This window comes from Stomoxys calcitrans, chromosome 4 (assembly GCF_963082655.1).
Source record: "Stomoxys calcitrans chromosome 4, idStoCalc2.1, whole genome shotgun sequence".
Taxonomy (NCBI): domain Eukaryota; kingdom Metazoa; phylum Arthropoda; class Insecta; order Diptera; family Muscidae; genus Stomoxys; species Stomoxys calcitrans.
The window spans coordinates 1,328,605-1,389,552 of record NC_081555.1 but is presented as its reverse complement, the minus strand read 5'-3'; the positions used below and the strand labels follow the sequence as shown (position 1 = coordinate 1,389,552).

Below are 60,948 nucleotides of genomic sequence, written 5' to 3'. Positions count from 1 at the left end.
TGTATTATTTTGTTGAAGCATTTGTTGTTCTTCTTTCTTTTTGCAGAATAGTCATATTGGTTGCGGTTGCCCTTGTTTCCTTTTTTGTTGTGCATTTTCATTCATTTATTGTATAATTTTATAAATTTAGTTTGCAAAAGTTTAAACGAAATGAATAATTTGGGAAGTGCAAATATCAAGGATGGCCGAATTGCAATCAACTAACAGACTTACGCAAGGCTACATTTAGTTAAGTGCGGCATATATGTGTGTACCAAGATATATTCATTTACAGGTAGTGGCAGTTGCCCAACAACAAAATATTGAGTGCACCATCTGTCAAAATAAGTGATTAGTGCTACTCTGATTTTGAGTATGTTACTAGTTCGCGCCATTTTGTTTCGTTGTTTGTGTAAGTTATGGTTCTTAACCATAATACACACGCCCAAACAAAACTGTTTGACAGATAGTGCACTTCGCGAGAAAAAAAAATAATATTCAGCTGTTTTCTCATTTCTTTGAGAACCTGTCTGATTTAGCGGATGTGAACATTCGCAAGTTATTGGGCGTTTTTAAGCGATTTGGATGGTTCAACTTGTAGGAACTCGAGTTCCTTTTTCTGTTCCTGTGGTATTCACATTGGACGAAAACGTCTAAGTGAGTCTGATGGCAGATTGCCACTTAAACCTAACCTAAAGGTACACTACCTGTTAATTATGTCATGGTATGTACATACATACACACATACATATATATGTGATCAAAAAGATTCTTGTTAGGTTTCGGTTGACTTGCTCTTCTTCATTTGCAGGAAAACGCATTTTTGGACAGAGACAGATGTTGTTGCACATGGGCAAACATCAATTTATGTAGATTTGTAAGACAACGTATGATTTATTTATTTACTTTTTTTATTTCGTTTAGTTTTTGAGGATAAAACAACACAACGAATATTTTTTCACGTTTCCTAAGCCAATATAATTAAGCCAAACCCCTAAACGGACCTCCCAATTGAGTTAAAAACAAAACTTAAACAGCTAACTTTTATAAACAACAATATTTTTGAACCTATAACAAGCATTTACTAAAAGAAAATATAAATCTACCTCAAATTTTCATTAAAAAGTAAACTTATATATTAAAAAGAAAAAACACAAGAACGTGCATACACACAAATATTTGTGTAAAATTAAATTATACTGCATTTATAGAATCGTAAAAAAGATAACAACAAATCTCACGAACAAGAAAAAACAAAACAAAACAAAACTGCAAAACCAATGTCCAGATTTCCACAAAGATAAAGGATAAAATACCGAAAGCAACTATTCTCTAGATGCAAAAGTTCCCGCATTAAGTTCCATATTTAATAAAATCGCAAGTTTCTAAAAATATGTCCTAAATATAAAAAAAAACAAAAACAAAACCAATATACACTTCATACATACTTACAACAACAAAAAATGGTTACTGACTAAATATTAACGAGTTTAGTTTGCACATCCATACGTTTATTTATGTGTTTTTTTGCCCGAAAATGATTACCAATTACAGTAAACACTAAAAAAACATAGGAGGCGACTATAAAAACAGAAAAAAAATAACGCAAGTTACCGAAGGGGAATCCCATAAAATATATATTTACTTAATGATTTGATGTTTATGTGTATGTGCAAAAGCAAAAAACAAAACCAAAAGTTATTTAGGAAATAGTCATGACTCATGAACAAAAAATTTAACTGAAAAAACTCTCATCAATATGAAATATACAACAAACTCCGAATATTTGGCTAACTAAACCTTTATATATAGCAAAAACAAAAACAAAAACAAAAAAAACAAAACATGCAAATAAATATTCAATAAAATTCAATGGTCTCACTTTATTGCAAAACAAAATTATAAACAACTCGTCATTGTAACCTACAACTACATACTATTACAAACATACATGTTTTCCTAAATTTATTCTAAACAAACGAAGTAACAAAACCAAAATTTATAAAATTAACAGTAATTTGTGTATTGTGAAATCCTTTAAACAGCCACGACCCCTAAACAATATTAATGGCTACCGATCTACCCGCTCCTCCGCAAACCAAAAACAAAAAAAATCAACAGCCGCCCCTATTTAGATTCATTTTGTGTAAATCTATATATGTCAACAATTCCAAAATTACTGCAGAATTATTTTAAGTATTTCGAAACATAATACATAATAATCAACCATAAATACCTTCAATGTACATCCATGTGAAATGTAATACAAAAAATAAAATAAAGCAGGAAAAAATAAATAAATGATTTGTTTTATTTCCAGTTGCCCCATTCGTTAGCTAAAATAAAGCATAAACATTAAAAATTGTATGTCACCCTGTTTATTTATCTGTGACATGTCAAATTCAAGTTCTTTTCCTCCTTTTTAATCAAGGCGGATTTAAGAAGGTGGTCTCACACGAACAGCTGGCCAGATTTGACGGTATTTAGATGACAGATTTTTGTTTTCATTCTCTTTGTTGTTATCTCCTTTCTCGCATATTCTCATGCATGTACTCGTATACACACACGCACACACATTTCTTTGCGTGTGCTGACAAAAGTACGATCAGATCGCACCATATGATTTGTGGTTGTGGTACAAATGAGACCACCTTTAATTGTTTCGCCCATAAATATCGGAAAGGATTTACATGAGCGTGAGGTTCAGCACTACTGGATAAAACTTTAGATCACGCTGCGTTTCAGGCGGGTAGCATCCACGCACACACGATAACAGAAGCGGGGAACAGCTACCTTGGAGATCGACCGCCACCCACATTGCACATGAGGAAGTTAGCCTCCCCCGGAAAACCAGAGTATTTCTGGCGCAATTGCGTTCCGGCAATGCAGCCGCCTCAACTCCTGAGATTGATGCCAACGTGTTATATGTTTGACCCCAGACCGTAACCAGGAAACACAATGTACACGCCACCAGTTTAACTTTTTTTGAACAAACTTCGCAACTTGTCTCTACGATGGAATTATATTTAGTCCTGCCCTCGTTTCTTAGCAAAATAATCTGGAAACTTGTTCCACAAAAAACTGATTCATGCCACCTCTTTGACGTGGTATATAAACTTTTTCAAACATTATCTATTCCTTGTCTCTAGGCCAGCTATAGTGTCCTGCCCTCCTGTTTCGAACCATAAATCTTGAATCAAATTCCATCCAAGTGTGATACGTTAAATTCATCACTTTTTCAACGAAATCGGCAAAAGTTCAGTTTACGGAAATTACCGCGTGGAGGCGATAGTAAGATTTTAATCCCCTTTAGCCCTTTAGGACTTTTATTGTTGTGAGTACATTATAATCTCGCGGAACTGACCATTTTTTGTATGAGTTACCTCTTCTCATTGGTTTGGGTTACTCAAATTTGAAAAATTTACCCAGAATTTAAAACTACGCTTTTTTTTTGATTTTTTGAAATAAGCGTTGCTTACCATGTTTTTCTTCTTTTTTAGTATTAATGTAAAAAGGCTTTTCTGTTTTTTTATATGGCTTCCCCTTCCCCAACGGAAGGGTGTACTTTTTTTGTATTCTACGTAAAAATTCCTTTAATTTGAGTACCATATTGCCTATATTAGCCTTCATTTCACTTGTTTACGGCAAAATAGGGCTCCAATTTTCAAAACTCCCCCTGTCACACACGGTATGGGCACTTTTTTTTAACTTATTTTCCATATTCGTATTTTACGCAAAATTTCCTTTAATTTGACTACCATATTGCCTATGTTCTGCGTCTTTTCGTTTGATAGGGGGCAAGGCCCGTTTGGGGGCCTCCAGGCTCAAAAATACAACCAACGCTCAGTATTTTGTTTTCATTTAAACAACACACATATACATGAGAGCACACACATAAATGTTTGACGTTAGGAAATTTGTCAAATTAAAAAAATTGACCATACCTTTAAATTCTTGTACAATGCTTAGGGGTTGGTATTCTATTTTGCTTTCGGAATAGTCGCGGAAATCTTGAATTGTACCGCGAGCGAAAATTGACAGTTATGTTTTCTTTTTATTTCCATATTTTCATTTATTTTCCTCGCTATAAACAGAGTACTACTTTTCACCTATTTTCCTCCAGCGTTTCGCCGACGTTTTTTTATATGGAGTTTGACAACATTCCGCTTGAAAAGCTGAACAGAATACTCAGCTTAGGAGAAATTTAATTTATTGTTTTATGTCATGTATAGCTTTCCATCTTTGCATACAATTACAGCATGTCTTATACAACTGGTATACTAATGACTTTTTAAAAGCTGTGCATTAAGTTTCTAATAAATTTTTACTATTCGTTACACTGAGTACTAGTTCCAACGTGTCTCACGAAAGGACTAGATTTCGCTTCGCAGGCGCTTACCCAGAACTAACCTGTCTGTAATGATTACTTCCAGCCTTGATTCCTATTCTACAGCAAAGATGGTACTTCTTGACAATAATAGTACCTATTTGGCATATGTTTTATGCCATTTTCAAACCATCATCCCTGTTAAAATCATCAGCTGTCAAATGCGCAACTCTACTACTCTACTATACATATGTCACTAACTGGACCAAAAACATAAAAACAACCCCCCATATCAAAACGGCAGAACGACGTCGACGTCGTCGCGCTTGTAACTAACCAACAACAAGAACAAAATGCAATAAATAAAAAAAGTTTAAGTTTAGACTACATTCTATAAGAAAAGCGTTATCAGAGCGAAAAAAGTTCTTTTGTTTTTGTCGATAAGCAGATCAAACATAATATCACGGTAGAAAATATCTAACGCAGCGCAAAAAAAAAAATCATGTAAAAATCAATCAAATATGAAATAAGACACAAGTTTCAAACACACACACAAACACTGCCGGGTTGCTGTTTTAAATTGCCCATCGCCAATTCTTAAAAGAAAGAAGTGAACAAATTGTGCTAAGAAAAAAATGCATGCAATCTACGGGTCGTAATTAGTTTTCTGACTACGAACAAAGGATTTGACATGCATCAAATTTAATTTTTTGTTCTTTTTTACGTTTTCACTTGTCGATCTGTTCCATTTATTTATATATATTTTTTAAAGTCAGTGTCCTTTCTTTTATTTACACTGACGCTCCTTTTCAATATTGCTTTGCTTTTAATTTTATTAGTTGTTAATTTATTTTTATTACTTCCTTCATATGTGTCGAGCATACAACATACAAACCGTGAAACAGTGGCTCCTTAATATAGTAAACGGAACGAATAAAAACGCCAATCAATATGCTTTGTTCTAAACAAAACTAGGCACCTTATTGGCTCTAATAAAATTGTAAATGCAGAACAGAGTACCCTGCTGTATAGACTGGAATTTGTTTAACCAGCCGCGTAAAATCATTTGTTTAACCATAGTCTGGGGCTATGCCAATCGAGTCATTTCGTTTGGAACGCCTCGAAATATTGATCTTCGACGTCATAAAGTACATATGTATATTCTTAACCGTCTTAACGTTCTTAGTCGATCTAGCAATATCCGGTCGTCCGTCCACCTGTGAAATTCGCGATAGCGGGCGAATGAATAGAGATATCCAAGTGAAATGTACAAATAATTCTTATTGATTGCAAATGAGTCAAATCGGTTCAGATTTGGATATAGGCCCCATTAAAAGTGGGCCTTCGATTGGACACGATTGACGTCCAATTTTGTCCGGTTTGGCGTAAATTCCCTTTACTAAAACTAAACCAGATAGGTCCATAAAAAGATAAAGTTACTATGAGCTAGGCAAATCATTGTGCCTAATTCAGCGTAATAGGGGATGTCGAAACGCCTAACACAACCCGGCATACCAAATTACAGCGAAATCGAGCAAAAAATACGCTTGTTATGAGCCCAAAACCTTAAAATGAGAGATGGGTACAGATGGCAGTTACGTCCAAATAAAGACCATCTTAACCATAATCGGTACGAATCTCGAGGGTCAGCAAAATCGATTAATACATTCACCTTTTATTGATCTAAAACCTTAAACCGGGAGATCAATATATATGGATACTATATTCAAATCTGGACCATTCTGGGCCAATATTGAACAGGGATGCTGAGGAGCTTAACACAGCTCGAGCCTACTATGGGCCCAAGACCTTAAATCGAGCGATCGGTCTATATGTCAGCTATGTCCAAATCGGGATCGACCCGGGTCAATTGAAACAAGGATGTCGAGAGGCGTAATAAAACGCACTGTCGGAATTACAGCGAAATCTGGCAATAAATGCATATTTTATGAACCCAAGACCATAAATCGAGAGGACGGTCTATATGGAAGCTATTTCTAAATCTGGACCGATCTGGGCCGTATAGGATAAGTATGTCGAGAGGCCTAACAAACTCAATGTACCAAATTTAAGCGAAATTGGATACTAAATTTAGCTTTAATGGACCTGAGACCTTAAATCTGAAAATCGGTCTATATGGGGACTTATCCTGTCTGTGTACAAATAAGAAGCTGTGCCAAGTATCAGCTCAATATTTCTTTTTGTAAAGACTAGCGTGATTTCAACAGACAGAGGGACATTGCTAGATTCGTCATGTCACTGATACGAAAACACAACACCTGTCTAAATTGGCGTAGAAAGATATCTGTTAGCGCTAGACTGTTAGAGCTCGGTATATTTCAACGGAGCTTTGTCATTCATTAAAGAAAACAAATACTTTTTAGGATAACAGCATTTGAAAACATCAGGAATTATTAGAGCAACGTGATTTAAAAGCGCTAATTTTGCATTAACAATCATTAAGACTTATAAAACCAACTTAAACATATGCATCTGAACTAAAAAAGCAAGAAATTTTTGAACCTTTACCACATACTTTGTTTTAAATTTAATTTTTTAATTTTATTGTAGTGCAAACTAAACTTTAACACATAAATTCAGTACATGTACCATATCAGTATAAATGAATGATATAAAATTTGTAAAGTGACCAGAATATCTACAATAAAATACGAATCAACTACAACTACTCTATTAAAAAATCATCGAAGAAGTCCTATTCCAAAAATCCATCCTACTGCTGCTTTGCGTCGCGCCTGTCCTCATGCAGAACTAGGCTGAGTAGCATAAAAATAGATTTTTTCTACAAAATGACCTCGTACATCGAGCTATTTGGTTTAATAGTGCTGCTGATGTTGCCGTTTTTGTACGAGTCCAGTCATATTTTTCGTTATTACTTCAAATTTCTCATATATTATGGCATCGTTTCATTCAATTCAATTGTCCTGATACCGGCATTTCTATTTCGACCCTGCGATGTTCGCAATTTACTGTAAGTATTATTTATTTGCTAACTAATTAATAATTAAAAATATCATCTGGATGAATTTTGCAAATGTTTTGTGGTTATGTATAAAAATCGATATCATTTGACCATTTTTAAGTGTTTTCCTTCAATGCATCTGCCTTAGTGCTAGGCTGAGTAGTTGTTTTTCCTTTTCGCCAGCTGCTGAATATTTGTAAAGCATGGTCGGTTTTAAAATCTACTATAGCTTCTGTTGACTGATAGTTTGAGTGTTTCACTCAAGATATGCGTCTTTTCCTCCATCTGCTGGTGATAGACAAGGGACATGAATAAAGCCAGTCGATGCATCTCTGTTATAATCATTTAAGCCGTCATTTCATGTTTTTGATTTAAGGTGTAACTTTCAGTTTACATTTAAGTTATAGAATTTGGAGTATTTCCAGTTGAGAACTTGTCGTTGCAAATTGGTATATCTAAGAATATGCCACAAGCAGAATTCTGCTCTCAATGGCATTCAGTTTGCATCGTTTGCACTTTTCTAAATACGCATTATTTCCTTTCTCGTGAAGGAAACTATGGCGTAATCATGGGATTCCGCAGTCGTAGCTTCCAAAATGTATATTTTTTCTTTTTGCCGTAGATTTGATTTATTTAATTTTTTTTCGGCAGAGCTGCATGCTTTAAAGAAAAATAAAATAATTACCGAAATTTGCTGTTAAATTTTCAAATGAAATAAAAACCTCCTTTCTTTGGTGCACTTTTACTATTTACAATAAAATTGAAAATTGATTTCATTATGAGAAGACACCAAAATTTATGAAATTAATTAAAGCACAACAAATTAAAATTAAACCCCGTTTACACTGCTCTTCAAATCTGTATTTAAGGCTCTCGTCAGAAGATTTTATAAAGGAAAAACAGATGATCAACCCAAATTTAAAGAGCAGTGTAAACGGGGTTTTAAACCATACTTACCTGAGATATAGCTTAAAAATTGTGACATTATCTTGAACTTAAATAAAGCTATTATACAGAAGGATATCCATATGTCAGGATTCACTGAATAAGGTTAAGCCAAGCGATCAGCCGATATACTTTTTTTTTAATATTTGGCAGTACTTGGCATTGAGGATGTCAACTTGTTCTCTTTTTACATTCATTCTTTGTTTACGTTTTCTCCTATATGATGACATTTTCAATCGTCAGATTTGACATCCTTAATGATGTTTATGGGGCCTATCCACTTTGTGTTTTGCATGTGACCTAACCTTCTATTAGTGAATCCTGTCCATATGTGAGCAGCTGCAAAATTTGATCTATTATTTACTTAAGCTTCTACTAAAAATCTCGTTTATTCAAAAATAAAACCAAAAAAATACGTCAATAATTTTTAGTAAAATTTTAATTTTGAAATCATCAATTTATTTAACATATTGCAAATTTGCCCACTAACATTTCGTTAAGGACCAGGGGGCAAATTTCTTATATGTATGCATATCAATGATAAATGGGCCATTTCTGTAGATAATAGCCATGAGGTACATAGTACCTCATTACTATTAGGGGCGCTGAAAATGTGTCTATTATTCTAAAGAGGATTTTTACCTTGGCGTTCAGCGTCATAGACGAATGTGCCAACCTCTATGCCACGGAGGTTGCCATTATTTTATTTTACTTATATCTTCAAATATAGAATCGAACTAAAAAAATAATTGGCGTGAAGTGTCCTCCGTTTCTTATTGATATGTTCGTGGATAAATTTTCAATCTTCGTAGAAATGTAATCACAACTGTGACCATTCAAGATAGACATTCTAAGAATCGGGGCCAGAGAAAGGCAGAATGAGTATTTAATGTAACTAGGAAGCACTATGGGCAAAATGGACGATCTAGCGCCTTAAAACCCAATTATTAACTTGTTTAAAAACGGCAAAAGAAATCTCAATTGATCACAAACATGTCTCTGATCTTAGTGGTATGTTTGTGATAGATCCTATATTGATTGACTCGGGCCAGAAGAACCGCTGTAAGCTGTCAACCCCAACATTTGCTTCAGCGGGTACCTGCTAAGCAATACCATGTTTTTTGCATTTTCAAACAGGTTATACATTTGCGTTTGTGTCAACTTTGTGAATAAAAATGTCTGTTTTTCATTGAGAGAGGTATGTATGTAAATATTTTTGTTACCTGTGTTTATATGTTATAGGAAAAAATGTATGTTAAAGTAGCTTATACCAAAACTGCATTTCCATGGACTGGAACTTGTGGGATTCAAGGGGATTCAATCTAGTTTGATAATTTACTATATGGTCGTGTATTTACTTTGCGGTTTGAATCATCTGCGTTGCGGTTTGAATCATCTCCGTCTGAATCATGTCGATGATCCTCAGCTAGAAGTTTATATAATATGGTGCAAGCCAAATTGAGAGATAAGTTTATGTGGGAGTAATATGAGGTTATAGACTGATTCACACCATACTTGGCATAGATGTTTGAGGTCGTACGCGAAGTCGCTGCCTAAAATGCCACTATCCGTAACCTGTGGACTCGCCAGTAGCCCTCAGCTGAGTCTCTCGTGATGACGATGAACCCCACACCTTGTATTTTCTTTATTGGCCTTTGCTCTTAATATAAGATCATTGGTTATTATCCCAAATAGTTAGATTTAATACGACGGAAACGTTTGTGCCACTCTAACAAGTTAGTTGACGCACAGTTTTTCAAATTTAATGCTTAGCTAGTCAATAATACGATTTACGTCATTTCAACACGTTCAGGGCGCATCGACATATGTGTTTAGCACATGGATCAGACCCAAATTTCCTATATTGAATGTTCAATAACTTATATCTCGTTGTATGTAACTTGTGCGGAATTAATTACAGTTAATATATAGTAGTAGTAGTGTTTGAGCATACGCCAAATGTGAATACAGAGAATATTTATTTACTTTGTTATTTAATTGGTTGGTTGGTTTAAAGGTTAGCAACTTCAGCTGTCTGTAATTAATTCATCACGTTTCTTTGAGATAACCCATATTGTGTACTTTAAACCAACTAACGTAAACCTATTGACATTGAACGAAACTTGTTATCTAAATATTGCCTAGTTCTATTCTCTGGGGGAAAACTTTAAGAAAAACGAACGTTGACCATAGATAGCCAGCCCAATTCAAAGTTCCGAATTAATTTTGAATGTTTAAGACCCGAAAGTCATGTATAGCTAATTTTTTTTTATAAAAAAAATTGATTTTAACAATGAACTTTGAAAAAATCAAAAGCTTTTCCTTTTAAATTATAGAGTTATCCACCATTTTTGACATGCGAGCAGTTTTCTTCTGCCCTTCTTCTCCAATTTCTGACACCCAGATTCGTAATGTCGCTCTCCATTTGGTCACTACATCGATGTTTTGGCTGTTGTTGTAGTCACATTGCATTTGGAAGTAGGGCTCTTCGTCAAACAACTGAAGATGAGTAAATTCGTTAATGGCCATCGGTTATTTAAAGGCGCCAACAAAATTTGCTTTGCCATATCGAACATTACAGGCACTCAGTATTTAAGCAAGAACCGGTGCTGCCCGTTCTCTCACTGAAACTCTCCATACATGCAATATCTCCGTATACGAAGCATCCCACTATCCGCAAGCTGTGGACGCGTCTGGTAGCTCGCAGCTCAGATCAGAGCTCAAAGTTCCAGCCTGTGCGGTGTTCATAGTCCTTATCCCCTGCCGGGACGAAGTTTTGGTCTTCCCCTTTTGCGTTTACCTTTTTTTGATGTGTTTAACTATGCTATCGTCGCATACAGCTCGTGGTTTATAAGACGCCAATTAATCAATATAAAATTTGTTAACAATAAACTAAATAATTGCAGAATTGAATACTACTCAAATAAGAATTGAATACTTCTATTCCGGTACAACACACTGTTACAACAACAACACTACCTACTGAATGTGGTTCTTGGAGAACGACCGGCGCCCATTGCACCTGAAAAAATTGACCTCTCCCGGCAAACCAGAGTAGTTCTGGATTAATTACAATCCGGCCGATGCAGTCGCCTCAATTTCTACAGAGCAAGGATTGATGCCAACGTGCAGGATGTATGTCCCGATTGTGACCAGGGACAGTACGATACATGTCACCTGTTAACCTGCCCAGCCAGACCCAGATCCCTCTGGACGCACCCCATTTTAGTCGCAGAGTTTCTGGATCTGGATACTCAACAGAATTAAGTAGACGAAAGATAGAAACAAAAAAACTGCTACAACAACATCCACTACTCTGCTCGGGTTTACAGGACTTTGTAAGAGTTGATATCATCCACTTTGTCTTATCTCCATTTACTTCCAAACCCACTTTCGTTCAGTCTCTTTCAAACATATTAAACTAAAAGCCTATGACATATTTGACTTATATTTCCGAAATATAATACATGTGATGGGAGGCCACCGTAGCGCAGAGGTTAGCATGTCCGCCTATGACGCTGAACGCCTGGGTTCGAATCCTGGCGAGACCATCAGAAAAAATTTTCCTAATGCTGGCAACATTTGTGAGGTACTATGCCATGTAAAACTTCTCTCCAAAGAGGTCTCGCACTGCCTCTCGCCGTTCGGTGTCGGCTATAAAAAGGAGGCCCCTTATCATTGAGCTTAAAATTTAATCGGACTGCACTCATTGATATGTGAGAAGTTTGCCCCTGTTCCTTAGTGGATTGTTCATGGGCAAAATTTGCAATTTGCAATACATGTGATGCCATAATGACACATGAAGCCGTGCCTGATGATTTTTATTATTTGATTTTTACTCAACTGACGACCAATTAACTTTTCTTAATGAAAATCGACTGTATCTTAAAAAATTTTATATCTAAAATAACGATATGATGCCGAAACTTAACAAGTAGTAGAGCTTTTTCGTGACATTTACTACATTTTAAACGTTTTTCAGCAGAATACGAGTATGACATTTTCGACGTTTACCGCTTTTTTACTTCGCTATACGGGCCATATGTGGCCATAACATTTAATTCACATTTTTGTGTAACAGATGTGAAGACAATATTTCGCCTAACGCTTTCCCTTTTGATATCACCAAACAAATAAGTTCGCAACAATTCAGGATTTATAAAATGTGTATATTGTATATTAGGATGGGCTGTTTCGTTCAATTTAAGCTTTTATTCTAATTTTTCCATCACACTGGTTAAGTTTTAGTATCCGGTTGTGAACCACACTAAAATGTTGTGCTGACGTTTCAAAGTCTCTGTTGAAATTCGAATTTACGTTTAGTGCGCTGGCGACAACAACAAACTTGACTTGATAAAGCGCCGTTTGTTTGTTAACGTTATCTAGCGTCCATTATAGCCGAGTCCGAACTGCGTATTCACTTTTCGGAGAAGTTTTTGCATGGCATAATACCTCACAATGTTTTGTTATCACAATATTTTGTTATCATCAGGACTCGAACCCCAAGCGTTTAGCGTCATTGGCGGACATCCTCGTTTCGGTGGCCGTCATCATTTCCGAACATTTGAACAACGATAACTAAATTAACATTTTTAATCATGAAACTAATAAATATGAACCCGCAATCGCCAGCATCTAAACTAAAAACACTGTAGGTTTTTGTTAATTTTCTCTTTTTTAGGTTTTATTTTATGTTTATGCTTTTATTAGGCCCGTTTTGTGGCTGCTTTCATGATTTTATTTATGGACCTGCTCTTATACACACAAATGTGTGCATGTGTTTGTGAATGTTCGTTTTTTGTTATTATTTATGAACAAATGAGGAAAGTACAAACAGCTTTAATTACCTAGAGTCGTCACTCGATTCGGAAAATGCAAAAATATAATATGTATGTTCGTGCATAATTAACTACTATTTGATAAACCAATAGAGCGTTCTCTAATTGTTTTGGCGGTATTTTGAAAGTGTGTATTGTTCTCAATTGTTTGATGGCATAACAAATTAGTGTTGCCAATATACTTACATATGTATATCTCATGGCGGAATAGTCGATACAAAAGCTGTCAAGTTTACGGTAAATTTTTATGGCATCTTTTGTTTATTTTTTTTTTTCTTTATAATAGTCTGGGGTTTCAATGGTGCCAGCCATAATTTGCGAACATTGGACACACAACTGCACATCAAGTCTTTCTACTTCGTATTCCAATATATATTAGATTCACCAATGGCTTTTGCACACTAGTAAGAATGTTCCACTTAGGCTTTCGTACGGTTAAAGCTAAATGACATTATCCTTTGAGATAATGTGATTTTTCACACACAAATTAATACTTGTTCATGGGCTCGAAAAGCCATTATTACACCTAATGTTTCAAAAATAAAGGTGTGTTTCCAATGGATGGGAATCAAGAAGTTAATAAATAATTCCAAACATATGCACCGTTGAGGTCGAAGGACAATCAAAATCAACGCGTTAACATTGAGCCATTATTTCGCGCTTAAGGTAGGCCATAAATCCAAAAATTCAAATATTGGGTCTGTTTAGCACTTTGTGATCAAAGGGTAAGCTATAATTGCATGTTATCTAAATGTCTGAAGTGAATTAAGGAAGTAAAATAGGTGTAGTGTACTACTGGTACCGAATTTCAGGGAAATCAGTTAAAAAATAAGCCATTTATGAGACCATGAAGCTTAAACGAGAGGTATATCTTTTTAGAACGTTTATCAAAAGTACGGTGCGATATGGAACGTATTTGATACGAATATGAAGGATATCATACCATTTCTCTATACAACGCATTCATGCAAAATTTTGCGAAATCGGCTAAAAAATTCGCCTTCCAAATTGCGAAATCGATCTATGTGGCAGCTTAATCAAACTAATCTGTACCAATTTTTATTTTATAATTTTAAGATACCGCAGCGTGATTATATCATTTAGGTGAAATTCTTTTGGTTTCTTCGCTAGGATGCGAACCCGGAGATTGAGATTCATAGGTGGACAAGTAACTTCTGTGCCACGGAGGCTTCAACGTAGTACATACTATGATTTCGTCCATAGGCGGGGTAATTTCGAAGATAGGCTACATCGACAAAATATTAATATATATTCCTTATAATCCGATGTGCCATTTGATTTCTGCCTTTCGACTTTAGCTTTAAACGCCAATCTCCTCAAATACTGTGGCTTTTTGTGGTTATTCTGCCTTTTGATTTCGATCCTCGGCACCGAGCATCCCTCTTAGTTTTTGCACAGTGGGCCATTCTGTTAAATCTAATTTATCTTTAAATTACAATTATCTTAAATACTGTTGCCTTTTTGGATATTCTGTCTTTTGAGTTAAATCCTGGGCATCGAGAGTTTTCTTCACTAAAAGTTTTGCATTTTTCGCTTTGGACTTTTTTGTCTTGTAGACTTGTCCCTTATGCATTTTTTAGGTTGTAAATTAATTTTTTACGAAATTCGTAATGTTTGTAGTCCTTTTAGTGCTCTTGTTGTCATTTCTGCAAAATTTTTTCCGATTCATTGGTATGAGAGAAGTTCCTTAATGGAATGTTAATGGGAAATTTAGTTATTTTTATATTAAAACCAGTAAGGAAAGTCAAAAGTCGGGCGGAGCCGGCTATATAATACCCTAAACCTTTTCTTACAATTATAAATTCGGGCAATAGATAAATATATATGTATATGAGAGCTTTATCTAAATCTGAATCGACATTCAACAGATCGTTTAAAAATTGTAGTTACTACGGCCATAAAAGTGCAAATCTGTGTATGGGTGCTACATCCAAATTTGAACCGATTTTGATGAAATCTCGCATTTATGTTAAGATAAGTAATAAAACAATCCGTGCCAAATTTTGTGTAGATCGGTTACAAATTGTGTTTATTACAGCCTTATAAGTGTGAATCGGGCGATACATAGATAAATCTGAACCGATTTTGATGAAATCTTGCAAGTATGTTAAGATTAGTAACAAAACAATTCATGCCAAATTTTGCTTGCAAATTGTAGTAACTACGGTCATTTAAGTCCATATCGGGCGATACATATATATGGAAGCTATATCCAAATCTGAACCGATTTTAGTGAAATCTCGCATATATGCCAAGATTAGTAGCAAAACAATCTGTGCTAGATTTTGTGCAGTTCGGTTGAAAATGGGAGTTACTACTGCCATTTAAGCGCAAATCGAGCGATACATATATATGGGAGCTATATCTCAATCTGAACCGCTCTTGATGAAAATGTACAGCCATTTAAGTGCAAATCGGGTATACATTTATAGGAGAGCTATATCTATATCTGAATAGATTTTTACCAAAATCAATAGCGTTCGCCCTTGGGCAAAATTTCGTGATGATTGAACAACAAATACTCACAGACGGACATGGCTAAATCGAATCAGAAGGTGATTCTAAGTCGATCGGAATACTTATCAATGGGTCTAGCTCTTCTCCTTCTAAGCGTTGCAAACAAATGCACAAAGTCATATTACCTTGTACCACAGTGGTGGTGTATGTAGGCTTTAGGTAATCTCTCTGCATAACCAAGAACAGACATATCGATAATGCTTTCTTGTGTATCGAGCAAAAACATTTAAAAAAAAGTTTCTAATTTCTCATTGCGAGTCGAGGTTAGCTTAACACAAAACATCTTGGTTTTATCGAAGTTTAAAGTTTTATAGCCAATCAATAATTAAAGGTTGATTACATTTAATTACCTATTGCCGGAGTTGATTTCTATATTTCAATGATTGGACCCATTAAATTGTTAGTACCTGATCATATGTGTGTATATAACCACTTGGACTTGTTACTCTTTTTAATTACATGCTACTGATTGTTGTATTGTTATAGGAAATGCAAGCATTGTAATTTAAATCACAAACACGAATAATTTCATTCGAAAGAAGATTCAATTCCTTATTACTTCCCCAGGAATTGAATGGCAGCATGCGCATTATATTTTGGATATTTCCACTTTTTTGTCACTAACTCCCTGAAACTATGCCCAAGTAATTAGTTGTCATGACTGCCAAGTAACAATTATTTTGGAATGCCAATTACCGCTGGTGCTACCCGAAGGTAGCTGCTGGCCGAAGTTATGATTAATGACAACAACCTGATAATTCGACAATAATTCTATTGGTCTAGTCAAATGACATCATTGAGGACTCTTAAAGGTCTACGTATCGGAAAAACTCTTTTGGTGAAGTGATGAAAACAAGATTGATTGATTAATAGACCCCTTACATGTCAGTTAACCAAGTGAATCAGAAATCCCATTAAAGCTCGTAGTTTTATAGCTATTATTGGTAATTTTTATGTGGGAGGGGCTATTTATTGTCTTGCAGATATGGCAGTTATGGCCTTAGGCTAATAAATGTAACATATTTTGTTTGAAATAGTCAAGTCTAAAATGGCAGACCAGTTATACCCATTTTTTAACAATAATCATTTAAAATTTGGGATATCCCTTATCAATATTTCAACTATTTCAATACATTTCAGAGATCAATTGAAAATTCAATTTCCAATTTTTCTATACACTTTTGAATGGAAATACAGAAATACAATCATATCTCTTTGTCAAGTGTGTATGGTATAATTAAAACACTTAAGATATAGAAATAGAAATTATTAAACGCCGCTATACAGGTATTGATAAGAAAATAAGTATCATTTCTCTGGGAACTTTAAAAACAAATTCACACACTAGCCGCACGATATGGTACTCGAAGTGGATTTTTTTTTTTATTGAAATCCATAAAACTGCAATGAAGCTAAGAAATCTATAACTCATGGTGTGATTTCTTTGTAATCTATCAAACGTCTGAGATAAGAAATAAGTTCAATAGTATTTGTCCATAAAATCAATGAAAGAAATGAGCAAAAATGGAAATCAAAGTGTCCACTATGTCAAACGATGATATGAGCTTATGTATGTACATATGTCGAAAAAAAGGTTGTAAAATGTGTATAGGATGGAAAGTTTCACAGCAGCTAGATAAGCCACATATATTTCCTAAAAATAATCAACATTAACTTTTGCAAAACGTTTGTAACCTTATTAAAGCCATAACATACATTCTCATATGGATCCTCTGATACATATATATGAGACGTTTAATGTGAAAAATGGACAGTTGTTGCTGCAGCCACATTTGCATGTGGATGTAGCTATCCTCGTCAAGCTCGTCCGATGTCCGCGCGAACTTATGGTTATTGGTTATTAAAAGGCGTCAATAATTTCAGTATTTGTAGTTGCAAAACATCTGTTACCTTATTTCAGTTGTTGTTGTAGTCACATTTACATGAAGATATAGCTATCCTCGTCAAGCTCCTATAAGTGTGCAAGTTCATCCTGGTCCGTAGGACCGATCGCCGCGGTCACTTATGGTTATTGGTTATTTAAAGGCGCCAATAATTTCAGCATTAACAAAAAATAACCGTTAATTTCAAATTTCTGTTATGTTGGTACACATGTCTGTTAAATATATGTTGGCAATATCAGCCATTTTAAACTGTCATCTTGTTTTTGACAGATACAAAGTTTAGTAGTGTGCTCTTCGATTTTTTACTATACGAAAGAAACTGTTACTATACAAAAGAAACAGTAATAAGGTTTGTTTAACCAAAAAGCGCGTTTTTTAGCAGTGTTTCGTGGATTGGAAAAAACAGAAAAAAAATTAAAAAAAAATCTGCGGGGAATTACTTTGAGAAGACAAGATAGTTATTAATGAATAAATAGGTCTGTTCGCGTACTTTTCCAGTAAAAATTTGCCAGGAGAGTAAGAGCTATTTTACTCTTTTGAAAAAATTTGCTAGCAAAAGTACGCGACGACTTCCAGTGAAAATTTGCAAAACAACAGCTGATTTTTGTTTTGGTTGTTTTTTTTTATCAAAACAATTGTTTTTAAATAAAAAATGCTAACGATACTTGTAAACGTTAATTTGTAAAATACAAGCAGAGCCATTCGTAGCATCCGTGATCTCCGTGCCGCTGGACACCCATCACAATTTACAGGGCACGAAGCTACGAATGTCATCCGCGGCGCCAAGTCTTGCTAGGCGCTGATCCCAAACGAAAGCTCTACACTGATGCTGAAGAATCTTGATCTGTCTGGAGTCGAATACCTTACAACTGTCCTCAGCCTGTCTGAAAACTCCCGTTGGGCAATTTTCATTCGCCGAGCATCAGCATGCATTTCGAAGGCTGCATAGGACTACAACTGCTTTACATGCCAACAACGTACACACAAGTGAAAACAACGTTCTCAGATCCCATGTCGGCAGCACTTGGTGTACTGACAAAGGAGCCCTGGACTAACCACCTAATGCTTCTGGATATTGTGACTAGACAAATTGCTGCGCCCACTGATGTGAGTCTGAAAGAGCTTTCTATATGGGCATGTGGCGGCAACGGACACTGTGTTATCACTGAAGATATCTGTATCCGTTCACAATTGGCACACTAATTTTTTCCAATCCCACTGTGCGAAACTTTTAACTGCCCAGCCAGACACACCAAATACCATGGCAGCATCTTCCCTCCTTAACAAATTCAAAGGAAATGTGTTGATTCCATCGTAGCTCTCTGATGAGGATGATTCCATCAAAACACCTTATAAACCGATCATTGTTGTTTTCTTCATGTCTGGAAGGATACAATGTTTAAATTTTTCACGATTTTCCCAATAAATCTACAAATTTAGCACTTACCCTATAATGTAGAACAACCGACTTGAGGAAAAATTACAACTTTATTTGGCGTGTTTTGTGTGCCTGAATACTAGCTGCTGCCTTGAATCTTCATTAAAAGTAAATTAAAGTGAAAAAAATTTAATAATCACCAATAAACAATATTTTTATTTTTACTTAACTCTGCCTTTTTGATCCATTTTGGTGTTAGCTTTTGTATTTTCATGTGACGGCTGCTTTTCATAAAACAGCTGACCTTTACAAAACATCTGTTCAAAGTTGCAAATTTCTGTTGGCAAAAAAAGTCCCAGTGGAAATTTGCAGGATCTCTATTTTTGAACTGCCAAAATTTGCTCTCTCTCGCGCTCTCTTCTGCTGGCAAATGAAGTACGCGAACGACTTCCAGTAAAAATTTGTGCAAATTGCACAGCTAATATTTACTTTTTGAAAAAATTTAAAATAACGGTTATTTTTTGTTCAGACCTGGTATATCCAAATATTTATCTTTCATCGAAATCATGTAATTAATGCGTCTTTGATGGGGTCATGCCCATAAATCGGAAGAATCGGAAGCGAATATTGTCCGATCTGGAGCATATTCAGCAGGACTGCCCTAGGCCCCTGGACACAACTCACTGTTGCAAGTTTCAGCGAAATCGGATAAAAATGCGTGTTTTAAATGCTCAAGACGAACATATAGGTAATGTTGGATCTACAGTGTCGTGCAAAAAAAAAGGCAACGCTTTTTCACATTGACTAAAATATTCTTGAAATTCGACTCACACGCATTTATGTAAGAGATCTCTGAATCCTTCATTGTTTTCATTAAAAAGCTAAAATAAGTGTTTTGTATCCAGAGATGGGAGTTGGTAAGTGACGAACTTATAAAAACTTGCCTTGTACGAGCTCTTAATTGAGTTTACAAAAATGTTTCTAGTATTTTTTATGTACAAATCTGAAAGTCTTCAAATATATGTGCTCAAAGCAATGCGCAAAAGGGGCATATATCAACCGCAAAGTCGGTATCTCCAAGGAAGTAGTTTATACCCCAGCGAATGCCATAGGTTGCCTCAGCGTTTGTCCTCTGCTTGACTGCTATGGGTGTACAACTTTCGGCAGCACTTTTTAGGTACATGATGTTCCTAACATGGCTTTAGTGATAAAACACGGTTTCTCTCACTATTGTCGATCTATCCGTAAAAGTAATCCTTTCCTTCAAATGTAAGAGGAGTATATACATTATATTATTTTCAGGCCTACTTTGGCCGCATGGAGGTCACCGTGGCGCAGATGTTAGCATGTGCGCCTATGAAGCCGAGCGTCTGGGTTTAAATCCCGTCGCGAACATCAGAAAATTTTTATGCGGTGGTTATCCCTTTACGAATGCTGGCTACATTTGAAAGATATACTGCGATGTTGAAACTTCTCTACCAAGTGGTGCGGCACGCCGTTCGGACTCATTGAGCTTAAACATTAATCGAACTGCCCTGATTGATATGGGAGAAGTATCCCCTGTTGCTTAATGGAAAGTTCATGGGAAATGTTGGACTACTTTGGCCGCGTTTTCATTCTAGACCTCCAATTTTGCTTACTAAAAATTAAAAAGATCTTCCTTATATCATACTTAAATAATGAATTAATTATTGATTTACGATGTTTACAACTGAACGATTGATTAATTCAAAAATATTTGTGTTCAATTTTTTCAGTTGGGCCAGTACCTGGTGCCATCGAGTAACAACACTGATTGGTCTCAGATGGGAACTTCGAGGCAAAGAACATTTGGAGAAAGACCGGGCCTGCATTATTGTGGCTAATCATCAGTCCTCGTTAGATGTATTGGGTAAGCAAGATGCATTCAGAAAACAACATTAAAAGAAAAACAAAACTGTATTGGTAACATTCTTGTTTTGGTTAACACCCCCACCCTTAGGTATGTTCAATATTTGGCATGTAATGAATAAATGCACTGTCGTTGCCAAACGTGAACTGTTTTATGCTTGGCCCTTTGGCCTGGCCGCATGGTTGGCTGGTTTGATATTCATCGATCGTGTTAGAGGTGAAAAAGCCAGAGACACCCTGAATCAGGTCAATAGTAAAATAAAAAAACAGAACATTAAGTTGTGGGTGTTTCCTGAAGGTACGAGGCGAAATACGGGAGAGTTGCACAACTTCAAGAAAGGCGCTTTCCACATGGCTATTGAAGAACAGATACCTATATTGCCAGTGGTATTCAGCTCCTATTGTACCTTCTTGAATGATAAAAAGAAAATATTGAATGCTGGCAATATCATTATCACCACTTTACCAGCCATAAGCACCGAAGGGCTGACTAAAAACGACTTACCTGAACTTATGGAGAGTGTGCACAAACTAATGTCGGAGACTTTTAAACAGACATCGGGCGAAATAGTGCAGCGTTATGCCTCACAAGCAATAAAAATCAAAAGTAATTCTGCAGAGCAAACCGATGACGGCGAAGATGACAATACAACTGTGAACCCTTCTCCCCCAACAACCCCTAAGAGAGTGGTTGAGACTTCTTCGCCAGCCTGCACTACATCATGTGATTTGCCTAAGGCGGGATCGGTGCCAACAACATCGCAACAGACCAAAACACCAGCCACAAGTCAGGCCCAAGATATTGTAAATAGAGCAACACAAATAGAAACGAGCGCCCCATCCGAATACAAAGACAACATCAAAACCAAAAGGCAGACCTTAGTTCATTAGAGCTTAACCAAAGAAGCACATACCAATTTAAGATATTTATTTCATAAGCCCATAAGCTGTGCTTGTGTTGCAAACAATCCCCTTATTGTATTTTCTGTTTGTATTTTGTCCATACACATACATATTTTTACACCAAAATGTATTAGAAAGTAAACGTCATATTATTTTATTATCTCATCGGTTGAATATAGGAATACTCTCTTACAACTATTGATAAAGATCGAAATCCAAAGATTTTAGTGATTGCTCAGCAAGGCAATGATTAAGCAGAACCTATATGAGGACTTTGTGGCCACATACAAATAACAGAGAAAAGGGCCTTTACCACATATTGCATTCCTTATCTTCCTTACCAAGCGAGGACACTCCATTTACATTTCTAGTGTTTAGCGCATAATTTCAACCTTTGGCCATCATTATTTCTTCATTGAGAGTTTGCCATCACACGAATACACTGCATTTTAAGTATTATCATTCCCATTCCTATTTTTCGACATATCACCCATTTACTTCAAGGGTGTCATAACTTGCCATTTCAGCCAGGGTTAGTGTGCAATTCCTTTATATTTCATTCATCATCATCATCATCGCCCAAAAACACAAATTTATTTTCCACATTCGACACTCATGTGGTAAATTAGTGATTTTCATTTAACACTCATACACACACACACACACACACTCCTACACATTTTTTATTAAATGCGATAAGCATTTACACCTGTAACTTGTCGTGTGGTTAAGAAATCATACACCTACGTCATGGACAAAATTGTTTTGATTCAAGTGTGTTTCGAAAACAATTTTCCGATAGTTGAATTGTTTCACCAGTTTGTTGCTTTTGGGACACGTTCTTTTCGTTTTATGTTCGAATAGTTTATAAACTAATTTAAGAAATTTGTAAAAAAAACCAAGAAAATTCTGTAACAAAAACATTTTAATTGAAAAAGAAAACAAGGCGTATTTAAGAAAATCAAAGTATGTAGTCAAATATGTTTAATTATCCAATACCAATAATTACCACACCAACCGATAAATTAGACATATGCCGGACTCACTCAGATCAATTTATTTATTGTATATTCCTAAATAAAGAAAACAACGATTTCAACTTAAATTTTAAAGTGCATCCTTTGTGTTTTCTTACTATAGGTCTATTCTCAAGGCGACAGGCGTAGTGGGAGATGTATATATATATATATTCATTGATTGTTTCCTTCGTTTTTACCTGCAAGAATTGAAACTTGGCAGCTCTGCCATTGGCTATTAGCCAGCGCCATCTAATATTGTAGTGGTGTTGCTTCTTTTTTTTATCCAGGACAAAAACCTTAATAACTAGTGAAATAGACGAGCTATATAAAATTTTAAATTATTCTGCACGACTGAAAAATTCTATTTTCCATGTAGGCTAATTAAAAACCTGTATCGCTTCCTTCTTTAGAAGACAAAACAGCTGTTTTAGATAGCTGGAAGAACCCTTGTTGCTGTTATAAAAGATTGTAATCAAAAATTTACAAAAAAGCTCCAAAAATAGAGGTTATTAACCAAAAAAAATGTCGATCGATTTTTCTCATATAACTTGCACATTTTTAGTAATGCAAGAGCAAGGGTTCCACTACGTATCTAAAGCAGTTAAAATTTTGTTTCTAGCTCCTCTCGTTCACTAGTTATTAGCCATTTTCTTGTCCAAAGGAGTCATCAATAGACTTAGTCTCCTAAGAATGTCGATCCTTTCAGCTATCCAGAACAGTTTAAATTTTGTTTCTAGCAGGTTTACTTCACTAGCTATTACCATTTTTATTAACCCAAAAAAAAGTCAAAGGAATGGAAACATTGCGATTGTTGAAAATGCGTTTAAATTTGGTAACTCTGCCATTTTTTCTATAAGACAGCGCCATCTATTGTTGTTGTGGTGTTGCTACCTTTTTACCCGGGATAAAAACCTTAATAATTAGCGAAATAGACGAGCTAGATATAAAACTTAAAATGTAATGCATGACTGAAAAAATTCTATTTTCCATGCAGGCTAATTAAAAACCTATATCCTGTTTTGGATAGCTGGACGAACCTGTGTTCTTAACTGCAAAATAGAGGTTATTAACATAAAATATGTTGTCAACTACCTATCTAAAATAGTTAAAATTTTGTTTCTAGCCCCTCTCGTTCACTAGTTATTAGCAATCCCATGGCAGCCGGTTGTACGTACCGGATTGACCCGATGGAATCCTTCATCGGCAAGGGCTGCCGCCTCGGTGTACAACACACTGCTACAACAACAACAACTAGTTATTAGCCATTTTGTCGTCTAAAGGAGGCATCAATATACGATTTTACTTAGTCTCCAAGGAGAGTCGATCCTTTTAGCTATTTATTTAGGTTTGCTTCACGAGCTATTGCGTTTTTATCAACCCAAAGGAAAAGTAAAATTCAAAGGCATGGATACATTGTCATGTGTGAAGTGGCAGCGATAGAGTGCCATCTATTGTTTGCATTACTGAAAAATGCTTTAAAAAAAAACTTTGTTTAAACTTGGCAACTCTGTCATTGGCTATTAGCCAGCGCCATCTATTGTTGTAGTTGTGTTACTTCCCTTTTAATCCAGGACAAAACCCTTAATAACTAGCGTAATAGCGAGCTATATATTGTATAAAATTCTTAATTCTAAAATTCTGAAAAATTCTATTTTCCATGCAGGGTAATCAAAACCCTATACCGCTTCCTTCTTTAGAAGACAAAACAGCTATTAACTCGCGAACTAAAGGTACCAAAAACAAAGTGCTGACTATTTTGGATAGCTGGAAGAACCTGTGTTCCGGTTATATAAGATTGTAATAAAAAATTTACAAAAAAGCTGCAAAAATAGAGATTATTAACCAAAAAATGTCGATCGATTTTTCTCATATAAACTTGCACATTTTTAGTGATTCTTTTTCATAACAAGAACAAGGGTTCAACTACGTATATAAAACAGTTAAAATTTTGTTTTTAGCACCTCTCGTTCACTAGTTATTAGCCATTTTGTCGTCTAAAGGAGGCATCAATAGACGATTTTACTTAGTCTCCAAGGAAAGTCGATCCTTTCAGCTATCCAGAACAGTTCAAGTTTTGTTTCTAGCAGGTTTACTTCACGAGCTATTACCGTTTTTATTAAGAGTACAAGAAAAAGGCATGGCAATATTGCCCTGTGTGAAGTGCCAGCAATAGAGTCCCATCTACTGTTTGCATTGTTGAAAAATGCGTAAAATTTCTGTCTAATTTTTACTATTTTCTTAGAAAGATAACTTGTAAAATAAACGTGTCTGACACAAAATTTTAACTTTTCCGGATAGCTGAATGAATCGATTTTTCTTAGAGACTTATAAACCAGCCTGAAACAAAATTAAAGCTTGTGGATAGTTGAAGGGATCGATAACGTACCAGCTATCCTAAATAGATTATGTATTGATTCTAGTACGCCTTGTTTACAAGTGTTTGCTTCAAGAAGTAAGCAATAAGCATTTTAATTAGCCTTCTTCATGTCTTTCAGATATCCCCTTTAGAAGTTGTAAACTTTTTTTATTTCTCAGAAACTTAGAAAAATCCAAACACATGATGAGATTGCGCCATAGCTCGCTGCCATACTGGCAATGACAGTTTCCAAACTTCAACTGTTTTAGTTTTCCCCAAGGACTTAAAACCATTACTAACTTTTATGGTCTTAAGAAAATTAAAAGGATTTTAATTAAAAGTTTGAAAATCTAAAAATATAAATCAAGACTTCCATGATAACGTGAATACAATAGAATGTTAAAGCAAAAATTCATTATGACTGAATTGAAGTGGGTATGGTTATATAGTTTCTCTAGTTGCGGAAGTAACTTCCGCGTCCACGGCTACTTGCAACCGAACTGAAAGAATTAACGAGGGAGCCACGGCCACGACCACGACCAAAACTTGATACTGAATTACAGTCATCAGCGTCGGAGGAATTCAACCCTCCGTATTCGATATCAAAGTGGGAATTATCTGGCTCTCGTGGTATGCACTGTGAACGTGAATTCCAAGGATTTAAGTCGTCGTCGTCATCATCGTCATTGTCTACACTGAATACGGATTCATGAATTTGCCGTGAGGATTTATGACGCACAGGCGAGTCTTGTTCAGCCAATGGAGATTTTTTTTTAGCTTTGCGCGCGCCCAAACTAGGAAAATCTTGAGTGTAGGTCTTATTTGTTGCATCCGATATAGACGTCTTTTGGTCGTCGTAATAGTATTTGGATCCGGCCACAGGATTAGTGTGTGTTGAGGCATTGCTCATTGAAATGATAGATTCGGTATCATTGTTTCTGCTTGGAGCGGGAGTTATAATGGCATTTAAATTAGTATTGATTGGACAATGTCGCCCGGGCTCCAATCGAATTGCCAAATCTCGACACATGTAATCGCAAAACATGTATCCCCAGCGAGTTACATATGATTGAGTGCAATATTTGCATCTGTCATTTTTCTCATGGAACTGCGAAGAAAGTAATAATTATCCACATGAAACGGTTACCTTTGAAATGAACCTGTAGGCTTACCTGACAACCTATTCCTATTTGATATTCATAAAAATCACGTTCGAAGTAAGCATCCGTAATATAGAAGCTGCTGGGCTTTTCAATTTCTCCAACCTCGCAAGTGGCTTCCTTCATGATATAAAAAAGGTACTGTATTGGATAAATTTTTAAATCCAAGTTATTTGCCCCATTGTCGGCCTTTAAGAATTCCAGTACAGAATCGACAATATGGATGCATTCCTTAAGTGTGTATAAAGGAGAGTAGGAGTTTGTCTCTGGGTCCCGAATAAAATTTAAAACTTCATTGTAAATATTGCCAAGGTTCTTATCACCTAATGCCATTGGTGGTAGTGGTAAATTGTGAGTGGTGTCAGCGTGGTGCTGGGCTTCATACTGATGACCGTAAATGTTGACTCCTGCAATAGCGTTAGCTTACAATTAATAGCAAACGGAAAGAATAATTACAACCAAACCTGGATTAATCAATGTGTGATACACTCGACTGACTCCCTCGAGTAAAGAAAACTTGCAAACCGCTAGCTCGGCAGGCACATAAACACCACCTTTCAAAGTTTTTGTGAAATAATTCACCATTATAAAGTAATACGACTGCTTTTCCAAATCTACCAAATAAGACATTTGATCAAATTGAATTCTGTATGAATAAAATCGAAAAGATCCATTTACTCACGAATATTACTTACTGTCATTTTTAACGCTTTTGCTGACGGTCGACTCAATATCCCGCTTCATTTGGCGCTCCTTATTTTCATGGTCCATTTTTTGCTTCTCAACTTGTGAAACAGGCATGCCCGTACATGTTAATTTTTCTGCAGCAGCGCGACTTGACATAATAAGTTCCTCCTTAGCCCTGTCTTTATAAGGCGCACGTTGTTTTTCATCCATATTCTGTTAGAAAAAAAACATTACTTTATCATAAAGGTTCCATATCTCTGGCGAAAACCGCGTATACTTGCCTTCCATACTTCACCAGCTTCTTTTATAAGTTCTCCCATGGAGAGCCTTTTGCCATGTTTACTCCGCCATTCTAAAGCGAATATCATAAAAGCATTTGGCTTTTGGTTTTTTGGTGGCATATTGCAGAGTATCTTTCCCAAGATTCAACTGGAAGGAGCGCAATTTTCGACAACTCAATTTTCTGGCGACGGCAGCTAAAAACGGTTGATAATTTCCGTACGTTGGGTTTTTTTCACTTTGTGTCACCTTGCGATTTTAGAAAAAATGTTGTTATCGAAAGTTTGCGACGGCGTTAATGCCCATTTTACATGGCACATCATGATGCGTGGTCATTGTAATAGATTTGGTGAAAAAAAGGGATGCGTCACATTCACTCATAGCCAAAAATCATGGCTGAATCACAATCAAAATCATTTGTTTTTTTTTCGATGATTGGCGTCTATCGGCTACACAGAAATGTGTAATCATTACTTGACGGATATTGAAAATCACTTTCTGTTTCAAATAAAGTTATAAAAAGGAGAAGAAAAGTTTGGAAAATGCAAAACTTTACGGGGTAGTTCGTAGTTTGATCTCAGGAACCCGAATATGAAGTCCGTTTTTGGGGCTCGGGCCCGTGCAATTTCGCATAAATCGGTTAAGATTAATTGGTGCGTTGTGATCTCTGGCTTTCCTTTTTTATTTGCAAAGAAAATCTCCTATTATTGAGCTCGTCTCGAAATAGTAACAAACAAATATTGTATAATTTAATTATCTTCGCTCTAACAGGCAAAAAACTTGAAAATGGAAAAATTCGCCAGAGCCCGGCCGGGATTCGAACCTGGACACACGGAGCATCGGCGAGAGCCGTTCGAAGCCATCAATACAACTTCCAACAGATGCACAGAATCATATGTATCATGGAAGTAGTGTAATTGTCGCATAAAAAAACATTGTCATTACACGAAAACACATGCATTGGGAAGAGTACAGCTAATAGACAGGGTTGTCGAGCGTGGTTAATGTGTTATTTGTATCATAGATGCGTTTTCGTAATAAATACGATTGCAATACAACAAAACTTTAAAAACAAAAAGATAGAAATTAAAATCACAATTTAAGGAAAAAAAATCTGCGGGTACAACAACAAAGACCTGTAAAAAATTTTCTTTTTACTTTATTTGGTAAGCCAAACTGATTTACTGCATGTATTCAAGTCAGAAAGTATAACTAATGGCTCGTTATAGATGGCGCTTGTAAATAAGAGATCGATTTAGCATGTCTCACGCTATGCAATTTCGACCTTATTATTGATTGGGTTATGAGAGCATTAAAAATTATTAAATATTTAGAGAATAATATTTGTTTTTCAATTCTGTACAGGCTCTTCTTTAATATCAATGTCGTCATCTTCTTGATCTTCCTTGCTATTTTCATGTAGCAATACATATTCACGAGTGCTAAATCCAAATTTAATGACATCCTTTTCCATCAACTCGTAATATTTACGGGGCTCTATGCGTTTGTTATTCAAAAAAGTACCATTGGCTGAATCCAGATCTATTAAATACAACCGGACACGTTTGCCCGTTGTACCATCTTCACGCTCAAAGGGTACTAATCGATATTGTAGCGCTGCATGTTGTTTAGAGCAGCTAGGGTGGTCAACGGCCAAGTCAACGACTTTGCGATCACGGCCTACTAAAAAACAAGATTGCCGATGAATATGCAGCACAGGCAAGGCCGTCTCTCCTTTAAAGGGATACAATCGCCATCTCCTTTTGGGTTTCCGGGCCTCAAGGGGTTCAGAGTACTTTATAACAACGCCGTTAACTTTATTTGTATCCTCGGCTAGGGCTCCACTTAAAGCAAAATTAGGCTTTTCTTTTTCTTTGGGCTCTTCGCTCTTCACAATGGATTTCGTATCTTCTGCTTTTTTACCCCAGTCAAAGTGTTTGTTGTCGCCATTCTGATCCCTTTTATTGTTCTTGAAGCGATTATCTTCACCTCTATCCCTTCGGGGAGGAGAGCGCTGTTCACGTTTTATATAATTTCGATCTGAAGATTTAGCACGTTCCCTTCGGGGGCTTCGTCTATGTAGACAGAACAGTGTAAAGTTTTGCAAATAAAAAAAATTAAGTACTCACCCCCCTCTTTGCTGTTGATTCCGGTCGAAATTAGCATGTTTTCGACGACTGTCTTCTCTACTGGTATTACCACGGTCCTTTTGGTCTCTGTCCCTACTTGTGCGCCGCTCCCTTTCTCTATTTCGTTCATGGGATCTGTCTCTTTGGTGACTTCGACTTCTTTCCCGACTTCGATTCCGGCCACTGCTATGGCTTTCCCACTTAGACGATTGATATTGCCGTTCTCGTTCCCGACTTCTTGATTTGTGTCTTTTATGTCGAACTTTGGCTTGCCTATCTTTTTCGGACGTGTAAGATTCACCAGAGCTATTGTTATCGCTGTCCTTTTCAGATTCAGATTTATGCTTGCGTTGCTTTTTATCCTTTTTGTGTTTCTTATGGTTGCTCCGCCGTAAGTGCTCCTTAGACCTTGGCTCGGAACTGCTATCGCTACTTTCCTCGCTTGTCTCTGATCCAGACTCAGATCTGGACTTTTTCGGTTTTACTTTGGACATATTTTAGTCTTTAACACAATAAAAATCTAAACATCAATCACGATATCAAGAATTAAATTAAACTTTTCAATGTTATCCTTTCCATGAGTTTGACAGCCCTCAGTGAATGTATATACAATAAGTAAATTAGTGGCAAATGAAACGTAATGTTCGCAACGTATGAATAAAAATTCAAGGTATATATCAGTGTACACAAATAAGGGTCATGCGACCAGCTGAGTTTTGATTTTGCAAAACTATGCCTTGTTTTCTAAAGCAGGCTATAGACAAATTCGTTCAATGCATCCTATTCAAAGAATAGCACAGAACGGATGAGAAAGTTTAAATTTGTTTAATTTTTGTGAGTTGCTTTTGTGACATTTGTTGGCAGAGTTGTATTTTTCAACGCGACACTCCTCTTCTGTTCAGGTCTTGCGCGCGTTGAGCTTTGTTTTTTAATGACGCGTTGCAAAAATGCAACTCTGTACACAAGTCCCACAAAATCAACGCGGAAAAGCGAGCACCATTCCATGCTGCCACACGTGAAGAAGTGTTTTTATTTCCTAAAGTTAAAAATTGTTTAACTTTAGCAAGTTACTTTTTTGACATTTGTTTGCATAGTTGCATTTTTCAACGCGACGCTCCTAAACGCTGCAACAATGCCAATACCAACAATCAAACACAATTTTGCCGAACTTATTTGTTTTCTGGAAGTTATGTTATTCATAGTGGGGAATAGTTCTGGCTGTCCCCTGGGGTTTTTGTTGGCTCCATTGGCTATTTCTCTTTTAGACGGCCATCTCGATCCACTGATACTAGAATTGTATTGCTACAGCTCTAAATTCTCGACGAATTCCGAGTTGGGAACATGAGATCCGTATCGTAAGGAGGCTATCACTACTGGGCACAAGATAGCTGTGACTACCACACAGACTGAAACTTTGCAGTCCGATCTGTGTGGTGTTCATCGTTGTCACGCAAAGCTTAGCTGCGAGCTGCCGGGCGCGTCCACAGGTTGCGAATAGTGATTTGCTCCATACGGTGTAGCTGCAACGGCAGTCGCGGACAATCAGCGGTATCAGAGCGTCTCAGTGAGAGGCGGGGCGGCACCGGCTCTTGCATAAATAAAAAGTAACCAATGGTCACGCTGTTTCCGCGGCGATCGGTTCTTCGGACCAGAACGAACTTGTTCACCTACATGGTATTGACGAGGATCGCACCTCCATATAATTTTGGTTCATGTATGCTGGCAAGGAAATTCCTACACAACTACTGCTATTATTGCTGAGGAATAGGGCGGGTCAATTTTTTTTTTAAACGTAAAGCCAAAAAGTAAACTAAATGTCTCCGAAGAAATCATGTATTTAAAATAAAATCATAATCCGCGCCGAGAGGTGCGGATTGGGATTTGTTTTTAGATCCATTGTTTTTTTTGGGGAACTTTAGAATATTGGTAGATTACGTTTTTTTGTCATTCCGTTTGCAACACATCGAAATATCCATTTCCGACCCTATAAAGTATATATTTTCTTGATCGGCGTAAAAATCTAAGACAATCTAGCCATGTCCGTCAGTCTGTCTGTTGAAATCACGGTACAGTCTTTAATAATAGAGATATTGAGTCGACAGATTCTTTTTTTGTCCATAAGTAGGTTAAGTTTGAAGATGGGCTATATCGGACTATATCTTTATATAGCCCCACACAGACACATTTATTATCCGATTTTGCCGAAATTGGGACAGTGAGTTGTGTTAGGCCAGTCGACGTTCTTCTTCAATTTGGCTCCTAACGGTCCACATTTGGATGTAGCTGCCATATGGACCGATCTCTCGATTTAAGGTTTTGGGGCTATAAAAGGCGCATTTATTGACAGATGTCGCTTAAATTTGGGACAGTGAGTTGTGTTAGGCCCTTCGACATTCTTCTTCAATTTGGCCCTGATCGGTCCAGATTTGGATATAGCTGCCATATAGAGCGATCTCTCGATTTAAGGTTTTGGGGCTATAAAAGGCGCATTTATTGTCCGAGTTCATTGAAATTTGACACAGTGACTTATGTTAGACTTTTCGACATCCGTTTCGTATATGGTTCAGATCGGTTTATTTTTAGATATAGCTACTAAAAAAAACCAATATTTTGCTATACACAATTGAACAATGACTTGCACTTATTATTATTTGGTTCTAATCGGTAGATATTTCGATATAGCTGTTATAGGGCATAAGGTATGCATTTTCACAGAATTTTGACGAAAGGTGGTATACATACATACCCGAGGTGGTGGATATCCAAAGTTAACTTAACGCCTTTTTACTTGCTTTCAATTAGTTTAAATTCTATACCTTGAATAGTAGTGAATAAAAAGAGTAGTTGATATTTTGTATATTTTTATATATTGTTTGACATTATATATAATATTGGTATATTGTCTGATATTATATGTAATAATGGGCCGGCCATATTCGCAACGTTTATTGCGTTAATGGGGAAAAATGAATCTATAAAATGGAACTCACCTTCAATTACTCGTCGACAACTTTAATATGAAATGAAATGCAATGCCTTTGGAATTAATAACTTTTTTTATTTATTGTAAACCTTTAGTTGTATTTATTTGTTGATTTTTTATAATTGTCAATTATATTACTCTCGGTGTATATGTTTTGCAATTGGATTTTCGCCTGTCGTTTAGTCAAGTATTTTGAAATGCAAATTTAATTTTTTTCTTATATTTCTAGTAATTTACATGTTACAATTATGCCAATTATTTATATAAGTTTTGTAGAAAAAATGTGTTCTTTTAGAATATATCCTTTTTCTTTTTATAAATGTAGATATTTGTTTTTTGTTTTTTTTTTTTTTTTTTTTTTGGTAAATCCAGAACGTATCTTTTGATATTTATATTTTCACTCGAAATGCTACAGATATTTATTAATACATTGACATAGTCTTTGTTGTCGAAAAATAAGTGGAGTTCAGATGGTAGCAGTAGTACAGCATAATCTACAGTCTTTGCAGAATAAGAATTAATTAAGCCAGTAAAAGTGTGACAGGATGTAGCCGCGGAGAATATTCCTTCACTTTGTCAAGATGTCCGCTTTTACACTCATATACATAATTACAAGTAGCGATACGCTTGTAACCATTTTTATGTTCCTATTTCGTTACACATAAGTATATGTCCATACTATATGAACGTTCCGGTGCATTTGAAAATATTGAAGGAAAATTACGTAGACAGCCAAAGCGTACATCCGAATTGGAAAATAAACAAAAAATACATTTTAAGCGAACATTTTTAATTTCGTTTAATGTTTTTAGAAACAACCTGTTACCAATAGTTTTCATTTTATTATAATCTATTTTAATTTTTATTTTATTTTTTTCATTGAATGTTAACAGAAACTTTTTTCAAGCTTTGATTCTTTTATATATGTTTATTTCATTTTCTAACACTTTTTGCATGTATATGTAAGTGTTTTTGTTTTAATGTATATATTTATTTAATTAAGGCTTTGTTCCAGCAAATGTATAGCAAGTATGTATATAATCTTATTTCTTAATTGTTGTTACTTTGCAATGGCCCAAAGACTCTAAAATGTACATATTTGGAACATGAAAAACAAAAATGTACAGCATCGTTGTCATTTACAATCCACATCCTTAATTAAGCGCAAAAATAAAAAAAACTATCTCAAACACAAATGACGAAATGTGAAGATTTATCTTTGCTCGGAGGCTAACCTTTTGTTTGGAGTCATTCTTTTTTGGGACATGGTGTGGTTTGTGAGGCTTGGTCGTGACTTTTACAAGTTTTATTTAACGTTTGTTGGCTCTTTGAATCAGAGACCTCGTTAGCGTTTTTCTGTGCTACATCTGTTAAAACTTGAAAGAAATGAAAATTCCTTAAATTCCGATGAGTTTTTGGATAAATAATTAGAATTGGAAGGCAAAATGTTGTTGTTGTTGTTGTTCGATTATCAAAATATGCCACGGATATCATTCAATGAGAACACAATATAAATTTTAAACAAGAAATCAAGACACAAGATCGGTTTATATGGCAGCTATATCAGAACATGCACCGATTTGGAAGTGACTCCAAAACACGACGTGCAATATTTCAGTCAATTCAGACGAGATTTGCGCCGTCTAGAGACTCAAGAAGTCAAAACCTAAGAACGGTTTATATGGCAGCTATATCGAATAACTAGAATCGATATCGAGTACCGTTTGTTCGAAATCCCAACCACATTGGCTCTGTTGTCATCGAGAATCATGTGTTTTTGATTTGTAAGAATGTAAAAATAACAACTTTTAGCTGTGTCCTTCTTCTTTTATAAATTATAAAGATTGATTTATTAACTTTTAACATGGAAAAGCATACTAATTTGGCAAAAAATTATAAGGAATTGCACGCAGGTTAAAGCAATTAGACACGGTGGGAAGTTTTATTTCTCACTTGATGGTTTCGATGACAGCATAGGTTGGAAGAAGATAAATATATATGAAACCATGCCATGGAGTAGTCTTTTTCAATCAATTTTCAATTCAAACGCTAAAATGTGGACTTTACTATAACACCACTTCCAACTTGGCAGCGATTCACCGTATGCACCCCTCCACAAATTTCCAAAACCAACCACTTGCCTTTTTGTCGGTAGATAAGTTTTTGTCATCGTCTCATCGTGTGTGCGGAAGGAACACAGAAAAAGAAATTGACGAATTAGTATTAATGGAATGGATCTATCCTTGGTTTGCTAGGCATTGCGCAAAATATCGACCATGAAATCCTTGTTTCTGTTTCCCTTAGGGAGATCCACCAACACACAAGCACAATAAAAAGTATGTTTTGCATTTAGATTCACAAAACAAAGTAATATTTTCTCATTCTATTTATCTTTCGAGACGAGCTTTTTATGATCAAAGTATTTTTACAATGGAAAAATGTTTCGATCATAATAATCTCGTCTCGAAAAAGAAATGGAATGGGAATAATAAAATAATGGTATTCACCTTCACAGGCAAACAACTTGAAAAGTTTTCCCTTAATTTACTGCAGCCAACTAAATTTTCCAATATTTTTTTTATGCTAATTCGCTTTTCGAATGGTGTTATCCAAACATGTTTTCGTGTCAACAATTTGCTCGAAGAAGGAACGAATACGCTATGGAATGCCGTGATTAGCCCCCTGCTCTTGGTTTCACTTTCCTTTTCGCCCTTAAAACGTGCAGGTGTGCGCGCAGTCCTAGCGAAATATTTGCATAACCTAAACGAAAGCGAAGCGCTGCTATTACTCAAACTATAATGGTCATCGGTACGTTAATGTTCTGGCAATTTCTGAAGGTAAATTACCATATATGTATCTAAATATATCTTATATAGACTCGGACAGATTTTAAGGAAACTTCGATTTCAAACAGGCCAATGTTTTTTTTGCGACTCCAGCGAGTATAATTTTGAATAGATAACCATAACCATTTGTAGGCTAAAAACTTTTAATAGTCGATGAAATGTCTGATTGATTCACTACTTACTTACATTGGCTATATTTTCTATGCTGCATTGAATTTTTGCATGAAACTTAAATACTACATGTTTAAATCAAACATTCCAAAGAATAATGAAACCTTTTGATGGGGACTTTGAAAACAAATTGGATGGGTTCAAATAAATGTTTAAGGATTTTTTTTTGCCAATCGCAAAGACAAGACGGTACAATTTAGTCTCGTATTTACACCATAATTTGGAAATGTTGTAAAATAAGAATAAGGAGAATACAATAATCACTGTATAAAGTATCTACACAGAGATCTGCATCGAATCGATTTGGATTGCTTCGGACCAACAAGCAGCGACGTTTGGATCTATTTTGTTAATGGGAGAAATGATAAGAACTGCAGAATTAAAACTTGTTTAATGCCAACGTTTTTTGGTTTTTGATTGTTGTTAAGGATTTTATTGATAGTTTTTTGTGTTTTTATAAGTTAGTATTGCAAAAAATCAAATAAGACTATATTCGAAAATAAACAAAAAATGAAATCAAAAACATAAATGGTAGTAAGAAATATTGGAATGCTCTTTTAAGTCCTGACTTGTTATTTCAAACAATTGTTTTTGTGTAAGTACCCAACTTAAAATATATTAATAACTTCAAATTTTATTTAAATTGATTTCTTTGTATTTTTTTTTTTTTTTTTCATTTTTAAAAAAGCCAATCGTTATATATATGTATGTATATAATTGTAACAATATACATAAATACATAGATACACATACATACATATGTGTAGTTACGTATTTTTGCACATAATGTAAGTATACAGTTTTCTTATAAATTTCTATGAAAAACAATTTTTAAGTTCACCTGCTTTGGGTTTTCTTTGTTTTATTTTTGTGTAATTTTCTTGGAAATTTAGCAAAATTGTTCGAAAAGAAAATTTTTTTTTGAATTCTATGAACTTGTTCCCATTTCTTAAATACAATACATATTTTATTTTTATACTTCATATATAAGTATGTATATATATTTGTTTTGTTTTTCGTTTTTTTCTTGTATGTTATAAAATAAATTTCTTAAGTTAAAAAAAAAATGTGAATTGTTTATTTCTCAGTTTTATCATTGTTTATGTCATGGGTAATCATCTCATCTTATCTGACTTCCTCAACCTCAGCCTCGCCCTCGGATGCACTGCGTATGGAGTTGTACTGGGAGTTGCGACTGCGCAGCATACGGAGAAAACTACCAAAGGCAAATATAGTTCTTCGATGACGATGGAATATACCCTGGTAGAGGGCCTCTCGCAAGGTTTTGCGATCCTCTACATCAACGGACGAAGACAGTGAGGTTTGGTGAGTTAGGCGACCTGAAGAGAGAGAGGACACACAATATTATAAAAAACGACACCAAGGTCCGATTAGTCAAAACTTATCGCAACACAATAACGCAAGAGGCCGTCTGTGGCCGCCGATACATTGTGACTAATTAGACCTTCACCTATGATCTGAAAAAACATCTCAGTATCTCTGCACTCATAAAACGGCCGTTTATATTCTGTGGTTTATATTTGGGAAATACTCTTAGAACTGGAGAAGCTTGTCCATGGGATTGTATAAAATGAAAGTACACAAGAAGTTCTTCTCACATATTAGAAGAACTTCCCAAGATGTTGCAAAGTATGTTTGTTAGTGTATATGAGCCAGGTGAAAATGTTTCATCCTATATCTGTGATCTGAAAATTTGGAATAAACCTTTTTTTCAATAGCCATAGCATAAGCCGAAAGTATTTCTAAATTAGTTTTGTACAGCACAAAATATGTGATATAGAATGTTATCATCGATATCATGATATCTATCGCATGCAAAAAAATAAAATAAAAAAGTTGCAGCAGGCACGTCAAGCACTTGGGAGGCTTGGTTCAATTCCGGGAGGAGAACCAAATTTTTTTCAGAGTTCGTTGGCCTCTCATAAAGGATCGAGAGAAGCCAACGAACGAAATTATATGTTAACCCATTAACTGTTTTTCATTGTATTTAAAGTAAAAGAAGCATATTGTGATATAATCTTCAATATGGCGAGCCATGTTTCGGTTGCATTTTAAACTATAGCTTATTTGAGCTGAAATTTCTGTTGTGGCAGATTTTAAGCACCAGGTCTACTATTTTACGAATATATGCTGACATGTTGGGTCGACATAATTAGCCACTGGAAGAAATAGTGCTTTATCCTTAACGGGGATATTGAGACATTTAAAATTTATCTGAAAACACTCAGATATAAAGAATATCTAAACATACGGCTTTTCATTATAATAATTTTAAAATTCAACTATTTCGTGGGCCACCCAGTACTGCGGGAATAGATATTTCATTACAGCGAAAAAAAACATGAATATATTACAAATTAATTCATTACATTGATTTCCATTTTGTTAAATTATTTGGAATGAAAAAGGGTAGATTTAAAGATATGACAACTATCAGCATTTCCCTTTCAACCTTTTACTTGTATTTGCCTGATTTTAATAAGAAAGCAAATTATCCCTTTGGGCGTGTATCGTTCATCTAAAGTACTTTCAATCTTAACAAATCCGCACAATAACAGTTCCTCTTATCTAAGTTCTGAGACCTCTTTCCATTTGCTTTGTATATATAGGTCCTGGCCCCAAATGGCTAAGATTCTTACCTCCTATAGGGGACTTTGGCGACTTCAGTGATTCCAAATCTGTTTCTTTACCCTTTAAATCCAATTTCAATGATTTTTTTGTGGCGTCTTGGCTGTTGGCATCCTTATCCTTCTGTGATTTTTTGGCTACCTTAGCATCAACTTGACGTTGGCTAACAGCACTCTTGGAGGATGACGATGTTTCCGGTTCCGTCGACATTTTTTTGTTTACCGTTAAGGTTGTTGTAGACTTGGTCGATAGGGATGTGGTAGAAGTCACCGATGTTGTGGCCGAGTTGACGGACGAATTCGAAGTGGGCGATAATATGGATGTTGAAGTCGTAGTATTCGAAGATTTCGAACGATGTTCAATAGCCACCATGATTTAGTAAGGCCAATGAGTGTATTCTGGCTCAAAAATGTCGTTGAGTGGGTGGGCTTTCTGATGCGGCAGCGGTGGCGATCGCGGTGGTGTACTTATATATATTCGTCACAAATTTATTTACGGTGGTCTAGCTTCACATTGGTAGTCTACCGAATTGGGGGGTAAATCAAGTTTTGGTGAAGGCAAGTCAATGCTTTCCTGGCGCCGCAGTAAAACTGTATACGTACAATGTTTGTTACTTAGGTGCGATGTGGTGGTGGCGGCGGCGGCGGCTGTCGCTGTGGCACTGGTAGCTTCTGTGTGATATCTGTGGGTATAGTCGCTTAAGGTGATGCGGGGTAGGTTTGTGGGATGATCTTCAATTTCCAATTGTTGCAAATTGTCGATGAGGGCATCGATCAAGTGCTTGTTGGAAGGTGAGCTGTTATGGTGTTGCTGGCTGTAATTTATGTTCGGACCTTGTTGTAGTTGTTGTAGCTGCAAGTTCATGCTATTGCAACAATTCCTTTTGCCAGATTTGCTCGTATCCTTCGAAGCCACTCGATGGAGGACAGAAGAATTATTGAATGGTTTGCAATTTCTTTTCCCGTTTCCAGTTCCGCTCGTTTGAGTTGCTAGCGCTGCGACACTATCTGCTCGTTTGATTTGAATTCGTATTGGCCAGTTGCCATCGACTCCCGTAGGTTCTCTTTCCCCTTCGTCGTTAAAACGGTAAATGCGAAAAGAACGCCTCTTTGCTATTATTTTCAAAATTGGATTACAAATACCACGGCTGTTGTTGTAATCGTCTTCTTCGCTGTTATCAACAATACTGTCGTCTGTTGTTTGCTGTTGCGGCCACAAGGATGAAGCATTCGCTTCACAGAACCCAGAGATACTGGAAACAGACGTGCATTCGTGTGCGCCCTTTTGTATGGACGATGAATGGCGTAATTGTTGCTGTTGTAACCGCTTGCGTCGCAATTGATTGCGCTCTCCCACGTTTTCCAAATATTTGAGGTTATTGAGAAAACCTTGTTCGTAGTAATCCGTTGCCAATTGTAAATAATACGACAATGTATTCGCTTTGTCGGCACCACCAGTGCTCTGTGCCGGCCGAGAAAAACAATTCCTTCCCTTGCGAAAGGTTTGCGTTGCACCGCAATTGTCGTTTCCAAATCGAAATGTCTGGTGACGTCCCGCCTGATGTGGTCGCAATGAAGATGTCTCCGCTTGCAACCGCTGCAGTTGTCCGTCCGCACTCTCTAGTTTTCCCAATGTACGACGTCGTTGCTGTGTCCGGTTATTGGATTTAAGCAAATCAAAGGCCTTGTTAGAGCACTTTTCACTCTGGATAATCTTTCTTAACCCTTTCTCGTTGCTTGGCACAAATCTGTGCAACCTGCGTTCCAAATGGCGATTGGCAAAATCCTTTAACTGTTCACTGTCGTTCTCTTTCCTGGCCTTGTGTATGCGTCGTAGGGTATCGTTGCAAACTAAATCCTGAGGTATCTCATCACACAGTTTGCGTCGTGTACGTGGTGTATATTCCCTTTGAAATCTGAAAAACATGTGCACAAAGAAAAAGAAAAGATATTAACATTGATTCTGTCACTGTTTTCGTCATTTCTATGGTCCAACAAAGGAGCAAAATAAAATCTTTCCAAATGTTGAGGGGCCTTATGTAAGAGTGTGTGTGTGTGTGTCAAACAAATCACAGCGTGAGTGTACCTTTTAGTGGGTGAACCTTTTGCAGTAATGGTTAAATAATTGACAACCAAAGGGGTCTATGGATGGATGGTACACTTACCGAGTACATACGGTGGGTGGCCCCGGTATACCCATTGTAATAGTCAAAATAACTTATGGCAATGTGATCGATTCCTCTTCTGATGTAAATGCAAATACATCTGCACATCTCCATTTCTTAACTGAATTCGATCCTTGACGATAAATAAAAATTTCACTAGCATGTTATCTCAAAATGGAGTTGACGGGGAGAAAATAATTGATATTATAACAATTAATTGATCGACTACCACGGCTTCCTTTTTGGTGGCTTGCACCGCATTTAACCATTACCACATTTTTAATCACTAGTAGAGGCAGGAGCATACTAGAGTTCGGATTTAATATTGGTTGGACTGATAAACATGAACAAAAATAATTTTTGATGTAATTTCTCTTTCGAGATGAGCTTAATGATCGAAAATTGTACACATGTATCGATGTTAGTGAACTGTTTTAAAGACATTTTGCAGCATCTAATCCTATAGGGCAAATATTGTAAACAACAATGTGTTAAATACATATGTATTTACATATGTTTGTAATGCAACATACGTCTGTTGGAGACAGTGAGCCAGAACCATTGCCATGGCTGGGAGCCTCTATGTGCTCCGCTTCGTAAACTTAAAGACCCCTCAAAACAAATTAAAAGCACTTTTCGTCTGGCCTCACTGACTGACAGGTTGTCTCGCCCATTCGCTATTCCTTGTGTTCTAAGGTTTTTGCACGTAATTTAAAAATTTGTTTATTTTAATCCCTTAGGTATGAAATGTATTCTTCCACATTTACAAACATACACATACACACACACACACGCGCGATTATACATATCAAGACCATATATTTGTGGCATTCCACGAAGCAGACTGCCGACGTAGCTGCTGCACATCCTACCTACCTATCAAGCTATTAACGAAACTTGCCTCTACTTGGCCATCAAACACAAAATACCTTATGTGGCTGTGGATATGTATGTATGTATGTATGTAAGTATATAAAGTAGTGTTTTGTATATAGTAGTGGTGCTTATACATAATACCATGCATTACCGTTGTCCACTTTGGGTAAACTAAACAAAGGTAAAATGAAAACGAAACAGCAACAACAACAGCAAGACTACCGATAACAAACCGTAAAAAGGCACATTCGGCTGCTTCTTAAATCCATGGCCACCAGAATGGGCATTAATGGCATGCGTTGTAAGTAATTAGTTTCATATTAACCACGGACCACCGTCGAATTAGGATAGGGTCGAGAGGAACATGGCCCAACCAGTGGTGGGGTCTTGTTGACATTAGAGGAACTGCCAACAATCCGAGAACATAAAATGGCAAGGGTGGCATTAAGTGTGTGACAGTGTGTGAGAAAGTTCATGTCTTCTAAGGAATGAAAGCCATGCGAATCTAAAAGTCAGCCAAACACAAATCAAAGCGACTCAAAGTGTTAAGTTTCTAGAGGCAAATTTCCATATACTCGCACGATGTTGAAAACTGTTGCTGATGACGCGGCTGAAGGGAAAGAAGTTGGCGCGAATTATTTTTAGGTCTACAACTACATTTGACAGTAAGGAGCATATTTCCAAAATACGAAGACAATACCTCCCGGTCTTCGATACTGTGATAAAACAAGAAGTTAACACAAAGTTTAAGATATGAAAAAGAGTATCGGTAACGATAGATAAAAAAACACAATATGATTGGCACGAATGACATTTACCTTGGTAGTTCTTGTTTGGCCATTGGTAATTCCTGTAAATATTCGTGGGGCTTTTCGTGTCTGTTCGACACTACAGCCTTGCCACATGTGTTTGATATTTGGCCACGTTTTCTGCGACGCAAACGTGGACGCCTCTTAAAGTCTCTATAATGGTTGGCGATCTCGTGACGATAGCGGTCATCGTGAAAATATGAGGCATGATAAAACTTTCGGGTGGGTAAATACACAGGACAGCGTGGAACACCCGGGCGTATGGCGGCGCCAGATATACAAAGTTCTTCATACGCCATATGGGCCAAAGCCGGGCCAGTTCTTGTGATGTTGTGCAACTTCGACGGCAGATGAATGAAGACTAACGATGTCTTCTTTGTCTTGACAACTGAAGCAAAGTCACAGACCCTTATTAGAAAGCAATACAAGAGTTTCCATTCGTTCGCTAACTGTTGTGTCCTTGTGTATTCCCACAATATTAGCATACATAGTTTCACACAAGCACATCTACACAGAAATTTATGTTGGGATGGAAGGACTAGTCAACATCATGTCTGTTGTCGTTGGATGTTAAATGTACAAATGTTTTGGGTTGTTCGATTGTTATCACGTCAATAAGCTATTTATCATAATGGTAGCTATTTTATTGATATTGTGGGGAGCAGCAGAACAGTTTTGATTTCTCATTTTTTCATTTCCAACCACAACTACGAAGAGGAAAACATCAACTTGTATTGTCTATGGCAAAATGATGGCGTCGTACGTTGGGAGAAACGATTTGGATATTGTTTATTACTATTGTTATTAATAGATGTTCCTTCCAATCTTCAAATAATATGGACAAATCAGTAAAGCGAACAACCCAGACAATCGAATGAAAGAGGGAAAGGATTTGCAAAACCAGGAAAGTTGTTAATTTGACAGTGGCAAGGGCACGGAAACTATTCTGCCAGTTATATGTAAGGTTGGTTACATTAACACAACCCTATATTCCAAATGTGTTACCGCAACTGACGACCTATTAACGGCATTCTCCTTGGCAGAGCTTGCCAACACACATTTCCTCGTTTTTAACTAATGAATTGTATTCGGTTATTGGTAAGCTATTAACATACCACGCATAATGAGCCATTATAGTTATTATTATTTATTGAGAAAATGTATTAGTTTGGGGATCTTTAATTAATTGATACGCTGGAATACCGCAACAAAGAGAAATAATTCTAAGTTTTGGCAGCAAGACGACACTAATACACTTTCTGCGCTTCCGAAATGGCGAATTGAAGACAAAGAGGCATTAAAATGCCAATGAATGGATAATACATTCACTTCAGCATATTTCAATAATTATAAGTGCAGCTATGAACGCACAACGACAACATTACCTCCATCCATATTGGGTAAAAATGAAAGAGCTTTTCGTATTCTAGCGGCTGGCAAGGTAATATACGATTTGCTAGGAGGAAAAGTAAGGCGGCTCATTGAGACAATCGCAAAGTAATTTTTCATACTAAATCCATAGCGAAATAGCTTTACTGCGTTATACGAGTCAGTTAGCAAAATCATGTGAGAGAGAGAGAGAGAGAGAGAGAGGATAGATTTTTTTTGTCATTTATTCATTTGCATAGAATGTTCAAATGGCCACCAGCTGCACTAAACTCGATAATACTCTCTTTGTATACCAACCAACTGGCAACTCTGGCCTTGTGGCATGTTTTATTGACATTATGTCAAAATTTTTGATTACATCTAATAAGAATTCATTTATTATTTACTCCATTGCTATATAAACATTGCAACAGTTGTTGTGCAAGTAAATCCCTGCTCCCCTCAGTAGCTTGTGGCTTGTTTACATTTTAGAAAAATTACAATAATATGTTATATACTTTTTAACATTGAAATAGATTAACGCGACTGCAATTCCAGTCGTTGGGTTTATAATTTTCTAAACATATTTCCTTTTTGATTTTAACAACTTTGAAAAGTAATTAACATGTGTGGGCAATAAACTATTCAATTTTCACTATATTGAAAATTAAGTGGGTAGGCCAACTGGGCGAAGACAAATTTTAAGGTTTCAGTTAAATGAAATAAAAAGTATTGGATATTTCAAATCGTAAAAGTTCTCGATGATTTAATTTATGGTATCAAAGAGCTCGGCATTGGCTGACCTTTGGCCTTTAGATGACCAAATAAACAAATCTAAACATCTTGAGTGCGACAGGCATTCTTAAGAGTCCACAAAATATATGTTTTTTTTATATAAATATAACTATTAGATCAAAAAAAAAAAAATATATAAATATATGAATACTTTTTTAAAAATTAAGAAATTTTTTTATAAAAAAGAATATTTTTATATGAAAGATTAAAAATTTCTAAATTTATATAGAAGGTTTTTGATTATATAGAAGAAGCATTTTATAATTTATTTTAATTGTAAGAATTAAATTTCCATGAAACTAACTCTCTCGGCATAAAAAATGAATTTTAATTTAATAAAGAGCTAAAGATCGGACCAAAATTGTGGCTGCTATAGCCATAAAAATCAATATCGGAGCTATACCTAAAGCTGGACCGATTTTGACGAAATTTTGTACACATATGGGGACGTTGAATTAAACACCTCATGTAAAGTTTTGTAAAGATCGAACCAAAATTGTGTTTGCCACAGCTTTAAAAGACCTATGGGATGAAATATATATATGGGAGCTATGTCTAAATTTGAACCTATTTTTATGAAATTTTGCACACATATGAAGACGTCAAATAATGCACCTCTTGCCAAATTTTCTAAAGATCGGACCAAAATTGTGCATTCTACAGCCTTAAAAGTCCACATCGGATAAAAGATATATATGGGAGCTATATCTAAATCTGAACCGATTTTGTTCAAAATCAATAGCGTTCGTCCTTGGGCCAAAAAAGAGACTTGTTCAAAATTTCATGACAATCGGACAATAAATGCGACCTGTAACTTGATCACAAGAATACATGGACACACAGACGGACAGACGGACATAGCTAAATGGAATCGGGAAGTGATTCTAAGCCGATCGGTATACTTATCAATGGGTGTAGCTCTTCTCTTTCTGAGCGTTGCCCTATACCACAGTGGTGGAGTAGGGTATAAAAACGTGGTAAAAACAGTTGACGGTTAGGAGAAGAACTTGCTAAACCAGAAGCCTTTCGGGTCGACGCAGTCCGAGTTAAGGGCGTAGGCGACGAACGCGCATGCAACACTGTGGAACAGGGAAAGGGTAGGTAGGATGACTCTGGAGATTCGGATCGTGAGTAGACGAGGCTTTTACTGAAAGCTAGTAAGAAGGAGGTCAGCATAGCTTTCGTTATCATAGTGGGTGCCCCGTACGACTACGAGCTTTCTTATGTCATTTCCCGGGTTTCGCGGCTAACAGACACCAGCACTTAGGTGGGGACACAATACCAGACATGAAACAATTTCGGGGTGTGGTATGGAAAAAATAGGGATTTTGTAAATGACACGGAGTTTTTGATTTTGTTTTTTTTTAGAGTTTACTTTTTATTACTTAAAACGCGCAACAAACCGATTACTGGCTTAGTTGTATGTCTATAGTGGCACAGGGCAGGCCATTTTTTCAACCTAATCTTACTTAACCTACGAGAAGACCTGGAAAAAAATGAATCTCTCCCGGAATAAAACCGGATAATTAGTACAATGTTGTGAAAAAGTAGCTTAAAGGCGCTGTTGGTCCAACTTTCTGAACAAAGCACGCAAAAATTGCATTGCATTGATACATATGATCAAAAGGGCAAATACAACAATGTTCGCGTTGAGTATCAGCATTATTTACCTTCATTAAACGATATTTGTTCTTAATAATAAGACGCAATTTTAAGCATATGTTATACTACCAATTAAGATACAAACAAATTCTTAAATGTCAACAAAACAATTGTTCACTAAATGACCTTTATTTTTAAAAAAAGTTGTAATATTAGCCATCTCTAAATTTGGCTATAAATTTACAGGTTTTTTCAAATCAAACATATCAAACTTATTTTTATTGTTCCAGAAAAAACTTTCAGGTAGGGGATGGAGAATTGAAGTGATTTGAAATGATATTGTTCAGAAAAAAGGGACTTAGAGTGGAAGGCTTATGGAGATTTGCACATAGCCCAAAAGCTCATGATTTACGTACAAATACAACATTCGAAAGCTCATGATTTACGTACTACTTTCAATAAGATGCGAAACTGTTGACCAGTGAGAAAGAAAGATATGAGATACAATGGCACTGATTATTGGACATACTATAGAAGAAACGCGTCTGCCCATTAATGATATCTATGTCCTGATTGTTTGAATCTGGCAATTTCTTTTTCGCAACACTTCAGGGGTCATAATCTGGATTTAATCCCCCTTGGACTAGTTAACGCAAAGCAAACAAAATTAATGTTTATAGATACCTGCACATTTTAATACTACTTTGGAAGCATTGAACTTTTTAATTGCATCAAAAGTCATGCCAAGTTGTAAAGTCATTTCGTAAAATAGCATGCAAAACAGAAATTTCCTTTCTTATTTTATTAGCGAATTCTAAAATATGTATGTAAAGATGCAAATTTGCCCATAAAATTTCCACTAAGGAACAGGGGCAAAGTTCTCACCTATCAATGAGTGCAGTCCAGTTCAAGTTTAAGCTCAATCATAAGGGATCTACTTTTTATAGCCGAGTCCGAACGGCGTGCCGCAGTGCTACACCTCTTTGGAGAGAAGTACCTCACAAATGTTACCAGCATTAGGAGGGGAAAGCCACCGCTGAACATTTTTTCTGATGGTCTCGCCAAGATTCGAACCCAGGCGTCCAGCGTCATAGGCGGACATGCTAATCTGTGCGCTACGATGGCCTCCCATGTGTATGTAGCTGTCGTATTTATCCAACAATTTATTCCCTTTATAAAATAAAAACCACTCATAAACGAAGGTGTATTTACACACATTCATGTTATATTGCGGCTAATGCCATTCCCTGCTATAAAGATATCTAAAGATCACTTCATAAATTAAGAGATAATAAAGCACACACTAATTTACACGTAAGCCTTATAATTTATCTAAACGATTTAACTCAACTTGATTGTAACAATTCAATTTTAAATAAACAATCAAAAGCGCCATAGCTCACAACACAGCCCAACCGATTTGTATATCCTAAATTTATAGGCAAACACAAGCAATACCTCATCAATTATCGACTGAATATTAGACTGAGATGGGTAAATCGCAGCCAAGAGCAATGCATGGTGGGCGGAGTGCGACGCAAGGATTTCATTTAAATATTAAGCAGTATAGCAAGAAATATTTTCCAATAAAGTCGCAAAAAGAATAGCAAATGGTGTTTCAAAAAAATGTATCTATTCAATTTCAAGTCGATTGCCAAGAGGTTTTATTGTTATTATACACTAACCCACTAGGAAAACGATTACTCGTATTGTTCGATATTGAATAATGTTTCTCTATGATCACTTTGTATGAAATAATTTTATTCAGACGAATAGACAAAGTTGAAATGTTTACTCTACACCACATGGTAGTTAATCTGGCAATATCAACGACCACAACCATCGACATCAACAACAACAGCAACAGCAACAATGACAATACTATGAATGAACTCATGTATAGGTTTGTGTGAGTGTGGAGTATTGGTGTGTTTATGGTTGGCAGCTGATGATTCAATAATTTCATATTCAAAACGCAAAAAAGCCAATGTTGTTTGTAAACATTATTACTTATTATTATTTTTTTTTTTTGTTATTTTATCCCCGGTGCCATGGATAGCCAAAAGATTATGAGAAAAAGTCAAAATCAAATAAAATTATAACGTTCAATGAATCAGTAGCCACAACACAGTCCACCAAACGACCACTTTAGGGCGAGTTCTATTATTTTTGTTCACTTTCCCTTTCATAGCAATTTCAGGCAGGCAGAGAGCTCAATTTGCATTTAGGATATTTTAGTTTAGTTAGTGTTGTTATTCTGCAGCGCCGTGCGGCAAGAAAAACACCTGCGACTAAAGAGAACAATAGCAGCGGCCACACAGCAAGCAAAGCAAACACAACCACATTGTGAATACGTAAAATTCCCACAGTATAAATGGTGCGCGCAATGGAAAGCCAAAATGTTTATTTATTCATATGGATAACAAAAATATCATCAGAGTTCATATCTTAGATGTTCGTCGAAGGGAAGCACTGCAAGTGTCAGTAAGGTTGCCACCTGCAGTACAATTAGGTTGAGCGCAAGCGACACTTGCAGTGTAGTGACACTTAATAATAATTAAATATTTTTTTTTTTTTCAATTTACATTACCCGATGCCCTTGCTCAAAATAAAAAGGTAACAAAATAAATAGAGAAAGAATAGCTCGGAATTGCAATATACAATACTAAGTATATATGCATAAGCTTTCAATCGCAACTTCAAAGTCTTAGTGTAGCAAAGCCTAAAATATTAATTTCACTTGTAAGGTTACTCCACATTCTGCTTTTCCACTTCTTCGCTGGCTACATATATCCAACGGCAAGACAAGCTCAGGTGCTGACGCTTGGCACAGATTTGAACAATCGTTTTGTTATACATTCATTTCATTTTGTATGTAGACTCATCCTTTAGAAAATTATTATTGTAGGTCTTCCCCGTATCTGTTGCTGGTGTCTTGCTTCTGCAGTTGCTGTTGCTGCTGCTGCTGTTTATTAAGTGTGCTCGCTGGTATATTTTAAGTATTTATGTGGATTCCTTAAAATTCGTTTTTTATTGTTAGCTAAGTAAGAATTTAACGCTGGGCAAATCTATGGGGAAGGAAGGCTGTATACACTCTATAGCCACCATGTAACTTAGCTAAAAAAGCCCCACAAAATGTTGGTTGTGAAAATTTGAAGTTCTAATTTCATGTTATTCGGTTGGTGCTTCTACACCGAGGTTACAGCTACGTAACTGTAGTGTTTATATTATTGATATTCCAACGATAGATGGCGACTTTAATTATTGAAATTTAAAAATAGGCCACTCATTTTTTTCGCTGTTAAAGGTCTGGTTTGGTTGTAAACTATACATAAGTATCATGAAATATACCAAAGTACTTTTGTTTTTCAATTTGAATGATTATCTTATATTTATGAATATTAAACTTGTTTTTGTTTTTTTCTCTATATAAAGAACTTGATAATTGAACATGATTAGCAGTATATGTTATAAGGCTAAAGTAATTTTTAGTCAATGTCTAGTTAGGTTTAGATATGTTGACAGTCCACAATCAGACTCACTTTGAAAATTTATAATACTGCAGTTATATTTTAAAGCGTGAAAATCCAAGTCGCTGCTTGGAAAAGAATCAAGAACTTTCGCACAAATTACAGAGCACGCTTCAAGCTTCTACACTTTTTTACGATAAGCACGTGGCATCCACTAAGTTAGCCTACTCAAAAATCAGCCGAGCTCCCGGATTGGAGTATATCAATTCGACTACCAGCACATTTCTGCGCCGTATGCTAAAATCAAACATTTTATGTATCAGTTTTTATAGTTGAATTTATTCTTCCATACATAAATCTACTTCGTTGTTCAAAAATATCCATCAGCTTTGAGATTTATTAGTCATCATATCTGTTTACTTTAGCGGCAGGATGTTTGAGTGGATCGAAGGGAGGGCATTTTTTATTGTTTGGTGGATTGCCTACAATTTATGTTAATTCCTCGGGATCAACCGATTACAACGATAATAGAATGAACAAAAAACGAAATATGATTTCTAATCTTGTACAAATGAACATACAAACATAAATGTGCATGTGTTAGGGTATTCGTAACAGAGAAATATACAAATTATACACTTGTATTTACACACTCGCGCTTAAGAGGCAAGAAACGTGAGGGTACCAATTTATTTATGTATTGTTAAAATGTATTGCATGTGTAAGCATGGGTTTTTTGCTACCTTTGCTTGTGTTCCTTGCTTTAGCATTTGGCCCAGTTTAATGGTTATTATTTATGTTTATGATTACATTAGATTTCACCTGTATTCAAGGCGATATGAAAGTTTCTTTTCCAAGACCTTAATCCTTACTTGGCATTTTCTCCTTTTCATTTTTATTGCATTTATAATACAATAACAAACAGTATACACAAATTCACATTTAATCATTTTGCCATTTTTTTGTTGTTTTTATTTTTTTCGTTTGGAAATTCTGTCTTTGGATGGGTATGGAGCTGTATCTACAAGGAGAAATTAAAATAAATTCACAAAAAAACGGGGAGATAACAAGAAATATTTTTTATCCGAACTAAATCCAATTTGAAAGACAACCCGATTAGATCTCATGAGCCTATTTACGGGTTACATTAGACTCTTAAAGTCCGAATCGGACGATATTAAGATACAGCTGCCTTATAAAACGATATCCCGTTTACACTTCTAGGTTTTATAGGCAGTGTAACTACGAACCTTATTTGCAAATAGCTGCCCTAAACGCGCCAAACACAGAAATTTTGATATGGCTGTCATCTAGACCTATCTCTCAATTATACTTTTTGAGCTGATTCAAGTGTATTTTTGAACCGATTTCGCAAATGCCACATATGGCCTTAACTGACCATATTTAGATTTAGCTGTCATTCAAATCGAACTTCCGATTGAAATTTTTGAGCACAAAAATGGCATATTTTTTTACTCAGGTGATGGTAGACTTAAATAATTTCTACTTTGTTCACATTTAAACTCTGATTTGTATTGCTTTAACTAACAGAATAAAGTACTTGCGATGTTTAAGATTGTTTCGTATTCAACCCAAACATTTTTTAATGAAATGAAATCATCAAGAAGTAAAAGTTTGTTAAGTTCGGCTTGGCCGAATCTTACATACACTCCAACTTCTTTGAGCGGGTTTTTTTCACATGCAGAAACTAAAAAGTCTGGAGGCTAAAGGAGTAAAATCGGAAGATCATTTTATATGGGACCAATTTTGGCTATACACCGATTTAGACTATACTTAAGATGATTGTTGAAGGGGATAGGAGAATCTTCGTGCAAAATTTAAGCAAAATCGGTTAAAAATTGCGCCCTCTAGAAACTCAAGAAGTATTTTCACGATATCGGTTTATATGGTAGCGATTCAAATCATACTTGGTTGAAGGTCATATGGAAAGTCATCGTGCAAAATTTCATACCAATCGGATAGGAATCGCGCTCTCTAGAAGCTCAAGATATGTAATCTGGAGATCGGTTTATATGGAACCTATATATAAACCTGGACCGATTTAGTCCATTTACAATCCCAACCGACCTCCAACATTTCAAGCGGTTAGCTTTACTCCTACGAAAGTTGGCGTGTTTCGGACATGGCTAGATCGACTTAAAATGTCATGACAATCAAGACGAATATTTCGAGGTGTTACAAACGGAAAGACAGACTAGTATAACCCCATCCTATGGTGGAGAGTATAAAAATAAGTACAGTTGTGCGAACAGCGTCTCTTGTGGCTAACGTTTTGCAAGCATTAAAATAAGCGCGAAAGAACCTTACACGCCAACAATAAGAAAAATACTAGCTTTAAATTAGTGATCTGATGAATGTTTCCACTAGAAAATAACCAAAGTCTATTTACCTCAGCAAATTATAATTATAGTTTGTGTGAACAAAGCTTGCATTATTTGTTCGGAGGGGGCAGAAAAAAAAACAATTCCGTTTAACGGTGCTTTGGTGTTAAAACTTATGTCATTTCAAAAAAGAAAGCTTAACAACTCATTAGTTTGGCAAATATTTACAGAAGCTCACACCATAGAAGGCATGTCATACGTACACACACATTGCCACTTGTATTTATTAGGCTGTATCGAAGATAATTTGTAAGGGAAAATATCTTAAAGTCAAACAATATTCAATAGTGAAAAGTTTTCAAAAATTGAGTTCGCTATGAGGCCTTTCCTCTGGTGCATACTGCTAAGAAGATTCAGTTACTAATTTTGTTGCGCCAAGATTACAATCATTCATTCTCATTTTGTGCATTTTCAATGAAGGATTTTCTTCTTCATTCGCCTTACTTACTTTTCAATTTCATAGATTTCAATTACACGCATGTATGTACATATACAGATATGTATGCACAAGTAACCCCAAGAAACCTAGCCAGGAACAATGGCATAGCTTAGAACTAGAGAGAGAGAGAGAGAGAAAGCTCAATGAAGATTACGAGCCACTTGATGTTTTTTGGTGTTGCTGTTGCTAATATTCGTATTCACCCATAAGTAGTCCTTGAATAAAGCCAAAATGCGAACACACAATGGCATGCAATCACTCGAGGACAATGACTTGTATAGTTTCATAATAAGTGTGTCCCAAATAAATACAAACACATGGACATATAACAATGTGTATGCTAGTACACCCACTTTTCTGGTTAATAGCATTCTCTGATACTTGGCGAAATATAATTACACTAATAAGTTCTTGAAGCAATCGTTCTTTTTTCATTAAAACATTGGAGGTCCTTTTCTAGTATCTGTTGTTCGAATACGACATTGATGAATGCTTTTGCTGTAGTTACAAGTATTAAATGGGATGAAGAATGGCTGCACTAAAACTGAATCTGGTAGCATACATGGAGGATAAACAAGTGTCATCCCCTCTTCTGTAAAGTAATGGTGGTGATTCACAATATAAGAACTCATTGATGCCTACCTATTCGGCTCTGAGGAGTTAGAAAAATTATTCGCCAATTTTAATTATACTACATTTGAAATGTTCATGGGACAATTGGCTTTCATAGACTGTCGATAATCTACAGACTTTGTTCTCTATCATAAATTATTGAAGTTTTAAAAAGTTTCTAGAGAATTTTGTATCTGTGTGAAACACTGGTCACAAGTACCATTTCACTACAATCAGTTTTTGCCTGCATTGCCTTTGGTCCTATTTGTAACGGCGAGCGATAATTTAAAAAGAACAAAAAGAATTTTATCATAGGCTAACTCTCGAGGGGTTTCACAGAAACATTTTCAACAACAAAAGAAAATTCCACCTACGAAAAAAAGTTTTTTTTTTTTTTTGCTAAAATAATGGGCTAATGCTTTGAGTGTGGAATAATGCCATAGGCAACATCTGCAAATGAAATTGTTATATTTTGGAGAAAAAAATTGTGCTTACAATTTACATTTATTTACTATTTTGTGTCATGAAAAATATGAGCTTGGAAGGCTCTGCAAAGAATTGAATATTTAAATGGTTCTCGATTATATGCCACTACTAAGTTCGTGTTTAATGGGAAAAATCAATGCTTTTTCACTATCACTTTTCTTTTAACTTTATGATAACATTATTATTGTTTCAGCATGCAATCAACAAAAAACATTGATTTTCACTAAAAAACAAAAACACGAGCTTAGTACGAACCGACCTTAAGGGATTACATGAATTTCACAGCTTTAAAACAAGTTTTTCTTTTTCGATTTTCTCATATGCATTAAACGTGTTTATAAGAACATTTACGCATATACAAATGCTTTATTTTGTAAATCATAAACACTAGTTTTGCAATGTTTCCCATCATGATACCATATAGAAGTCTTCTTTTGATATTATTTTTGTTTTGTTTAATATTTAACTATTTGCACACCTGCTTTCGCAGCTGAGTTTAGAGTGGCAGTCTATTTTCTAAATAGAGTCACATAGACAAATTTATTCAATTGTGATAACACAATACCGACAGATCAGACCTCTGATGGAAATCGAACCCACGATCTTCGCACTGGTAAACCGAGTACACTACCAACTTGGCTAACCGGGCGAACTTTAACACCTCAAACTGCTAAAAATAAGACGCAAGCGGCTGTGCACACCTACCGAGACGTCTACAGAGGTTTTCCAAGTCTACCAAATAAGGAAAGGCAAAAGTCGGGCGCTGATGACTATATACTTCCCTACCTTTGTGGTTTTCGGGCGTCTCTTCCTTCGCAGTCCTTGAGGGTTCCAATCTAGGGCATTTCTCTCTATATCTTCGCGCGGTCGACGTAGAATATGACTGAACCAAGTCCATATTCTCTTCCGGATTTCTACAGAATAGAAAACGGACTTGGTTGGGTCATACCCAACGAAAAACACATGGATCCGCTGCACGAAGACAAAAATCAGGAAAACCAACCGCCAAAGACGGGTCACTCTTCACCATGACAATGCGAACTCTAACGCATCGGCTCAAACATCTGCAGTTTTGAGCACTCAAAACATCGATTTGATGAGTTATCCGCCGTATGATGAATGGCTTTTTTTATTCCCGTACTCAAACAATAAAATGAGAGCCAACATTTTTCGACACCTGAAGGAAGCGGTTAATGCGTTCAGAATGCATGTCTTGGCGATACCTCAATCTGAGTGGCATAAGTGTTTCCACAATAGGTTTGGAAAACAATAAAGCGATAAAGCGATTATATGGACTCTATATCTAATTCTGAACCAATTTTTATAGGCTTCGTCAAACAGATATATGTATGTCGAAACCGATTTTGACAAATTTCTCCAAAAAACACAACTGTCACACCGTAATGGTAAGTGCCAATTTACGAGAGGATCGGCTTAAAAATTACACATTATTACCATATTACTTAAAATTGGAACAACATACATATAGGAGCTATATATAGGTCTGAACCGATTTTGACCAAAATCCATCCGTACACATAGTGGAAGTCATAGAAGGAGGGCATTGTGCAAAATTGAATGAGAAGATTGGTTGATAAATGCGGTGACAAAGGCTCTAGAAGTAGTCGTAGAAAAAAAGCAAAATTTGGAGAAGATTGGTTGATAAATTCGCTTGTAAGGGCTCTAGCGGTGGAATTTGGGCAATACTTTTACATGGGTCCTATATCTAAGTCTAAACCGATTTTCTCCAGCCAATATTTTAGCCAAATTTCGTAAGAATCGATAAACAATTGACCACATTATAGCAATATAAGTCCAAACCGGGCGAACAAATATAGCAACAAATATATCTTAATATGAACCAATTTCATCCGATTTCAATAAGCTTGGTCTATAGCCCAAAAAAGAAGTTGGTGCAAATTTTCAAGATGATCGCATGAAAATTGTTATCTACGCTTTGTTGGTTGGAGTCAACCGTAGCCCTGAGGTTAGCATGTCCGCCAAGATGCCTGGGTTCGAATTCTGGCGAGAACATCAGAAAAAAATTCAGCAGTGGTTGTTCCCTCCTTATGTTGGCTACAGTTGTGAGGTACTATGACATGCATAGAAGCCATGTAAAAACTTCTCCCCAAAGAGGTGTCGCACTGCGGCAAGCCGTTCGGACTCGGCTATAAATAAGTGGCCCCTTATCATTGAGCTTAAAACTTGAAACGAAAACTACTCATTCATATGTGAGAAGTTTACCCCATTTGCATTCTTTGATTCCAATTTCACATGGGCGGACAGACGAACATAGCTAAATTGAATCAGAAAGTGATTCTAAGTCGATCGGCTTACATATCAATGTATCATCTCCCTTCCTTCTGTGTGTTACTAACAAATGCAATAAGTTATAATACCCTGTGCCACAGAAATGTTGAAAGATACAAAAATCAGGCTTTGGTGTGTCGCAACAAAATGCAACTTGTTTAACACAATGGATAAACACATTCTAGTCGACTCTGATTGACGATGTTGTTTGAAATGGAGACCAATGTGTCGCAGAGGTAAGCATGTTCGCCAATAACGCCGAACATGCGGGTGAACATCCGAAAAATGTTCTCTACCAAGTGGTGTCGCCATGTGGCACGCCTTTCGAACTCGGCATACAAAAGGAGGCCCTTATCATTGAGCTTAAACTTTAATTGAACTGCACTTATTATTGATGTGAGAGAAGTATCTCCTGTTACTTAACGGGATGTTCATGGCAAAATTAGTAGTAAGTATTTTGCAACGTTTTATGGAAATTTGGTTTAACTAGAAAAAATTCAGAAAAATATAAAATAGAAAATCTACCTAGAAAAATAAATTTTTGCTATTAACTATGTTTCTCAAACAATCTCAATTAACTATGTTTCCCCAACAATTAGCTCTTTTACCCGTGTATTTAGTTTTATGTGTTAATGTACATACACAGCATTGACTGTTAATTAAACGATTGCAATATAAATGGACTGACATTCACCCCAGGAACTAGGGAATAAGTATGTGCCATGTGCCCATTTTAGTGGCTCTTCTAATTTTGGGCTTAACGACAACTTTCTGACTTAATTTCCCTCCATTTATTTTTATAAATTTATTACAATTGTATGTATGTAGTTTTGTTCTATTAGTTTAGCATTTGAGTGACTGCGTTTTCATGTTTGGTTTGAGTCTGAGTAAAAAATCGTTTATGGCACATTTCCAACAATGTTCTAACGTCTCTGCATAACTCTGGATATACATATGTATGTGTGTATAAAATATCACTCGTTCGTTTCAGTTGTATTTGCTATAGATTTACTGCTATTTACTCGAGTGCCGGTTTACAATCTTCCCTTCTCTGCGTTCGCGCTCACACACCGCAATAGAGAGAGGGCGGGTTTCGTTAGTCTCTTACAAAACAGCGAATGCCAGAAAAAAACATATTGCAACTCACTGTATTTGTGTCACTGTGTCAACATAGAGCTATTGTATTCCATGAATGATTCCGACACAATAATACATACTGTGGAATATCATGACGCTGTCCCTGCACTTCTTTCACAACACAAAAAACAAAAACTCTAATACGACGATGAGAGCAAAGATTCCATCAAATGACTATGGTTATTAAAAACGTTAACAAAAGTTTACTTAGAGATACATAAAGGGCAGAGCAATGGGACCTCACCAACAATGCCATGAGAAAAATGGCGAATCAAGTAAAAATTTATTATTGACTCGGCTTTAATAATTGAAATCTTTGTCACATTTTTGGCTGGGTAGGGTATGATTAAACGGTGTACCTAATCATACCCACCACCATAGAAGATGGATTGTATTGTGGTTTGGGGTGAACCTAGAACCATAAAAATATATACATTACAAATGTATATGTATGTATGTAAATGTATTTTTACTGTCGCTAGCCATCTTAAGGCATACTTATAACCACAATAACAAGTTAATAGGATAAATCGGATAATAGATACGTTAATTTTAAAAGTGAACAAAACAGACAATTTTCTATACTAAATTTTAAACTAAATTTTAAAAAAGAAATAGTTTACGTTAAAGAACTTTTTTTTTTAATACGGAGGTTAAACTTCGGGTACTCAGCAAACCAAACAATTTTTTTACTCTACAATTGTCTCCCGGATTTTTTTTTATTTTTTTCAAAATTGATCAAATTTGCCCACAAAAATGCGCAGAAAACCGCTCTGAGATATTTTAAATACAGTTAGTTCTAGCCATGAACTAACTAACTATGTTCCTGATAATAGCTATCTCTTTTGTTTTTATGGATTTTTTGCAATTCTCGTATAGTAGAAATAATGTTCGGGACGCAGTCTTTCTTTGCTCGCCATATTAAATACAATATTTACAAAGCTCTTATAGTGCATATCAGATAAAAATATATATTTAAGAGCTATATCTAAATCTGATCCGATGTTCTTTTGTACACATATAATGACTCATGCTAAATTTTATAAATATCATACAAAAATTACGTCGATTTCAGCCATAAAAATGTATATCGTGTGAAAGCTATACATGCGTAAATAAATGTACACACATGTTAAGACATTAAGTTAAACATCTCATTCAAAATCGTGATACAATAAGATCAAAATTGTGGCAAACACAGCCATGAAAGCACATATCGAATAAGAGATATGTATGGGAGCTATATTTAAAATAAATACAAATCTGAATCTGAATCTGATTTATTCCAATTTGAATATTTTTCATTCCGAGGCCATAGAAAACATTTTTGTTAAATTTTATCAAAATTGGTAGCTTCCCTGAATCGATCTCCATTTTAATGCCAAATACCCCACTGTGCGACGCTCCTTGATAGAGAAGTTGTACATGGCTAAAGGCCCCACATAAATGTCGTCGTCAGCATTAGTGATGACAGTTTAAATTTTTTCTGTGATTTGTCTCCTTGTGTAAATGCAATTTACCCATGAGCATTTCATTAGGGAACTGAGGCAAACTTCTTACATATCAATAACTGCCGCCTGATTCAAGCGTTAAGCTCAATGATAGGGACCACCTTTTTATAGCCGAAGAAGTTTTTAACATGGCTTTTATGGTTGGCAAAGTACCTCACAAATGTTGCCAGCATAAGGATGAAATAACCTCCGCTGAAATATTTTCTGATGTTCTCGCCAGTATTCGAACCCAAACGATCAGCGCCATGCTAACCTCTGAGCTACGGTGGCCTCCATTTGGGTCCTAGTGTGAGGAAACTTAGGATCTAAGTATTTTTGACAAACCAAAGAATTTTTAGGTTTAATTTTCTTTGAAATTTCCCTTTTGCCGAACAAGAATAAAATCGAACCACATTTGATCGCAATAAAATACTACACTATTCCCCTTTTTTGGTTCGAATTAAAAACAATAAGAAAAAAGATTATAGATGTTTAAATATTTTATCTTGACATTGTAGCTTTGAAGGGTGGATGATGTGCTGCTTTACATTCATTTTTTATTTTTATAATTATATCCATTGTTAATGTTATCCATCAACCATCAGCACTCATTTTCAGTTCCATTTAGTCAGCTTCTTGATTTACTTTTTGTTTGTCATTCACAGAGGCTTAAATTAATTATTACAATGGCTGGTTATTTAGTGGCCTGGCTGTGGGTTGTGGTGGTCATCAAAAACGATCACATGAAATTAATATACGAAATTTGTACTTAATGGATGCACTTAATTTTTCAATTATTATGACATCTTATTCATTACACTGACTCACATAAGTATCCGTTTTTGTGTTTTCTTCAAATATATTAGATATTTTGTAAATCCATGAACGTTTTTTGTAAAAATGTTTTTATCGAGATGTGTAAAAAAGCAAATTATGCCCAAAAAAAAAATTTTTAAATATCTTCATTGTATTATTTCTAAGGAATAATGGAATAAAACTTACAAATCTTGCTCACAAAGCAATTCGTCGGTAAATTTATCACAAAGTTAGGACTATATATTGATGATATTTAGTACTTTGTTATCAATATATAGTCTAGGTCCAAATATTTTTTTTTGTAATAGTTCGCTTCTTTGTATACGACTTAGATAGAAAATCTTTGGTCACATTCCCAGAATCCCAGAATGGGCAACTCCGAATTTCATCTAGGTCAACCCTTAAACACATGTCGCAGGAAGAATGGAACAAATTCACTCCCGAAATATGTCGAAAATTGGTAGAATCGATGCAATGAGGCAATGGAGGCAATCTGTACCAATAAGGATTGCCACATAAAGTACTAAATGTGACCAATATACAGTCCTAGCTTTGTGATAAATTTACCGGCAAATACTTTTGTGAGCAAGATTTTTTAGTTTTTTTCTATGAATCCTTTGAAATAATATATTGAGATATTTTATTTTATTTTTTTTTTTGCATAGTTCGCTTCTTTATATACATTTTTACGCATCTCGATGACAATATTTTTACAAAAATGTTCATAGGTTTACAAAAAAACGAACGTAACAGAAAAAACGAATACTTTTGTGAGTCACTGTATATGTAGATGGACGCCGCCGACAAGAGTAGGAACAATATCACCCACCAATGCTATCTTCTTAATTCTGTTGTTATATCGCATTGAAGCAAATTATGGATGATTCAATTGCGAAAACACTTCTCCTCCTCAAGTAATGATGACCTTCAGAGCAGGAGAGATTGTGGAAAATACAACAACCACCACCACTACTACAAGGTGGCAGAACCCACAACCCAATATGGGTGAGATGACAAATCAAAATACAGTGCATTGGCGTGTGGAGAAATTGTATGCGGTCACTTTGTTTATGGCAGTGTCAATTCATACACTGCTGTTCCAGCTACAAAAATACATACCAAACATACATACATACATGTGTATCTTAGCTGACAGCCTCTGGTGCAACGCATACTAAACTTGATTGTTTTGTATCGCAATTTCAAGTGATGTCACGTATGACAGCCAGTCAGTCGCGTATCGAACACCAGTTAGTTAGGCAGGGAAGGCGGCCGAAGTAAGACGGCGGCCAGTAAATAAATAAAAACAAGCCACACACATGAACGTCCGTCCGTCTTCGCGTTCGCCTATCGTCTCATATTTCTAAAATTATACAGAACGCAAATTGGTATAAGAAGAACTTTTGTATAGCGATCCTAATAAAGATCGCCGCTTCACACAATTGCACACTACATACAGATGGGCTTAAATATACATTTGTTTAATACATATACATACTTATTAAGCGCTGATGATTTCATCGCATTTCAATGATTATTATTTGTTTCAAATTCAACATAAATAAAATGCTTAAGCCAAAGAATACGCCGATTGGTTGTAAATTTTCTAAAGACATTTGTGTTGGCAAATCAGCATTTAGAATTTATGATATTTTAAATAAAATTGAGAAATTAAGAAGCGAAAAGCATTGCATAATTGTGAGCATATGGCGTCCCCTATCTTTCCATTTTCAAAAGCCATCAATCATTAAGCTCATCTCGAAACAGAAATAAACGAACTTTGCGATTTGAAATAAAATTCGGCGATTTTAAAGCTTATGGACCAATTCTGATATTAGGTTAGATAATAGTGGTAGTCTGCAATTACTACAATTACTACATACGATCTAACTGCCTATGTTATGTTCAGCATTCTGTTTGAACTCTAGTATCATACGTAAATCTGAATCGATTTTGCGAATATTTTACGCTATATGAGATGAGACTTCTATGTGCCACCATTCACTTGGATCCCGCTCCATTGAGTCCACAGTGGCGCACTTAATTAATATGCAAGAGGTTGCATATACTATGGCGCTATATTTGAAAATCGAGCCGTACAAATATGGAGTCTGTATCTAAATCTCAGCCGAGTAAGACCAAATTCTGTAAGTAGAATAGTTTTTTGTAAAATAAAACATGCAACATACCTCTGCAATATATATATGT

General features: G+C 35.8%; 4 protein-coding genes across 7 annotated transcripts; 1 reads left to right on the top strand and 3 right to left on the bottom strand.

Annotated features, from left to right (window-relative positions):
* Positions 1-4,587: 4,587 nt before the first annotated feature.
* Positions 4,588-22,790, top strand: LOC106085743 (1-acyl-sn-glycerol-3-phosphate acyltransferase alpha). Of its 3 annotated transcripts, none has more exons than XM_059367502.1 (4): positions 4,588-4,772; positions 6,878-7,298; positions 20,650-20,783; positions 20,874-22,790. In XM_059367502.1, exons 2-4 carry the CDS (start codon positions 7,117-7,119, stop codon positions 21,671-21,673), a joined length of 1,116 nt encoding a protein of 371 aa, XP_059223485.1. In that variant the 5' UTR covers positions 4,588-4,772; positions 6,878-7,116; the 3' UTR covers positions 21,674-22,790. The 3 variants fall into 3 exon arrangements, with proteins under 3 accessions (XP_059223485.1, XP_013105597.2, XP_013105598.2); XM_013250143.2 differs by having other exon boundaries at positions 4,588-4,810; XM_013250144.2 differs by lacking the exon at positions 4,588-4,772 and adding an exon at positions 4,829-4,916.
* Positions 22,791-25,360: 2,570 nt separating this feature from the next.
* Positions 25,361-27,413, bottom strand: LOC106085731 (protein maelstrom 1). Its single transcript, XM_013250118.2, has 5 exons — positions 27,189-27,413; positions 26,916-27,120; positions 26,685-26,834; positions 26,233-26,627; positions 25,361-26,168 (listed from the first exon to the last, which is right to left on the bottom strand). Exons 1-5 carry the CDS (start codon positions 27,306-27,308, stop codon positions 25,515-25,517), a joined length of 1,524 nt encoding a protein of 507 aa, XP_013105572.2. The 5' UTR covers positions 27,309-27,413; the 3' UTR covers positions 25,361-25,514.
* A 915-nt stretch (positions 27,414-28,328) lies between these two features.
* Positions 28,329-29,926, bottom strand: LOC106085734 (uncharacterized). The gene is made up of 2 exons (XM_013250122.2): positions 29,316-29,926; positions 28,329-29,261 (listed from the first exon to the last, which is right to left on the bottom strand). The coding sequence occupies exons 1-2, from the start codon at positions 29,807-29,809 to the stop codon at positions 28,538-28,540; spliced, it is 1,218 nt and encodes a 405-aa protein (XP_013105576.2). The 5' UTR covers positions 29,810-29,926; the 3' UTR covers positions 28,329-28,537.
* A 2,426-nt stretch (positions 29,927-32,352) lies between these two features.
* LOC106084212 (uncharacterized) lies at positions 32,353-38,336 on the bottom strand. Of its 2 annotated transcripts, none has more exons than XM_013247753.2 (2): positions 37,976-38,336; positions 32,353-36,655 (listed from the first exon to the last, which is right to left on the bottom strand). In XM_013247753.2, exons 1-2 carry the CDS (start codon positions 38,334-38,336, stop codon positions 36,441-36,443), a joined length of 576 nt encoding a protein of 191 aa, XP_013103207.1. In that variant the 3' UTR covers positions 32,353-36,440. The 2 variants fall into 2 exon arrangements, with proteins under 2 accessions (XP_013103207.1, XP_013103208.1); XM_013247754.2 differs by having other exon boundaries at positions 32,353-36,610.
* Between the last annotated feature and the right edge of the window lie 22,612 nt (positions 38,337-60,948).

What these genes read in the sequence shown, in the direction of transcription:
- LOC106085743 (XM_059367502.1), top strand. Translation starts at nt 7,117, where the DNA reads ATGACCTCGTACATCGAGCTATTTGGTTTAATAGTGCTGCTGATGTTG. An exon ending in TGCGATGTTCGCAATTTACT is followed by an intron (nt 7,299 to 20,649) that starts GTAAGTATTATT and finishes CAATTTTTTCAG; the next exon opens with TTGGGCCAGTACCTGGTGCC. An exon ending in GTCCTCGTTAGATGTATTGG is followed by an intron (nt 20,784 to 20,873) that starts GTAAGCAAGATG and finishes CCCCACCCTTAG; the next exon opens with GTATGTTCAATATTTGGCAT.
- LOC106085731 (XM_013250118.2), bottom strand. Translation starts at nt 27,308, where the DNA reads ATGCCACCAAAAAACCAAAAGCCAAATGCTTTTATGATATTCGCTTTA. An exon ending in AAGCTGGTGAAGTATGGAAG is followed by an intron (nt 27,121 to 27,188) that starts GCAAGTATACGC and finishes TTTTTCTAACAG; the next exon opens with AATATGGATGAAAAACAACG. An exon ending in CAAAAGCGTTAAAAATGACA is followed by an intron (nt 26,835 to 26,915) that starts GTAAGTAATATT and finishes CTTATTTGGTAG; the next exon opens with ATTTGGAAAAGCAGTCGTAT.
- LOC106085734 (XM_013250122.2), bottom strand. Translation starts at nt 29,809, where the DNA reads ATGTCCAAAGTAAAACCGAAAAAGTCCAGATCTGAGTCTGGATCAGAG. An exon ending in AATCAACAGCAAAGAGGGGG is followed by an intron (nt 29,262 to 29,315) that starts GTGAGTACTTAA and finishes CTGTCTACATAG; the next exon opens with ACGAAGCCCCCGAAGGGAAC.
- LOC106084212 (XM_013247753.2), bottom strand. Translation starts at nt 38,336, where the DNA reads ATGGTGGCTATTGAACATCGTTCGAAATCTTCGAATACTACGACTTCA. An exon ending in GCCAAAGTCCCCTATAGGAG is followed by an intron (nt 36,656 to 37,975) that starts GTAAGAATCTTA and finishes CTCTCTCTTCAG; the next exon opens with GTCGCCTAACTCACCAAACC.